Raw genomic sequence first — 72,089 nt, forward strand, 5'->3', positions numbered from 1 at the left:
AGCAAACACTCCCCCTAGGACATTGGTTCCGGTCCTGCCCAGGTGCAGACCGTCCGGTTTGTACTGGTCCCACCTCCCAAAGAACCGGTCCCAATGCCCCAGGAATTTGAATCCCTCCCTGCTGCACCACTGCTCAAGCCACGTATTCATCTGCGCTATCCTGCGATTCCTACTCTGACTATCCCGTGGCACTGGTAGCAATCCCGAGATTTGATACTCTCCTTTATTTCCTTGGTTATCCACGGCTGGTTATCCCTTCTCTTACCGACCTTCTTTTTCACTGGAATATATTTTGTTGAGCACTATGAAAGAGCTCCTTAAAAGTCCTCCACTGTTCCTCAATTGTGCCACCGTTTAGTCTGTGTTCCCAGTCTACTTTAGCCAACTCTGCCCTCATCCCACTGTAGTCCCCTTTGTTTAAGCATAGTATGCTCGTTTGAGACACTACTTCCTCACCCTCAATCTATATTACAAATTCAACCATACTGTGATCACTCATTCTGAGAGGATCTTTTACTAGGAGATTGTTTATATTTCCTGTCTCATTACACAGGACCAGATCTAAGATAGCTTGCTCCCTTGTAGGTTCTGTTTCATACTGTTCTAAGAAACAATCCCGTATGCATTCAATGAATTGCTCCTCCAGGCTACCCCGTGCGATTTGAGTTGACCAATCGATATGTAGGTTAAAACCCCCCATGATTACTGCCATTCCTTTTTCACATGCTTTTATTAATCCCTTGATTATTGGCCGCCCCACCGAGAAGTTATTATTTGGGGCCGATAAACTACGCCCACCAGTGACTTTTTCCCCTTACTATCTCTAATCTACACCCACAATGATTCAATATTTTGTTAATTAGAGCCAATATCATCTCTCACAACTGCCCTGATATCATCCTTTATTAACAGAGCTACCCCACCTCCTTTCCCTTCTTGTTTATCCTTCCCAATTTTCAGATACCCATGTATGTTTATTTCCCAGTCTTGGCCACCCTGCAACCACGTTTCTGTAATGGCCACCAAATCATACCCATTTGTAATGATTTGTGCCGTCAACTCATTTACTTTATTTCGAATGCTGCGTGCATTGAGGTAAAGTGTTTTAATACTAGTTTTTAAACCATGATTCTTTGTTTTGACCCCTCCTGCAGCCCCTTTATATTCATACATATTGTCCCTTCCTATCACCTTGTGGTTTACACTTACCCCAGTGCTACTCTGCTCTGTTGCCTCCTGCCTTTTGCATTCTTTCTTGGGGTCCTGTTCATCTGCGCTCTCACCCACTCTAACTAGCTCAGAGCCCTCTCCTGGGTTCCGAATACTCTTCGCATTGAGGCACCGAGCTTTCAGGCTTGCCTTTTTATTACACTTTGACCCTTTAGAATTTTGCTGTAAATTGGCCCTTTTTGTTTTTTGCCTTGGGTTTCTCTGCCCTCCACTTTTACTCATCTCCTTTCTGTCTTTTGCTTCTGTCTCCATTTTGTTTCCCTCTGTCTCCCTGCATTAGTTCCCATCCCCCTGCCAAATTAGTTTAACTCCTCCCAAACAGCACTAGCAAACACTGCCCCTTGGACATTGGTTCCAGTCCTGCCCAGGTGCAGACCGTCCGGTTTGTACTGGTCCCACCTCCCCCAGAACCGGTTCCAATGCACCAGGAATTTGAATCCCTCCATGCTGCACCACTGCTCAAGCCACGTATTCATCTGAGCTATCCTGCGATTCCTATTCTGACTAGCACGTGGCACTGGTAGCAATCCAGAGATTACTACTTTTGAGGTCCTACGTTTTAATTTAGCTCCTAGCTGCTTAAATTCGTCTCGTAGGACCTCATCCCTTTTTTTTAACCTGTGTCGTTGGTGCCAATGTGCACCACGACAACTGGCTGTTCTCCCTCCCTTTTCAGAATGTCCTGCACCCGCTCTGATACATCCTTGACACTTGCACCAGGGAGGCAACATAACATCCTGGAGTCTCGGTTGCGGCCGCAGAAACGCCTATCTATTCCCCTTACTATTGAATCCCCTATCACTATCGCTCTCCCACTCTTTTTCCTGCCCTCCTGTGCAGCAGAGCCAGCCACGGTGCGATGAACTTGGCTGATGCTGCCCTCCCCTGATGAGTCATCCCCCTCAACAGTACTCAAAGCAGTGTATCTGTTTTGGAGGGGATGACCGCAGGGGACCTCTGCACTACCTTCCTTGCACTGCTCTTCCTGCTGGTCTTCCCTTCCCTAGCTGGCTGTGAACCCTTCACCTGCGGGAAGACCAACTCATTACACGTGCTACTCACATCATTCACAGCATCGTGGATGCTCCAGTGTGAATCCACCCTCAGCTCCAAATCCGCAGCACAGTCCGTCAGGAGCTGGAGGCAGATACACTTCCCACACATGTAGTCGTCAGGGACACCGGAAGTGTCCCTGAGTTTCCACATGGTACAGGAGGAGCATATCACGTGACCAAGCCCTCCTGCCATGACTTAACCCTTAGATACACTTAATTTGGCGACAACAATGTTAACGGCTTACTTACTGATATAAAAAAGAAAAAGAAAAGCTACTCACCAATCACCAGCCAATCACTTACCCCTTTGGCTGTGACGTCACCTTTTGATTTCTTTCTACTTATTTTTTGCTTTTTCTCCCGGCTGGAGTTGGGCCCTTATAGGCCTCACCACGCACCCCGGACTCGCGCTGCTCGAACTGCCGCTCCTCCTCCGACGTTGGGCCTTTATAGGCCTCACCACGCACCCCGGACGCGCTGCTCGAACTGCCGCTCCTCCTCCGACGTTGGGCCTTTATAGGCCTCACCACGCACCCCGGACTCACGCTGCTCGAACATCCCGGGAATCAGTCTGGTGAACCTTCGCTGCACTCCCTCAATAGCAAGAACATCCTTCCTCAGATTAGGAGAACAAAACTGAACACAATATTCCAGGTGAGGCCTCACTAATGTCCTGTACAACTGTAGTAAGACCTCCCTGCTCCTATATTCAAATCCCCTAGCTATGAAGGCCAACATACCATTTTCCTTCTTCACTGCCTGCTGTACCTGCGTGCCCACTTTCAGTGCCTGATAAACCATGACACCCAGGTCTCGTTGCACCTCCCCTTTTCCAAATCTGCCGCCATTTAGATAATATTCTGCCTTCGTGTTTTTGCCCCCAAAATGGATAACCTCACATTTATCCACATTATACTGCATCTGCCATGCATTTGCCCACTCACCTAACCTGTCCAAGTCACCCTGCAGCTCCTCCTCACAGCTCACACTGCCACCCAGTTTAGTGTCATCTGCAAACTTGGAGATATTACACTCTATTCCTTCATCCAAATCGTTAATGTATATTGTAAAGAGCTGAGGTCCCAGCACTGAGCCCTGCGGCACTCCACTAGTCACTGCCTGCCATTCTGAAAAGGACCCGTTAATCCTGTCTGCCTGCTTCCTGTCTGCCAACCAGTTCTCTAACCACGTCAGTACATTACCCCCAATACCATGTGCTTTGATTTTGCACATTAATCTCTTGTGCGGGACCTTGTCAAAAGCCTTTTGAAAGTCCAAATACACCACATCCACTGGTTCTCTGTTGTCCACTCTGCTAGTTACATCCTGAAAAAATTCCAGAAGATTCGTCAAGCATGATTTCCCTTTCATAAATCCATGCTGACTTGGACCGATCCTGTCGTCATGTCGCCTTTCAGCTCTCCTCTCTCGGATACTCTGCCCTCCCAAATCCCTATCCCAACCCTTCATTACTCTCCGACCTCCCTACTCTCCTGCCGCCATCCCAGGCTCGACCCCCTTTGAGACAAGCCTCCAGCTTCCCTCTGTGCCTCTCTTGGCATCCGCCGAAGGGCCCACCATGGCAGTCGTCACTGTCTGCTAACGACCAGCAACCCCAACTGTCCCATCCTCCTCTCACCGACATTGCCACTCAGTTTGCCCGGGGGGGGGGGTGGGGGCGGGGGGCTAACCTTGCCAATCTCCTTCCCATCCAACTCACCCCTCCAATCCCGGACCCTGTGGATGCTGCAGTGGGTCAGCCATCATCGATGCTCTATGCATCTCCTTGCAGAATGTCCGTTCACTTGCAAAAAAGACCCTTGTCATCCATGAGCTTATCGTGGATGATTGCATCGACATCATGGCCCTGACAGAAACTTGGCTGAGGGATGATGACACATTACCTTGAAATGAAGCCTCTCCTCCCGGCTATACCTTCCACCACTTGCCCCGCCCAAACCACTGTGGTGGCGGTGTGGCTCTCATCATCAAATCATACCTTGGTCAGTCCCCTACTCCTCCGGCACTTTCTCCTCCTTTGAACATCTCACCTTATTCCACCCTTCTCACCTCATTTAAAATTCTCGTTCTCTATCGCCCTCCCAAGTAAGATTAAAATGTTATCGTGGATATATCCTCACTCCTCTTCTCCCTCAGCCTCTGCACCGAGTGACTTCTCATCCTCGGTGATTTCAACCGCCATCTCAATTCAAGTGAACTCCTCAACCCATACTCACACCCTCCCCCTTGACCTTGCCATCTCTCGTGACCTCGATATTCCTACCGTGTCAATTACAGATAAGGCCATCTCTGACCATTTCCTTGTATCGCTCTCCACCCACATCCCCCTTCCCCCACCAAAATCTACTTCCTTCTGCATCCCCCCCCTGGAAAACACTTTCTTCAAACTCTCTTACAACTGCACTTACCAACTCCAAACTGTCCAGCCTTTGGCCCTCCTTTCACCGACATTTCCGCAGCCACCGATCTGCTCACCCACACCCTCACTACCACCTTTGATGCCCCAGTCCCTATTATTACTCTCTCTCACCCTGGCCGTTCCCCCTGGTACAGCCCTTAACTTCACTCCCTCAAGTCCAAGGGGCGCAGACTTGAACGGATGTGACGGATAAGTGGTTTAGTCATTCACCTCCAGATCTGGCTCGACCACATAAAGCATTCTCGGGCCCTACTCTTGTCTGCAAAAACTGCTCACTGTTCCAGAATCATTCTGGAATGCAAAGATAAACCCCGGCTACTATTCTCTACTGCTAACCGTCTCCTTAAACCCCTCTCCCCTGTCTCCATCACACTCACCAACAACGTGTGAGGAGCTCATGGACTTCCTTGTTTCAAAGATTGAGACCATTCAATCATCTGCTTCTTCCAGTTCCCTTCCTTCCCCGAGCCCAAAGTTCCTCTGAAGTGCCCCCTTGCCCTAATTCTAAACTCGCATCTTTCTCTAATTTCGCTCTGATCTCCCCTCTTGACCTCTCCACGCTCATCTTGTCTGTGAGACCCACTTCCTGCTCCCTTGACCCTATTCCCACTAAACTGCTGACCACACAACTTCCCTTTCTGGTTTCCATGTTAGCTGACATTGTTATCGGTTCTCTCTCCTCAAGTATTGTCTTCTTTATGGTCCACAGAGCAGTAGATAAAGCCGCCTCCTATATGCTTCAGAGACATGGACCACGTACAGCAGGCACCTCAAAGCACCGGAGAAGTACCAACGCTGCCTCCGCAAGATCCTGCAAATCCATTGGCAGGAAAGGCGTACCAACATCAGTGTTCTCGCTCAGGACATCATCCCCAGCATCGAGGCATTGACCACGCTCAATCAACTCCGATGGACGGGCACATTAGTATCGAGCATGCAGACAGACTCCAAAACAAGCACTCTACTCGGAGCTCCGCAAGCCCCAGGTGGGCAGAGGAAACACTGCAGGGAAACCCTCAAAACCTCCTTGAAAAGGTGCAACATCCCCACTAACACCTGGGAATCCCTGGCCCAAGACTACTCAAAGTGGAGGAGAAACATCCGGGAAGGCACTGAATACCTTGAGTCTCCACGCTGGGAGCACGCGGAAGCCAACGCAAACAGCGGAATGAGTGACGACAACCCAAGCACTCCACCCACCCACCCGTCCCTTCAACCAATATCTGCTCCACCTATGATAGAGACTGTAGGTCCTGCATTGGACTTCAGTCACCTGCGAACTCATTAAGTGGAAGCAAGTCATCCTCGACTCCGAGGGACTGCCGAAGAAGAACTGTCCCTCTCTCTTTCAAATCTGCGGTCATCACCCCTCTCTCAAAAAAACAACCCTTGTCCCCACCGTGTTTGCCAGCTACCGCCCCATCTCTAACTCCCTTTCCTCTCCAAAGTCCTTGAATGTGTTGCCTCCTCCTAAATTCCCAGAATTCTATGTTTGAATCCCTTCAATCTGATTTCTGCCCTAGCCACAGTACTGAAACTGCTCTCATCAATGTCACAAATGACATTCTTTGTGACTGTGACAAAGGTAAACTATCCCTCCTCGTCCTCCTGCAGCCTTTGACACAGTTGACTACTCCATCCTTCTCCAACGTCTCTTCACCATCGTCCAGCTGGGTGTGACTGCACTAACCTGGTTCCATTCCGATCTATCTAATCTTAACCAGAAAATCTCCTGCAATGGCTGCTCCTCCCACCTCCGCATTGTTACCCCTGGTGTTCCCCTAAGGATCTATCCTTGGCCCCTTCCTATTTCTCATCAATATGCTGCCCCTTGGTGATGTCATCCAAAAACACAGCGTCAGGTTCCACATGTACGCTGATGACACCCAGCTCTACCTCGCCACCATTTCTCTCAACCCCTCCCATGGTCTCTAAATTGTCAGACTGCTTGTCCAACATCCAGTACTGGATGAACAGAAATGTTCTTCAATTAAATATTGGGAAAACCGAATCCATTGTCTTTGGTCCACACCACAAACTGTGTTCTCCAGCCACTGACTCCATCCCTTTTCCTAGCATTTATTTGAGGCTAAACCAGGCATGTAAGCAACCTAGGCATCATATTTGACCTTGAAATTAGCTTCTGGCCACATATCCACGGCATAACAGTACAATGTGGATAAATATGACGTTATCCATTTTGGGGGCAAAAACACGAAGGCAGAATATTATCTGAATGGCGGCAGACTAGAAAAAGGGGAGATGCAACGAGAGCTGGGTGTCATGGTTCATCAGTCACTGAAAGTGGGCACGCAGGTACAGCAGGCGGTGAAGAAGGCAAATGGTATGTTGGCCTTCACAGCTAAGGGATTTGAATATAGGAGCAGGGAGGTCTTATCGCAGTTGTACAGGGCATTAGTGAGGCCTCACCTGGAATACTGTGTTCAGTTTTGGTCTCCTAGTCTGAGGAAGGATGTTCTTGCTATTGAGGGAGTGCAGCGAAGGTACACCAGACTGATTCCAGGGATGACTGGGCTGTCATATGAGGAGAGACTGGATCAACTGGGCCTTTATTCACTGGCATTTTGAAGAATGAGAGGGGATCGCATAGAAACATATAAGATTCTGACGGGACTGCACAGGTTAGATGCGGAAGAATGTTCTCGATGTTGGGGAAGTCCAGAACCTGGGGACATAGTCTTAGGATAAGGGGTAGGCCATTTAGGACTGAGATGAGGAGAAACTTCTTCACTCAGAGTTGTTGACCTGTGGAAATTCCCTACCGCAGAGAGTTGATGCCAGTTCATTGGATATATTCAAGAGGGAGTTAGATATGGCCCTTACGGTTAAAACGATCAAGGATTATAGAGAGAAAGCAGAAAAGGGGTCTGAAGGAATGATCAGCCATGATCTTATTGAATGGCGGTGCAGGCTCGAAGGGCCGAATGGCCTACTCCTGCACCTATTTTCTATGTTTCTATAACTAAATCCGTCTGTTTCCACCTCTGTAATATTGCCCGCATCTGCCCCTGCCTCAGCTCATCTGCTGCTGAAACCCTCATCCATGCCTTTGTTACCTCTCGTCTTGACTACTCCAATGCACTTCTGAATGGCCTCTCACATTCTAACCTACGTAAACTTGAGATCATCCAAAACTCAGCAGCCCATGTCCTAGCTCGCACCGAGTCTCGATCACTGATCACCCCTTTGCTCACTGACCTACATTGGCTCCCGGTTAAGCAACGCCTCAATTTCAAAATTCTCATCCTTGTTTACAAATCCCTCCATGGCCTCGTCCCTCCCGATCTCTAATCTCTTTCAGCCTCACAATGCCACGTGATGTCTGCGTTCCTCAAAATCTGCCCTCTTGAACATTCCTGATTAGAACTGTTCAATCATCGGTGGACGTGCCTTCAGCTGCTGGGCCCCAAGCTGTGGAACTCCCTCCCTGAACCTCTCTGCATCTGGACACTTCTTTCCTCCTTTAAGACTCGCCTTAAAACCTACCTCTTGGACCAAGCTTTTGGTCATCTGCTGTAATTTGTTCTTATGTGGCTCGGTGTCAAATGTATGTGTTGTGTCCTGTAACACTGCTGTGAAGCGCCTTGAGACGTTTTACTACGTTAAAGGCGCTCTAAACAGAAAAGTTATTATTAATACTGCAGGAGTTTGGGATTGAGTGAGCTGGGAGTCCGACGCAGGCGCACTGCGAGCGGTCCCGCCTCTCAGCACCGACCGCCACATGTGATGTCACGTGGGTTGTGGGCGGGGCTATGACGTTTCCAGGCAACGGTTGAACGGCAGCAATTTTTGAAATCAGGAGCCACGTGACCCCCGAGCTGCCCAGCGCGCCTTCATCACAGGGGCACTGTGGAAACTCAAAAGAGTTTCATGCACAAGGAACCAATCGTGGAGCAGTGGAGGCGTGTCCTGCTCAGTTGGAGCTGTGAGCAGTGAGGAGAGCAGCTAGCAACCTGTGCTCCTGCCTGGAGAGCCCTGAGACCAGCCAGGAAGAGAAGGAAGGAAGGGGCTTCAACATCAACTTTTATCCAGAGGGAGAGGAGGAAAAAGCAGGGGCACTGTGGCGCTGCCGGCTCCTATTGGTGGGAGTGGCTGGCAATCTGCTGCGTGCAGCTAATAGACGGTCCGGATGCTCTGAGAGTCATTAATTTTTGCAGGAACGCGCTCTGTGGCCGCAGTGCGCATGCTCGGTGCCTCCACACCCCCAGTCACCGGATGCGGCGCAGTTTGCTGTAACCAGCGGTTGGAAAATGTGGGGAACGGGGAGCCGCAGGGAACCGGACTGATGGTGGGCGGCTGGGGCCGGGGCAGAGCGTTCGGCCGGCGGGCGGGGAGGGTGCGGTGAGTCTGTGAGGGAAAATACCGAACTGAACACAGCCCCCGGAGCTCAGGGTTTGGGGACATGCGGGAGATAGACTGAAACTTCCAGTGAGATCAGACAGTGTGTAACCCGGGGGCCCAGTGAGATCAGACAGTGTGTAAACCGGGGGCCCAGTGAGATCAGACAGTGTGTAACCCGGGGGCCCAGTGAGATCAGACAGTGTGTAACCCCGGGGGCCAAGTGGGATCAGACAGTGTGTAACCCCGGGGGCCCAGTGGGATCAGACAGTGTGTAAACCGGGGGCCCAGTGAGATCAGACAGTGTGTAACCCGGGGGCCCAGTGAGATCAGACAGTGTGTAACCCGGGCTCCCAGTGAGCTCAGACAGTGTGTAACCCGGGGGCCCAGTGAGATCAGATAGTGTGTAACCTGGGGGCCCAGTGGGATCAGACAGCGTGTAACCCGGAGGCCCAGTGAGATCAGACAGTGTGTAACCCGGAGGCCCGGTGAGATCAGACAGCGTGTAACCCGGAAAGGATGGGCCCAGTGAGATCAGACAGTGTGTAACCCGGGGAGAATTCTGGTGATTTTCTGAGAGTCCAGATGAGCGGGACAGAGATCTGAGGAAAAGGACAAAATCAAACAGAAATACTGGACATATACTTTTCTGAAACATTGTAAAAACACTTTATACTGCATTCCACTTCACAACATTAATATTTTTCTAATTTTCTGCCCTGCCATAATTAGATCTCCCGGTAAATGGCGGAGTAATTGAGAAAGTTCCACAGCTGGAAGGAAACAGGGATTGTGGACTGAGAAACAACAGCAGGTGAACCAGCACAGGATTTTGAGAGCACCAACCAGTGAGCCCCTTCCGATTGAAAGCGCTTCAATAGATCGACTGGGGAGAAAGATAAGAGAAAGTGCCATTTACTCAGATACTCACCGGTCCTGTAGACAGTACACACAGGTTACAAGGTAAGGCAGGAAATGAGACTGGGAGAGTGACCACCGAGCACAATTATCGAGCATGAGGCCGTGCAATGGGATGTGAAGTGAGATCAGTTTCTGTCTCTCAACACACAGTCACAGTGAATCTTGTGTGTGTTTTAGAGTAAAGGGCTTTGATCTAAGAGGTGACTCCAGTTTGAGGCAGAGCCCAGCAGATGGACCTGTCTCTGTACATTAGGTGGGACTGAACTCACACCGACACCATCAGATCTCAATGTTCGAATATTTCCCATCTGGTGAGAAAGCCATTGGAAAGATTGAACCGGAAGCACGTTGTCAATTCACTGATCACGATGCACAGACCAATCTGAAATACCAGCACGACCTATCACCGATAGAATCAATTATTCATTCATGAACATTTAGAATTATAAGTAAATATATTGATAACTACGAATATTGAAGTATTGATCACTCGAGGTATGTAGTATTCTAATATACTGAAACACAGATATGGAGAGTTGCAATTTATTGATTGGCATTGTACTTGACCCCGGGATGAGCTTCTGAACCCATATTCCCTCAATCACCAAGTACGTTTACTTCCACCTCTAACACCAGTGGTCTCTACCCCTTCCTCAGCTCATCTGCTCAAACCCTCATCCATGCCTCTTTTACCACTACATTGGACTACTCCAGTGCTTTTCTGATCGGCCTCACACCATGCACTCTCCGTAAATTTAAGTTAATCAAAAACACACCTGCCCGTATCCTTATTCAAGAACACAAGAAATAGCAGCAAGCGTAGGCCGTATAGCCCCTCCCATCTGCTCCACCATTCAGTAAGATCTCTATTCGATAGAGATTTTCAAAGACTCACAAAAGTGAAGAATATCTCATCTCAGTTTTAAATGGCAGATCTCTTATCCTAATAAAGTTCGAGACTATCCAGCCCTTGTCAATCCTTCTAAGAATTTTATATGTTTCAATTATATCACCTTCCATTCTTCTAAACTCCAGAGAATATAGGCCTATTCTACGCAATCTGTCCTCAGCCCTCTCATCCCAACTTGTACCAATTTCCTTTCACCCATCACTCCTGAGCTCGCTGAACTACATTGGCCCCTGCTCCATCAATGCCTCGATTTCAAAATGCTCATCCTTGTTTTGAAATCCGTCCAGGACCTTGCCCCTCCCTATTGCTGTAACCTCCTCCAGCCCTACAACCCTCAGAGATCTTTCCATTCCTCCAATTCTGGCCTCTTGAGCAGCCCCAATTTTCATCCCTCCAATATTGGTGGCCGTACCTTCAGCAGCTGAGGCCATAAGCTCTGGAATTCCCTCCCTAAACGTCTCTACAATACTCCTTAATACCTATCCTTTTGAACAAGCATTTAGTCACTTGTGCTAATATTTCTTTACATGATTGGGTGTCAAATTTTTGTTTGATAAGGTGCTGTGAAGTGCCTTGGGACATTTTACGACATTTAAGGCGCCATATTAAAGCAATTTGTTGCTGATAACTGAAGATATTTCGAATTGTAATGACTCTCACTGGGGTACAGTTTCCTCTGGCACTGACTCTCACTGGGGTACAGTTTCCTCTGGCACTGACTCTCACTGGGGTTCAGTTTCCTCTGGCACTGACTCTCACTGGGGTACAGTTTCCTCTGGCACTGACTCTCACTGGGGTACAGTTTCCTCTGGCACTGACTGTCACTGGGGTACAGTTTCCTCTGACACAGATTTACTGTGTATCTAATTCGTGCTGTCCCTGCCCTGGGAGTGCTTGATGGGACAGTTTAGAGGGAGCTTTAACCTGAAACTGATCAGGAGCTGCGGGTGGAAAGTTTTCAGTGCAGTGGCAGATCGTACTGCTGCTGAATTTTAATTGATAAGCTGCTCAGCACGGTCGAGGCGGACACTGAACTTTGCCCTGCAGCAGTGTAGAGGGAACTTTACTCTGTATCTAACCCATACTCCACCTAGTCTCTGGGAATTTAGTGGGATTTTGAAAGCAATTGCTTGGGTAGATAGAGAGAAAGTTATTCTGCTTGGGGTGTCTAGGACGAGGGGACATAATCATAAAATCAGAGCCAGGCCATTCAGGAGAGATGTTAGGAAACCCTTCTTCACTCAATGGATGGTTGAAGTGTGGAACTTCCCACAATAAGCAATCGATGCTTGCCCATTGAATAATTTTGGGCTGGTTGTGATTTCTGCCCAGTGACCCGTTGCTTGTTCCCTTGGATTGGATCTTTATTTATTCCTATGGTTTCGTTTCAGTTTCATTGCTGGACCCACCACTCAAAAGCACTTTGTCTGATCTGCCCCTGGGAATGAGCAGACTCCTCCCTCATCTCCCACACTGTACCGTGTCTCCTCCTCTTTCCCCCTTGGTTGTGTTCCACACTCTGGGCCTTGGGCCTTCCCTGGGGATTCTCAGTATGAACAGCGGGATGTGTGTTGAGACAGGATATCCCAGCTCTCCTCCTCTTTTCCCCCTTGGTTGTGTTCCACACTCAGGGCCTTGGGCCTTCCCCGGGGATTCTCAGTATGAACAGGGGGATTTGTATTGAGACAGGATGTCCCAGCTCTCCACCTTTAAAGGGACACGGAGAGGACCACCTGGGCTGAATGGCCTGCTTTATGACATCACTGCAGTGCCTAGCAACCAACCTCCCTGAGCCTTGCTCATTATGGGCTGGCAGTGTCTGATGGGACAATGTCGAGAGAGAAAGACTTGGATTTATTTAGTGCTTTTCAAGACCATCGGACCTCTCAAAGCGTTTTACAGCCAATGAAGTACTTTTGGATTGTAGTCACTGTTGTAATAAAGGAGATTTACTCTGTATCTAAACCCGTGCTGTGCCTGCACTGGGAGTGTTTGATCGGATAAGGTAGACTGAGATTTACATGTTTATCTAACTTGTGCTGTACGTGCCCTGGGAGCTTTTGATGGGATAGTGTAGAGGGAGCTTCACTCTCTGCCTAACCCATGCTGTACCTGCCCTGGGAATTTTGGACGGAGCAATATAGAGGGAATTTTATTCTGTATCTAACTCACCCTGTACCTGCCCTCGCAGTCTTTGATGGGACAGTGTAGAGTGAGGTTTACTCTGTATCTAACCGGTGCTATACCTGCCCTGAGAGTGTTTGATGGGGCACTGTACAGGGAGCTTTCCTCTATCTAACCCGTGCTGTACCTGCCCTGGGAGTGTTTGATGGGACAGTGTAAAGAGAGCTTTACTCTCTGCATAACCTGTGCTGTACCTGCCTTGTGAGTGATTGATGGGACACTGCAGATGGAGCTTTGCTCTGTATGTAATCCATGCTCTCCCTGCCCTGTGAGCGTTTGATGGGTTGTTGTAGGGGAAGCTTTTCTCTGTATCTAACCCGTACACGACCTGCCCTGGCATTGTTTGAAGGGACAGTGCAGAGGTAGCTTTACTCTGTATCTAACCAGTGTCGTAACTGCCCTGGGTGTATCTTGTGGGATAGTGTAGATGGAGCTTTACTCTGTGTCTAATCATTGCTGTACCTGCCCTGCAAGTGTTTGATGGGGTAGTGTAGAGGAAACTTTACACTCTTTCTTACAGAAACATAAAAAATAGGTGCAGGAGCAGGCCATTCGACCCTTCGAACCTGCACCGCCATTCAATATGATCATGGCTGGTCATGCAACCTGAGTACCCCACCCTGCCTTCTCTCCATACTCCCTGATCCCTTTAGCCATAAGGGCCACATCTAACTCCCTTTTGAATATGTCCAACGAACTGGACTCAACAACTTTCTGTGGCAGAGATTTCCACAGGTTCACAACTCTCTGGGTGAAAAAGTTACTTCTCATCTCGGTCCTATATGGCTAGCTCCTTATCTTTAGACTGTGATCCCTGGTTCTGGACGTCCCCAACATTGGGAACATTCTACCTGTATCTAACCTGTCCAGTCCCATCAGAATTTTATAAGTTTCTATGAGATCCCCTCTCATTCTTCTAAATTCCAGTGAGTATAAGCCTAGCCGATCCAGTCTTTCCTCCTATGTCAGTCCTGCCATCCTGGGAATCAGTCTGGTGAACCTTCGCTGCACTCCCTCAATAACAAGCACGTCCTTCCTCAGAACAGGAGACCAAAACTGCACAAAATACTCAAGGTGTGGTCTCACCAAGGCTCTGTACAACTGCAGTAAAACGTCCCTGCACCTATATTCGAATCCTCTCGCTATGAAGGCCAGCATGCTATTTGCTTTCTTTACTGCCTGCTGTACCTGCATGCCTACCTTCAATGACTGATGCACCATGACACCCAGGTCTCTTTGCACCTCCCCTTTTTTCAAAACTGTCACCAGATAATAATCTGCCTTCCTGTTTTTGCCCCCAAAGTAGATAACCTCACATTTATCCACATTATACTGCATCTGCCATGCATTTGCCCACTCACCTAACTTATCCAAGTCACCCTGCAGCCTCTTAGCGTCCTCCTCACAGCTCACACAGGCACCCAGCTTAGTGTCATCTGCAAACTTGGAGATATAACACTCAATTCCTTCATCTAAATCATTAATGTATATTGTAAATAGCTGGGGTCCCAGCACTGAGCCCTGCGGCACCCCACTAGTCACTGCCTGCCATTCTGAAAAGGACCCATTTATCCCGACTCTCTGCTTCCTGTCTGCCAACGAGTTCTCCATCCACTTCAGTACATTACCCCCAATACCATGAGCTTTAATTTTGCACACTAATCTCTTGTGTGGGACCTTGTCAAAAGCCTTTTGAAAGTCCAAATACACCACATCCACTGGTTCTCCATTGTCCACTCTACTAGTTACATCTTCAAAAAATTCCAGAAGATTTGTCAAGCATGATTTCTCTTTCATAAATCCATGCTGACTTGGACCGATCCTGTCACTGCTTTCCAAATGCGCTGCTATTTCATCTTTAATGATTGATTCCAACGTTTTCCCCACTACTGATGTCAGGCTAACCGGTCTATAATTACCCGTTTTTTTCTCTTCCTCCTTTTTTAAACAGTGGTGTTACATTAGTTATCCTCCAGTCCATAGGAACTGATCCACAGTCGATAGACTGTTAGAAAATGATCACCAATGCATCCACTATTTCTATGGCCACTTCTTTAAATACTCTGGGATGCAGACTATCAGGCCCCGGGGATTTATGGACCTTCAATCCCATCAATTTCCCTAACACAATTTCCCGCCTAATAAGGATTTCCTTCGGTTCCTCTTCCCACGAGACTCTCGGTCCCCTTGCATTTCCGGAAGGTTATTTGTGTCTTCATTTGTGAAGACAGAACCAAAGTATTTGTTCAACTGGTCTGCCATTTCTTTGTTCCCCATTATAAATTCACCTGAATATGACTGCGAGGGAGCTACGTTTGTCTTCACTAATCTTTTTCTCTTCATATATCTACAGAAGCTTTTGCAGTCAGTTTTTATGTTCCTGGCAAGCTTCCTCTGATACTCTATTTTCCCCCTCCTAATTAAACCTTTTGTCATCCTCTGCTGAATTCTAAATTTCTCCCAGTCCTCAGGTTTGCTGCTTTTTCTGGCCAATTTATATGCCTCTTGCTTGGTTTTAACACTATCCTTAATTTCCCTTGTTCGCCATGGTTGAGCCACCTTCCCTGTTTTATTTTTACTCCAGATAGAGATGTACAATTGTTGAAGTTCATCCATGTGATCTTTAAATGTTTGCCATTGCTTATCCACCGTCAACCCATTAAGCATCATTTGTCAGTCTATCTAGCCAATTTACGTCTCATACCATCGAAGTTAACTTTCCTTAAGTTCAAGACTCTAGTCTCTGAATTAACTGTGTCACGCTCCATCTTAATAAAGAATTCTACCATATTATGGTCACTCTTCCCCAAGGGGCCTCGCACAACAGGATTGCTAATTAGTCCTTTCTCATTACACATCATCCAGTCTAGGATGGCCAGCCCTCTAGATGGTTCCTCAACATATTGGTCTAGAAAAGCATCCCTAATACACTCCAGGAAATCCTTCTCCACCGCATTGCTACCAGTTTGGTAAGTCCAATCTCCATGTAGATTAAACTTGCCCATGGTAACTGCTGTACCTTTATTGCATGCTTCCATAATTTCTTGTTTGATGCTGTCCCCAACCTCACTTCTACTGTTTGGTGGTCTATACACAACTCCCACTAGCGTTTTCTGCCCTTTGGTATTCCGCAGCTCCACCCATACAGATTCCACATCATCCAAGCTAATGTCCTTCCTTATTATTGCGTTAATTTCCTCTTTAACCAGCAACGCTATCCCACCTCCTTTTCCTTTCTGTCTATCCTTCCTGAATGTTGAATACCTCTGGTTGTTGAGTTCCCAGCCTTGGTCACCCTGGAGCCATGTCTCCGTGATGCCAATTATATCATATTCATTAATTGCTGCCTGTGCAGTTAATTCGTCCATCTTATTACGAATACTCCTCGCATTGAGGCACAGAGCCTTCAGGCTTGTCTTTTTAACACACTTTGCCCCTTTAGAATTTTGCTGCAATGTGGCCCTCCACTTTTACTTTTCTTCTTTCTATCTTTTGCTTCTGCCCCCATTCTGCTTCCCTCTGTCTCCCTGCATAGGTTCCCATCCCCCTGCCATATTAAGTGTCATTCTCTAGTCTATCCTAGCCAATTCACGTCTCATACCGTTGAAGTTTCCTTTCTTTAGGTTCAGGACCCTAGTCTTTGAATTAATTGTGTCACTCTCCATCTTAATGAAGAATTCTACCATATTATGGTCACTTTTCCCCAACGGGCCTCACACGTCAAGATTGCTAATTAATCCTCTCTCGTTACACAAGACCCAGTCTAGGATGGCCTGCTCTCTAGTTGGTTCCTCGACATATTGGTCTCGAAAACCATCCCTAATACACTCCAGGAAAGCCTCCTCCATCGTATTGCTACCAGTTTGGTTAGCCCAATCAATATGTAGATTAAAGTCACCCATGATAACTGCTGTACCCTTATTGCACGCGTCCCTAATTTCCTGTTTGATGCCATCCCCAATCTCCCTACTACTGTTTGGTGGTCTGTACACAACTCCCACTAACGTTTTCTGCCCTTTGGTATTTCGCAGCTCTACCCATATAGATTCCACATCATTCACGCTAATGTCCTTCCTTGCTGTTGCGTTAATCTCCTCTTTAACCAGTAACGCTATCCCACCTCCTTTTCCTTCCTGTCCGTCCTTCCTGAATATTGAATACCTCTGGATGTTCAGTTCCCAACCTTGGTTACTTTGGAGCCATGTCTCCGTAATCCCAATTGCATCATACCCGTTAACAGCTATCTGCGCAGTCAGTTCATCCACCTTATTACGAATGCTCCTCGCTTTGAGACTCAAAGCCTTCACGCTTGTTTTTTTAACACTCTTTGTCCTTTTTAAATTATGTTGTAATGTGGCCCTTTTTGAGTTTTGCCCTCGATTTCTCTGCCCTCCACTCTTGCTTTTCTCCTTCCTACTTTTTGCTTCTGCCCCCTTTTTCCTTCCCTCTGTCTCCCTGCATAGATTCCCATCCCCCTGCCATTTTAGTTTAAACCCTCCCCAACGGTATTAGCAAACACTCCGCAGAGGACATCGGTTTTGTTCCTGGCCAGTTGCAAAACGCCCAGTTTGTACTGGTCCCACCTCCCCCAGAACCGGTTCCAATGTCCCAGGAATTTGAATCCCTCCCCCTTGCACCATTCCTCAAGCCACGTATTCATCTGAGCTATCCTGAAATTCCTACTCTTGACTAGCACGTGGCACTGGTAGCAATCCTGAGATTACTACCTTTGAGATCCTACTTTTTAATTTAACTCCTAGCTCCCTAAATTCAGCTTGTAGGACCTCATCCCGTTTTTTAGCTATATCGTTGATGCCTATATGTACCACGGCAGCTGGCTGTTCACCCTCCCCCTCCAGAATGCGCTGCAGCCGCTCCAAGACATCCTTGACCCTTGCACTAGGGAGGCAACATACCATCCTGGAATCTCGTTTGTGGCCGCAAAAACGCCTATCTATACCCCTTACAATCGAATACACTATCACTATAGCTCCCCCACTCTTTTTCTGCCCTCCTGTGCAGCAGAGCCAGCCCTGGTGCCATGGACTTGGCTGCTGCTGCCTTCCCCTGATGAGTCATCTCCCCCAACAGTACCCAAAGTGTTAGATCTCTTAATTTCCAATGAAATACGAACTCCGATGGTAGTTTTAACTTTTTAATCTTAGCAGAGAGCAACAAACTGCTGGCTGATTGCCAGTTTCTTTGTCTTACTGAGACACATGGTCAAAATGGCTGTATTTTATACCTGGATCAATTTACAGAAAAGAACTCGCCTTCTTTGACCTTATTGGCTCAATCGAAAGTCTTTTAACGTTTTAATTAGCTCGCTACCCAAGGTCCGAAAATGTCAAGTTGATTGATGAGTTAATGCAACATGCCGAACTGCGTAGCAGCCATGACTTGGAGGTCTGTGAATTTTCACAGTCTGTCTTAATGAGCCTGTTTGAATACTCTATCAATCCCCCCTTTGATTCTTTCACAAACTGAATCATAAAACATCAGGTATCACTGGTTAAACATTCTACAAAATAATTTCATACATGTTAATAGAGTTTCCTTCTAAAATTTGTTGATGTGTTTCGCCACATGTCCGGACTAGTAGCTTCCACACAAATTTACACCAACCCGAGTTCCATCGTGGCCACAGTGGAAGTCTGGTTTTAATAGGTTAATTAACCTTATTCCAATTTAATCCAAATCAATATTTTAATTCAACCAGTAAACAACCTTTCCTTAAGCATAACATACTCCTGTGCCACATACAGATGGTCTGCTGGGACCAGCAAGGTGTCTCACCTGCGGGACAGCAGCTACAGCCGCCTGGCGCAACAACATTTAATCAACATAAACAAACAATATAAAAGTAAAACAATTACAACAAATAGAATTAAACCTTCCACCAATGAAGTTCCTATTGAACCTAGCCATTCAGTGGCTCCACTCCACAAAGTGAATGATGGGGGTTGCTTAAGTTTTTCTACCTCCTATTGGATATGCTCCGCTAAGTGGGTAATTTCTTCGGAGCTATCTGGGATATATGTGCAACACTCAGTTCCGAGTAGGGTGCAAGTACCTCCCTTTTCAGCCAGGATGTAATCAAGGGCCAGTCTATTCTGTAGGGCTACTGTGCGGATTGCTACCATTTTTGCATTGATTTTAACTAGGGCCTCCGAGGTATCGTTGGCTACTCGTTCCACAACGGATGCCATGTTAATGGATTCCCTTGCCAGTTTGGCGGTCCCATACCCAGGGATCAGGATGGCAAAGAACCTCTCTGTTTCTGTGATAGCTCTCTTAGGACGGTGTAAATGTTCCGACAGTAACTTTATATGATACATATAAGGCACAATGTAGGCTAAATAGCAGGATCCCATCCAATTCTGGGGCAGCCAAGGGTAGGCCTATGGCCACACACCCAATAGGTGCCATTATATGCAATGAATGTTAGCTGTTTCTTTGTCAGCAACACTCCGGGGCCTGTCCAGGCTTTTCCATTTGTTTTATTCAGAATCCCCGTTACGTTAAAAATTCCCACATCGGCCCAGTTTGGACGGTTCCGTGACTTGATTATATTATAATTCCGGGAGCAGTTACTATACCCCATATTTTGGCCTCCTTTGATGTTTCTAATCAGACAGACCGATTTCCCTGGTCTTCCTAGTCCCGTTGTATTAGTGATAACAAAAAATGGGGGCCGTTTGGAATTATTGTAGCACGGTTGGTACCCCCCTTCAAAGGTAGTCAGATTGTAACCTGCTGACTTCCATTTACGTGCCCAGTTTTCCGTATCCTGAAACGCATTGCCTGTTTTATTTTAATTAATTATCCACTCAGCCATTTCCGAGATATTCAAGGGAACTGGCCTCAAGGGAATCCCTCCCTTTGAGTGAATAGGAATATGCGTACACACCCAATAACTAGAAATGTTACCTTGTTTGGCATAAATGTATGACGTATATAAAAAGGTATTTACATGTAATTCCCTTGCTACCCTACTATTTCCCTTTGGTGCAGAGGGTCGGCTAGTAAGAAGTAGGCCTATGCCTATAATACCTACAATCAATAATTAGATTTCAGCTTCAGTTACGGGTGCTCATTTAACGGATCCAGGCTTTCTTTCCTTGGACTTTAACAGCTGCCTGGGTGGTCAATAACACTTGATACGGTCCCTCCCACTTGGCACCCAAAGGTTTTTTATGCAACTTTTTCACATACACCAAGACTCCCGGGATGATGTCGTGTCCTCCTTCGGGTGGATTACCCCAAGCTGCCGATACCTGTCGGGAAACAGAACTAATAGCATTGGTTAAGTTCTGACAGTATGATAACAAAGTGTCACTCATTAAGTGAATATCAGCTTTCCATAAATCGTTGGTTCCTGGCAGCGGCATGGGTCTTCCTGTTATAATTTCAAATGGGCTTAGACCTGTAGTTCTTTTCGGGGTTGCCCTAATGCTACATAGCACTATTGGTAGTGCCTGGGGCCATGGTTATCCTTCTTTGTGATTTGTGCTTTGTCGATGCTGGCTTTATGTCCTTTCAGCCGAAGGTGATCCAGCAAAGCTCGTAAATCTTGTTCATGCTGTACTTCCGTGTTTGAAGCTAGCAGGATATCGTCCACATATTGTTGGGGTAAGCATGTTAATTCCGCCCCTCTGTCTAAAAGACAGTCCACATCCTTATCGCCCACCCTCACAGTTATATATATCCCATCTCCTCTCTGTTGTATTTGTGTGAGGAGGGGGGCCAGGGTGGGCTCTAATCGTTTTTTGCTATCCCAAGTAACTCCTTCTGTTGTTGTATTGTCAGTCGCTTAAATGCTTCTATGAGGTCGTTATCTTGTGACAAGCCTGGCTTGTTGGCTGAATTGTATCCCTGGCTGCGACCTCTTCCCCAGCCACGACCTTTCTGTTTTGCCCTGCACGTCTTGGCCCAATGACCTTCTTTCCCACAATAATGACATTTTCAGGGTAATTTTCCTAATAACTGTTTATCGGAATCCTGGGATTTCCATCCCATAGCCTGTACAGCTCGGACTTTAGCTCCCATATCCCGATCTAATTGGTTACATCGATCCACCAATGCTGCAAAGGTAGTTCCTCTACCTTCCCAGTCCGGTAACACTACCTTAAGCATTTTGGACAGTTCTGGCTTTAGACCTGCCACGAAAGCTGCTTTCAGAGGTCCAAACGCTTGTTCATCCATTTCCTCATCCGTATTATTCATACCCGAATGTTCTAGCCACGTGCATCTAAACCGCTCGTCATACTCCAGGACCTCCTCTGTTCCTTTCTGTTGGCAGGCTGCAATTTTTCCCCAGTCTGTCTTATCTGGACTGAAGGCTTGCAGCCAGTGTTTAATCGTCTCCCATCCTGCATCTAATTTTTGCTCATTCTGCCCCAAAGCTTCATCTACCTTGTCGTGCAATTTTCTTCCCTGTGTTTTTGGCACCATTATGGTCAAAATTTGCACTCCGTCCCAGGGATGAAGTTGATATATATTTCTTAAGCGGTCCAATTGGTCCCACGTTTTTACTCCCCCTTTCTTTGGATTGGGCAATTCCTTGGACCATTTATCAATTTTCTCTGGGTCTGCCGGATCATGAACTAAGTATTCTTCGTACACCCTTCTCTTTGTTTTTTTGGTTCCGCCCTCATCCGCAGTCTCTTCTGATTTGACTACAACTCGTCTTTTTTTAAACGGGGCAAAGCGCACCCCAATTCTTCATCATCCTCCGACACTGTATTGTCGGAGGATTCAGAAACCGTATCTATTCCTCGGTCGTGTCTTCGGGTTTGCGCTTTTAATTTATCCAAACATGGGTACCCTGGGAATTGATCAATACATTTTCCTTTTCCTATTACTGTCTCTTGACCTAATGATTTTTTTCATTCTTTAATTTCACCTTTAAGATCTTTAACTTCCGCTTCCAGCTTTTCAAGTTCAAGCTTTTTCTGTCGCAGCTGTGCACAAACTGCTTGCAATTGATCCTTTGTACTGGTCAGTTCTCGATCATGTTGGGAACGCATTATAATTTAATTCCAGTTTCGAATCTGTCCCATAACCGCTAGGGACCATCTAGTTCGTTCTTTATTTTTCATATGGGTCGTTTTTCCCCAGACCCTTTTAATCTCGTCCAAGGACCATTGTCCTTTGGAGGTTCCGTACTTTAGTTCGATCTTAATACAGGTTTTAGATAAGTTGAATTGTTGCTCTATGTATTCTTTCAACTGTTCGAGAATTAAATCTAAAGAAACTTCAGGTGGTGCCTGCCCACCTTTAACAGTTGTAGGCAATTCTTTGCCCTTATCTCCTGCTGCCATTTCTTTACTGAGTTCTTTACTGGGGTCTCGAGTTGTAGGCCTGCTAGCCGATCAATAGGTCGGTGATTAATTAACTAACACACCGCCGAAGTTTAGACGTCTATGGTACCTCGAGCCGACTACCAACCGGAGGGTTCGCAAACCGGAGGTTTTCGGAATCGCATAGAAGGAGAGGCAAATTTAGACTTTTGACCGAGGACTTTTTTTTAAAAAAGAGGAGTCCTTACCTCAATATATAGGTCCGATGTCCAAAATTCAGTTTCTTTCCTCAGCGATCCTGCTCGCAGCGCCAAAATTGTTAGATCTCTTAATTTCCAATGAAATACGAACTCCGATGGTAGTTTTAACTTTTTAATCTTAGCAGAGAGCAACAAACTGCTGGCTAATTGCCAGTTTCTTTGTCTTACTGAGACACAAGGTCAAAATGGCTGTATTTTATACCTGGATCAATTTACAGAAAAGAACTCGCTTTCTTTGACCTTATTGGCTCAATTGAAAGTCTTTTAATTGGCTCGCTACCCAAGGTCCGAAAATGTCAAGTTGATTGATGAGTTAATGCAACATGCCGAACTGCATGTAGCAGTCTTGACTTGGGGGGTCTGTGAATTTTCACAGTCTGTCTAAATGAGCCTGTTTGAATACTCTATCACAAAGTGGTGTATCTGTTTTGGAGGGAGATGACCGCAGAGGACCCCTGCACTACCTTCCTTCCACTGCTCTGCCTGATGGTCACCCATTCCCTACCTGGCTGTGTAACCTTTACCTGTGGTCCAACTCACTAAACTTGCCATTCACGACATCCTCAGCATCGCGGATGCTCCAGAGTGAATCCATGCGCAGCTCCAGTGCCGGAGCTGTCAGGAGCTGCAGCTGGATACACTTCCTGCACATGTAGTTGTCGTGTCCCTGATTTCCCAAATAGCCCAGGAGGAGCATGACACTGGTCTGGGCTTAACCCTTAGATTAACTTAATTGGTAACAATGCCAAAGGTTTCTGACTGATCAGAAAAAGAAAAAAGATGAAGAAAAAGAAAAACTACTCACCAATCAACCAGCCAATCCCTTACCCTCTTGGCTGTGACATCACACTACGATTCCTTTTTACTTCTTTCTTACTTTTGACCCTGCGGCAGCTGCAGCTCGCTGCTCCTCCCCGAACTGCCGCTGACCTGGGACCCCGCTAGGCCTTTATAGGTCGCTGCTCACTCCTCCCCGAACTGCTGCCAACCTGGGACCGCTGCTGGGCCTTTATAGGCCGCTGCTCGGTCCTCGCTCGCTCCTCCCTGAACTGCCGCCGACCTGGGACCTCCGCTGGGCCTTTATAGGCCACTGCTCCTCCCCAAACTACTGCCGACCTGGGACCGCTGCTGGGCCTTTATAGGCTGCTGCTCGGTCCTCCCCGAACTACCGCTGACCTGGGACCACTGCTGGGCCTTTATAGACCACTGCTCCTGCCCGTCCTGTACCTGCCCTGTGAATAATTGCTAGGATATTGTAGAGGGAGCTTTACTTTGTGTCTAACTCGTACTGTACCTGCCCTGGCAGTCTTTGATGGGACAATGTAGAGGGAGTTTTACGCTGTATCTAACCCGTGTTGTACTTGCTCTGCAAGTGTTTGATGGGATAATGTAGACGGAGATTTACCGTGTACCGAACCTGTGCTAACCGGGCAAGTAGTGAGGAGGACTCAAAGAATCTACAAAGGGATATCGACAGGTGGGCAAAAAATTGGCAGATGGAGTATAATGTTAAAAAAATATGAAGTTATCCAATTTGGTAGGAAAAATAAAACAGGAAATTATTATTTAAATGGGGAGTGATTACAAAATGCAGTAGTACAGAGGGATTTGTGGGTCCTTGTAACATGAAACACAAAAAGTTAGCATTCAGGTACAGCAATTAATTTGGAAGGCAAATGGAATGTTAGCCTTTGTTGCAAGGGGGATGGAGTATAAAAGTAGAGAAGTCCTGCTACAACTGTACATGGCGTTGGCTGCGAAGTCAGGTCGCTCATTGCAGTGCGGGCAGGCACAGCAAGAGGGGTGAAGGAGCAAGAGTTTGTCGAAGGAAGTGACCGGGGCCCAGGAGAGGCGTGAGTTTGGGACCTAAAGGGTCGAGGGTCCAGGAGCAGCACGGGCCAGCCCACACTGCTATATGTGTGCGCTCTCGGTCCGTGCAGCAGAGCTGGTCTCCAGTCGTCTTGGATAACCCTTGCCACTGGACCAAGACCAAGCTCTGTCAAGCCCGTGTGGTGGCTGGTGTGCAACGGCCACCACATGTTTAAAAAAAAATCCACGCACAGACATCTTCCACCCTTCAATATATAGTTTGGGACCTGCAATATTAGGGCCTTGATTGAAACACCTGTGAAATCATTGAACTCATCCCTTTTTGGCGTTGAAGCAAGTCATCCTCGATTCGAGGGACCGCCGAAGAAGAGGGGATTCGGCGAGGGTAATGCCTTTGAATGTTATGGGGCGGTGGTTAGACTCTCGCTTGTTGGAGATAGTCATTTCCTGGCACTTGTGTGGCGCGAATGTTACTTGCCACTTATCAGCCCAAGCCTGAATGTTGTCCAGGTCTTGCTGAAAGCAGGGATGGACTGCTCCATTATCTGAGGAGTTGCAAATGGAACTGAACACTGTGCAATCATCAGTGAACATTCCTAGTTCTGTTTTCATACCTTTGTAGTCGCCTTTATTTAGAATCAGAACACTGGGTTGAGATCTGACTTTCTCACCCTCCAACTGAATTTGAAATTCAACCATGTTATGTTCACTTTTTCCAAGAGGATCCTTAACTACGAGATCATTTATTAATCCTGTCTCATTACACTACCAGATCTAAGATAGCCTGCTCCATGGCTGGTTCCGCAACGTACTGTTCAAGGAAACCATCTCAGAAACACTCTATGAACTGTTGGTCAATTTGATTTGTCTAATGAATATGAAGATTAAAATCGCCCATGATTATTGCCGTACCTTTCTTACAAGCATCGATTATTGCTTGATTTATACTCCATCCAACAGTGTAGCTACTGTTAGGGGGCCTATAGACTACACCCACCAGTGACTTCTTCCCCTTATTATTTCTTATCTCCACCCAAACTGATTCTACATCTTGATCTTCTGAGCCAATATCATTTCTCACCACTGCACTGATCTCATCGTTTATTAACAGAGTTACCCCACCTCCTTTTCCTTTGTCTATCATTCCAAATTGTCAAATACCCCTGAATATTCAGTTCCCAGCCTTGGTCACCTTGCAACCACGTCTTTGTAATAGCTTTCCGATCATACTCATTGTGCCGTTAACTCATCTATCTTGTTACGAATGCTGCGTGCATTCAGATAAAGAGCTTTTCATTTTGTCTTTTTACCATTTTTCGCTGCTTTGACCCCACGGTCTGTTCCACTCTTATTTTTATACATTCTGTCCCTTCCTGTTACACTCTGGTTATCATTTCCCCCACCGCTACCCTGCTCTATTGCCTTCTCCTTGCTCTTTGACTTTTTAAATTTACGCTCACCTTAACCCTCCGACCCCCCAACCCTCCCCCCCACCCCCCCCCCCCCCACTATTTAGTTTAAAGGCCTCTTTACAGCCCTAGTTATTCGCTTCGCCAGGACACAAGCACAAGCCTGGTTCAAGTGAAGCCTGTCCCAACGGAGCAGCTCCCTCTTGTCCCAGTACTGGTGCCAGTGCCAGTGCCCCATGAATCGAAACCCATTTCTCCTACACCGGTCTTTGAGCCACGTATTCATCTCTCTGATCATATTTACCCTATGCACATTTGCACGTGGCTCGGGTAGTAACCCAGAGATTGCTGTCTGGGTTCTGCTTTTTAATTTAGCCCCTAACTGCTCAAAATCCCTCAGCAGAACCTCTTTCTTTGTTCTACCTATGTCATTGGTACATACGTGGTCCACGACAACTGGATCTTCCCCCTCCCACTCCAAGTTCCTCTCCAGCCCAGAGGAGATGTCCTGAACCTTGGAACTGCGCAGGCATCACAGCCTTCAGGACTCCCGCTCATGGCTGCAGAAAACGATACTGTTTCCTACCACTACAGCATTTCTTTTTACTCCCCCCCCCCCACCCCCCTTGAATGGCCTCCTGTACCACGGCACTGTGGTCAGTTTGCTCATCCTCCCTGCAGTCCCTGCCTGTGTCCAAGCAGGGAGCACGAATCTCGTACCTGTTGGACAATTGCAAGGGCTGAGGATCCTCCATCACTACCCCCTGCATCCCCACAGCTGCCTCGCTCGTAGTCACACCCTCCTGTCCCTGACCATGGGCCAAAGTTGAATTAATTAATCTAAGGGGTGTGACTGCCTCCTGGAACACAGGGTCCAGGTAACTCTCCCCCTCCCTGATGTGTCGCAGTGTCTGCAGCTCGGACTCCAGCTCATCAACGTGGAGCCGAAGTTCCTCGAGCAGCCAACACTTACTGCAGATGTGGTCACCGTGGACCTCAATGGGGTCAACCAGCTCCCACATGCAGCAGCAGTAACACATCGCCTGCCCTGCCATCTCGAATGTATTTAGTTAAGTTTTCACGTTTTGAAAGTTTAGATTTTTAATCCCAGCTCTTAATTTAAACCAATGCCAAGAAAAGAGAGAAAAACTGACCAACCAATCACTTCCCTGCTTTCCTGTGATGCCACACTTTGAATCTTTTTATTTCTTATCCTCCCAGATCACTTGGTGCTCATTCGGCTGTCTGCTCGGCTGACTCACGCCCTTTGTAGGCTTACCGCTGCTCCCACTCTCGCGCCCTTTCCGAAGGGATGGGCATAAGTAGGTTTTTTCCCTCGTGTTGTTTCTCTCACCACCTGGTCAGTAGTGGTGCTACCGAGCCAGTCTTGATGGACATTGAAGTCCCCCACCCAGAGTACATTCGGTGCAGCTTGCTACTCTCAGTGCTTCTTCCACGTGGTGTTCAACATGGAGGAGTACTGATTCATCAGCTGAAGGAGGGCAGTAGGTGGTAATCAGCAGGAGGTTTCCTTATCTATGCTTAACCTGAAGCCACGAGACTTCATGGGGTCCGGAGTCAATGTTGAGGACTCCGGGCCACACCCTCCCGACTGTATACTACTGTACCGCTACCGGTGGGACAGGACATACCCAGGGATGGTGATGGAGGAATCTGGGACATTGGCTGAAAGGTATGATTCTGTGAGTATAACGATGTCAGGCTGTTGCTTGACTAGTCTGGGCCATCTCTCCCAATTTTGGCACAAGTCCCCAGATGTTGGTGAGAAAGACTGGGCTGGGTGTGCCGTTGTCGGGTCCATAGCTGGTGCGGAGGTCGATGCCGAGTGGTCCGTCCAGTTTTATTCTTATTATTGTTTTTCGTAGCGGTGGATCAATTGATGAATCAATATGATCTTATTGAATGGTGGAGCAGGCTCGAGGGGACAAAGGGCCTACTCCTGCTTCTAATTCTTATGTGCTTATACCCTAGCCCAGACCCTGTTTCTATATTAAGAGCAATGGTCCCAACACTGACCCTGGGGACACCACTGTTTACATCCCTCCAGTCTGAAGAACATCCATTAACCACTACTCTCTGTTTTCTAACCTTTACCCAACTTCCTCTCCACACTGCCCCACTCTCTTTAATACCATGAGCCTTAATTTGATCAACAAGTCTCCTATCCGGCACCTTATCAAACATCTTTTGACAATCCATCGACACAACATCCATTGCATTTCCTTTCTCGCTGCACTTTGTTATTTCCTGCAATAATCCCTGCTGTCTATCCTGAATGAATCCATTTCACTACCAAATGTTGCAACGTTTACTTCTGTAGCTAGAATCCCCCTGCGCACGGGACCGGGCTGTGCTCTGAGCAGGCGCAGTGCCAATGTTGGAGGTGGTCTGAGGCGGAAGAGACATTCTGCGAGTTGGTAGGAGCTTGTGGGCTCAGCGGAGGAATTAGACCCCTGGGTGGGCTGGGCAGCTTCATAAACACTGGTGTAGGCCTCAGGCCCCAAATATGAGCCCGCAGGCTCCATGTTTGACCTGCGATGATAGACCCGGCCGCTCGGGGTAACTAGCTGAATTCTTGGACAGGATCAGGGTGCCTGTGTGGCCATCTTGGTACAGGAGCAGAGGGCAGGCGGGGCTTTAGGGTCCCAGTGACCTTGAGAGAAAATCATTTCCTCATTTATTCTCAGTCTGCACACATGGGATGTAGAACTGAACCCAACCAGAGAAGAGGGAGTGAGAAAACTGCAGATGGAAGAAAGAAATGATGGAGGTGGTGCGATGAGTTTGGATTTCACCACAGGGTGGAGGGAGAGTGTGTGGGATGGGAATTTACAGCTTTGGGGAACAAGAGACGAAAGAATGTTCCATAAAAAGTAGGATTGTCTGTCCTCAATTTCTATCCTGCACTTCCAGTGCTGACTTTCGTAAACACCTTTTACAGGATATTAGAAGAGGAGGATTTACAGATGGGAAACTCGAACCAATCATATCAAGATCTGACAGAGTCACTCGATTCACTTGAATATCATCAGCCTTTGAATGTGAAAGGAGAAACGTTTGTCTGCTCTGTCTGTGGGAAAAGATTTCAAACATCAATGTGACTGGAAAAGCACCGAGACACACACACCCGAGTGAGAGTGTTCCAGTGCCCTGATTGTGGAAAGAGCTTCAACCAGTTACACAGCCTGAAAAAACATCGCATCATTCACAGCGGGGAGAAACCGTACACGTGTTCTGTGTGTGGACGAGGCTTCAACTGATCGTCAAACCTGGAGAGACACAAGGACACCTGCACCATGGAGAATCCATGGAAATGTGGGGACTGTGGGAAGGGATTCAATTGTCCCTCTGCGCTGGAAACTCATCGACGCAGTCACACCAGGGAGAGGCCGTTCACCTGCCCTGCGTGTGGGAAGGGATTCACTCGTTCATCCCACCTCACTGAACACCAGCGAGTTCACACTGGGGAGAGGCCGTTCACCTGCACTGTGTGTGGGAAGGGATTCACTTATTCATCCAGCCTGCTGGCACACAAGCGAATTCACACTGGGGAGAGACCGTTCACCTGCTCCGTGTGTGAGAAAGGATTCACTTGTTCATCCAGCCTGGTGAGACACCAGCGTGTTCACACTGGGGAGAGGCCGTTTACCTGTCCCGTGTGTGGGAAGAAATTCACTGCATCTTCACACCTCATTGAACACAAGCGAGTTCACACTGGGGAGAGACCGTTCGTCTGTCCCGTATGTGGGAAACGGTTTGCTAAATCATCTCATCATCTGAGTCACCAGCGAGCTCACACAGGAGAGAGGCCGTTCATCTGCTCTGTGTGTGGAAAGGGATTCACTAATTCATTCGAGCTTCATGCTCACCAGCGTATTCATACCGGGGAGAGACCTTTTACCTGTTCTGTGTGTGGGAAGGCATTCATTCGTTCATCCCACCTCACTGAACACCAACTTGTTCACACCAGTAAGAGACCGTTTAAATGTTCTGACTGTGAAAAGAGCTATAAAAGCAGAAATGATCTGATGAAACACCAACGCACTCACACTGGGGAGAGGCCGTTCATCTGCTCCGAGTGTGGGAAGGGCTTCACTCTTTCTTCCAACCTGCTGACACACCAACGCATTCACACTGGGGAGAGGCCATTCATCTGCTCCGAGTGTGGGAAGGGCTTCACTCGTTTATCCAACCTTCAGTCACACCAGCGAGTTCACAAGTGACTGCAGGGGTTGGATTCTGCTTTTATTGTTGCCGTTAATCACATCCAGGACTGAACCATGTTCACTCGGACAGTTGGAGTTTGTTGCTGCTGGTGTAATTAATCCCTCTAACTGGGCTGGAGTTTAATTTTCTGGATATCATAGAATCATAGAATCATAGAAATGTTACAGCACAGAAGGAGGTCTTTCGGACCATCGAGCCCGTGCCGGCTCTCTGCAAGTCCCACTCCCCACCCTTTCCCCGTGGCCCTGCAAATGTTTTATTTCCGGTACTTATCCAATTCCCTTTTTGAAAGCCACAATTGAATCTGCCTCCACCACCCTTTCAGGCAGTGCATTCCAGATTCTAACCACTCGCTGCTTAAAGAAAAGTTTTTTCTCATGTTGCCTTTGGTTCTTTTGCCAATCACCTTGAATCTGTGTCCTCTGGTTCTCAATCCTTCCGCCAATGGGAATATTTTCTCTCTACTCTGTCCAGACCCCTCATGATTTTAGAGCACCTCCATCAAATCTCCTCTCAACCTTCTCTGTTCTAAGAAGAACAACCCCAGCTTCACCAGTCTATCCATGTAACTGAAGTCCCTCATCCCTGGAATCATTCTTTTAAATCTTTTCTGCACCCTCTGTCAAACAACGATGAAATAAATCAGCTTTGTTTCCTACATACAGTGAGTCGATTCCTTGATTTCTCCACGAGGAGACTAATTGATGTCCTGTTACCGACTGTTCCTTTTCTCCTTTGTATTTATAAAGTGCCTTTCACGGCCTCTGTTTTAGTGATGTTGGTTGAGGGATAAATGTTTGCCAGGACACCAGAGAGATTTCTTCAAAATAACGTCATGGAATCTTTTATGCCCACTTGAGAGGTCAGATGGTTCTGATTCTCAGAAGATCAAGATGTAGAATCAGTTTGGGTGGAGATAAGAAATAATAAGGGAAAGAAGTCACTGGTGGGAGTAGTCTATGGGCTCCCTATCAATAGCTACACTGCAGGACAGCATCTAAATCAAGAAATAATGGAGGCTTATAAGAAAGATACTGCAATAAGCATAGACGATTTAAATCTTTATATTGATTGGATATATCAAAATAAAGATTAGGTAGCCTTGAGGAAAAGTTCATAGAGTGTATTCGGGATGTTTTCTTAGAACAATGCGCTGTGGAACCAACCAGGGAGCAGACTATTTTAGAATTGGTAATGTGTAATGAGACTGAGATTAATTCATGATCTCATAGTAAAGGATCCTCTTGGGAAGAGTGATTATAGTATGGTAGAATTCCAAATTCGGTTTGAGGGTGAGAAACTTGGGTCTCAAAATAGTGTCCTGAAAAATAAAGGCAATTACAAAGGAAGGGTAAGACAGTAGATAAGGAGTGGCAGATATTTAAGGAGATATTTCATAACTCAGCAAAGATATATTCCAATGAGAAAGAAAGACTCTAAGAAGGATGAACCATCCATGGCTAACTAAGAAGTAAAGGGTGGTATCAAATTGAAAACAAAGGCATACAATGTTGTGAAGATTAATGAAGGCCAGAAGATTGGGAACTTTTTAGAAAATAGCAAAGGACGACGAAAAAAAAGGGAATAAATTGAGAATAAACTAGCAAGAAATATAAAAACAGACAGTACGAGCTTCTACAGGTATATAAAAAGGAAGCGAGTAGCTAAGTTGGTTCCTTAGAAGAGGAGACTGGGGAATTAATAATGGGAAACAAGGAAATGGCAGAGAATTTGAATAAATATTTTGTATCGGTCTTCACTGCAGAAGACACTGAAAGCATCCCAATAATTGATAATCAAGGGGCTATTGGGAGGGGAGAACTTAAAACAATCACTATTGCTAGGGAGAAAAGGTACTAGGCAAACTAATGGGACTAAAGGTGGACAAGTCCCCTGGTCCTAATAGCCTGCATCCTCGGGTCTTAAAAGAAATGGCTGCAGAGATGGTGGCCACATTGGTTGTAATCTACCAAAAATCCCTGGATTCTGGAGAGATCCCAGCAGATGTAATTCCCCTATTTAAGAATGGAGGGAGACAGAAAGCGGGAAACTGCAGACCAGTTAGACTAACATGTCATTGGGAAAATGCTGGAGTCCATTATTTAGAAAATCATAATGCAATCAAGCAGAGTCAGCATGGTTTTATGAAAGGGAAATCATGTTTGACAAATTTGATGGCGTTCTTTGAGGATGTAATGAACAGGGTGGATAAAGGGGAACCAGTAGATGTCATGTATTTGGATTTCCAGAAGGCATTCGATAAGATGCCACATAAAAGGTTACTGCGCAAGAGAAGAGCTCACGGGATTGGGGGTAATATATTAGCATGGATAGAGGATTGGCTAACTAACAGAAAACAGAGAGTAGGGATAAATGGGTCATTTTCAGGCTGGCAAACTGTAACTAGTGGGGTGCCTCCACAGGGATCAGTGCTGGGGCCTCAACTATTTACAATCTATATTAATGACTTGGATGAAGGGATCGAGTGAATGTAGCTAAACTTGCTGATGATACAAAGATAAGTGGGAAAGCAAGTTGTGAGGAAAACTCAAATAATCTACAAAGGGATATAGATCAGCTTAGTGAGTGGGCAAAAGTTTGGCAGATGGAGTATAATGTGGGAAAATGTGAGGTAATCCACTTTGGTAGGAAAAATAAAAAAGCAAATTATTATTTAAATGGGGAGAGATTAGAAAATGCTGCAACACCGAGGAATCTGTGGTCCTTGTACATGATGCACAAAAAGTTAGCATGCAGGTACAGCGTAATTAAGAAGGCAAATGGAATGTTGGCCTTTATTGCAAGGGGGATGCGTATAAAAGTAGGGAAGTCCTGCTACAACTACACTGTTGGTGAGACCACACCTGGAGTACTGCGTACAGTTTTGGTCTCCTTATTTAAGGAGGGATATACTTGCATTGGGGGCAGTTCAGAGAAGGTTCACGAGGTTGATTCCTGAGATGAAAGGGTTGTCTTATGAAGAAAGGTTGAGCAGGTTGGGCCTATATTCATTGGAGTTTAGAATGAGAGGTGATCTTATTGAAACATATAAGATTCTGAGGGGGCTTGACAGGGTAGACGCAGAGAGGATGCTCTCCCCTGTGGAGGAATTTAAAACTAGGGGGCATAGTTTCAGAATAAGGGGTCGCCTATTTAAAATGGAGATGAGGAGGAATTTCTTCTCTGAGGACCATGAACCTTTGGAATTCTCTGCCCCAGAGAGCTGTGGAAGCTGGGTCATTAAATATATTTAAGGTGGAGATAGACAGATTTTTGAACGATAAGGGAGTCGAGGGTTATGAGGAGCGAGTAGGGAAGTGGAGTTGAAGGCAAGATCAGATCAGATCAGCCATCTTATTGAATGACGGAGCAGACTCGAGGGGCCAAATAGCCTACTCCTGCTCCTATTTCTTCTGCTTTTATGGGGTCTCATGTGAAAGAAGGCACCCCCGACAGTGCAGCGCTCCCTCTGCACTGCATTGGAATGATTTTATGCTCCATGCTCTGGGGGTGGACTTGAACCCACAACCTACTGACTCAGAGACTACCACTGAGCCACAACTAACACCGCATTGCTCGGGATTATTTGAGTTCTCTTGCCGTCTGTTACTCCCACGGGCAAGTCCGAGCTCCCCATACCTTCAAGAGTGCCTCTCCTAGCCTTGCGATCAGAGAATCATAGAAATTTACAGCACAGAAGAGGGCCATTCGGCCCATCATGTCCGTGCTTGCTGACAAAGAGCTTTCCAGCCTGATCCCACTTTCCAGCTCTTGGATCGTAGCCTTGTAGGTTACGACACTTCAAGTGCTTATCCAAGTAATTTTATAAATGCTATGAGGGTTTCTGCCTCGACCACCCTTTCAGGCAGTGAGTTTCAGACCCCCACCAACCTTGGTGAAAATATTTCTCCTCAAATCCCCTCTAAACCTCCTACCACTTACTTGAAATCTATGCCCCATGGTTATTCAACCCTCTGCTGAGGGAAATAGGTCCTTCCTATCTGCTCTATCTAGGACCCTCATAATTTTATACACCTCAATTAGGTCTCCTAAGCCTCCTCTGTTCCAAAGAAAACAACCCCAGCCTATCCAATCTTTCCTCATAGCTAAAATTCTCCAGTCCAGGCATCATCCTCGTAAATTTCCTCTAACCTCTCTGGGGCAGTCACATCTTTCCTGTACTGTGGTGACCAGAACTGCACGCAGTACTCTAACTGTGGCCTAAGTAGTTTTTTATACAGTTCAAGCATAATCTCCCTACTCTTCTATTCTATGCCTCGGCTAATAAAGGCAAGTATCCCGTATGCCTTCTTAACCACCCCCCTTTGTCCCTCTACACTTCTCAGTGTCCTACCATTTATTGTGTATTCCATTTCCTTATTAGCCCTCCCCAAATGCATTACCTCACACTTCTCCGGATTGAGTTCCATTTGGCATTGTTCTGCCCACCTGACCAGTCCATTGATACCTTCCTGCAGTCTACTGCTTCTTCATTATCAAGCACAGGGCCAATTTTTGTATCATCTGCAAACTTCTTAATCATACCTCTTATATTCAAGTCCAAATCATTGATTATATATATATCACAAAAAGCAAGGGACCAAGTACTGAGCCCTGCGGAAGCCGACTGGAAACTACCCTGGGAGGGTGGAGAAGGAGATTTACTCTGTATCTAAACCAGGCTGTATTTGGCCTGGGAGTGTTTGATGGGGAGTATAGAGGGAGCTTTACTCTGTACCTTGCCCGTGCTAAATATGACCTGGGAATGTTTGATGGGACAGTACAGAGGGAGCATTACTCTGTCACTAACCCGTGTTGTCTATGCCCTGGGAGTGTTTGAAGGGTCAATGTGGAGGGAGCTTTACTCTGTATCTAATCCCTGCTGTACTACATGTCTTATTACATTAATATATTTGCAGAATTGGCATATAATGAATTTCAACACTGATAAATGTGAGATATTGCATTTTGGTAACAGAAATAAGGAGGTCACATATTAGTTGGAAAACCAGAATCTAAATGGGGCAGAAGAGCAAAGTGATCTCGGAATACAAATGCAAAAATCACCAAAGTAGCAACGTAGGTTAATAAGGCCGTTAAAAAGAGCAAACCAAGCACTCGGGTTTATTTCCAGGGGGATTGAATTAAAAAGTAGCTAAGTTATGTTGAACTTGTATCGAACCTCGGTTAGACCACATTTGGAGTACTGTGTACAATTGTGATCTCCATATTATAAAAAGGATATAGAGGCATTGGCGAGGGTGGAAATTAGGTTTACAATTATGATACCAGAAATGCGAGGTTATGCCTATTAGGAAAGGATGAACAGGCTGGGTCTCTTCCTCTTGAAAAGAGAAGATGACTTTTGTTTTAATTCGTTCATGGGATGTGGGCTTCGCTGGCAAGGCCAGCATTTATTACCCATCTCTAATTGCCCTTGAGAAGATGGTCGTGAGCCACTTTCTTGAACCGCTGCAGTCCGTGTGGTGGAGCGGTGCGGTCAGGGCGAAGGAGCGGCGAGAGATTGTAGAGGGACATGATCGGGACCTAGGAGAGGCGTGAGTTTGGGGACCAGAAGAGGCGAGGGCGCAGGGGCAGCACGGGCCGTCCACACTGTGTCATATGTGCGCATTAGGTCCGTGCAGCAGAGCTGGTCTCCAGTCGTTTTGGTTAATCCTTGCCACTGGACCAAGACCTAGCTCTGTCAAGCCCGTGTGGTGGCTGGTGTGCAACGGTCTCCATACGTTAAAAGGAATCCACGCACAGGCATCTTCCACCCTTCAACATGTAGTACGGGACCTGGAATTTTAGGTCCTTCATTGAAACACCTGTGAACTTTTTGACGTGGAAGCAAGTCATCCTCGATTCAAGGGACTGCCTATGATGATGGTGAGGGAGGGAGTGCCAGGATTTTGACCCAGCGACGAAGGAACGGTGATATTCTTACATATCAGGATGGTGTGTGACTTGGAGGGGAACGTGCTGGTGGTGGTGTTCCCATGTGCTTGCTGCCCTTGTCCTTCTAGATGGTAGAGGTCACTGGTTTGTGAGGGGCTGCCGAAGAGCACTCTCATATCTCCACCTGTTTCTTTCTCAATTTCTCTCTCTTCCCCCACCTTCTCTCTCTCTCTCTCTCTCTCTCTAATTCACATTTGCTCTATTAAGAACATAAGAAATAGGAGCAGGAGCAGGTCATTTGGCCCCTCGAGTGTACTCCGCCATTCAATAAGATCTCTACCTCTCTCATTTCTCTCTGCCTCACTGTCTCTCACTCTTTCCACCTTTCTCTTCTCTGCTTCTCTGTCCCTCTTTCTGCTATGTTCTCAGTCTACCTCTCTCCACCTCTTTCACCCCTCTCTCTTCTCTCTGCCTTATTCTCTTCTCTCTTGCCATCCCGGCCAATATCTTATCTTCCTTTCCTCTCTTTCTCTGCCTCATTCTGTCTCTCCCACTCCCCCTTTTGGATTTAAATCTCTCTGTCTCACTTACTTTGCTGTCTGTTTGATCTCACTCTGTCCAGCTCTCTCTCCCTTCCGTGTCAATCTTCCTCTCACTCATTTGCTCTCTCTCCCTTCGTGCGGATTGGAAGTTACCAAATATAACCCCACTATTTAAGAAAGGAGGGAGAGAGAAAACAAGGAACCACAGACCAGTTAGTCTGACATCAGTAGTAAGGAAAATGCTAGAATCTATTATAAGGATGTGGTAACAGGGCACTATTAAAAATAATAATAGGATTGGGCAGAGTCAATACGGATTTATAAAACTGAAATCATGTTTGACAAACCTGTTAGCGTTTTTTGAGGTGGTAACTAGCAGAATAGATAAGGGGGGAACCAGTGGATATGGTGTATTTGGATTTTCAGAAGGCATTCGACAAGAGATAATTAAACAAAATTAGAGCTCATAGGATTGGGGGTAATATACTCACATGGATTGAGGATTGGTTATAAAATCATAAAATAGTACAGGACAATATAAGCTTAAACCAAAGTAAGTAATAGAATAGGTTAGATTATAATGTGTGATGTTTATACCTATAATTATGAAACTAATAAGATACAACAACTAACAGCAGGCAGGGGAGTTTAGGGATAATTGGAAAATTACTGAAGAAAAGTAACTGCTGGGAACCAGGGAAAGTGTACTTGTAAATCACAGATTAGAGAAGTTCCAGCTGTCTTTTCCCAGCTTCCTGCCAAAACCCAGAGATGGATCACTGCAGGGTATAAAAGTGAGGGGAGACTGATGTAAGGGGGCAGTCGGGACTGGAGACACCTAAGATCAAGCTCAGGGCGCCCGAGGTTCCATCCAGTGGGCTGACCTTGTGTCATTTACTGTGGACACGAGCATGGATTGAGGATTGATTAACGGACAGAAAACAGAGTAGAAATAAACGGGTAATTTTCGGGTTGGCAGGCTTTAACTAGTGGAGTGGTACGGTAAGGATCAGGGCTTGGGCCCCAGCTATTCACAATATATATATCAATGATTTGGATGATATCCAAGTTTGCTGATGATACAAAGCTAGGTGGGAATGTAAGTTGTGAGGATGATGCAAAATGCAAAGAAACTTCAAAGGGATATAGATGGGCTAAGTGAGTGGGCAAGAAGATGGAAAATGGAATATAATGTGAAGTTATCCACTTTGGTAGGAAAAATAGAAAAGCAGAGTAGTTTATAAATGTTGAAAGATTGGAAAATGCTGTTGTTCAGAGGGTCCTGGGTGTCCATGTATATGAATCACTGAAAGTTAACATGCAGGTACAGGAAGCAATTAAGACAGCAAATGGTATGTTGACCTTTCTTATAAGAGGATTTGAGTATAAGAGTAAAGATGTCTTACAGCAATTACATACTGCCCTGGTGAGACCACATTTGAAGTATTGTGTACAGTTTTGGTCTCCTTGCCTAAGAAAGGATATACTTGCCATTGAGGAATGAAGGTTCACCAGACTGATTCCTGGGATGAGGGGATTGTCCTATAAGGAGAGATTGAGTGGATTAGGCCGACATTCTCTGTAGTTTAGAAGAATGAGAGGTGATCTAATTGAAACATACACAATTCTTAAAGGGCTTGACAGGGTAGATGCAGGAAGGATATTTCCTCTGGCTGGGAGTCTGGAACCAGGAGTCACAATCTCAGATTAAATGGTCGGCCATTTAGGACTGAGATGAAGATAAATTTCTTCTCTCAGAAGATGGTGACTCTTTGGAAGTCTCTACCCCAAAGGGCTATGGATGCTCAGTCTTTGAGTATATTCAAGACAGGTTGATACATTTTTGAATATTAAGGGGTGAAGGGATATGAGGGAAGTGGAGTTGAGGTAGAAGATCAGCTATGATATTCTTGAATGGTGGATCAGGCTCGAGGGGCCGAATGGCCTGCTCCTATTTTTTTATGTTCTTATAACGTAACATAAGTGGATTGGAGTCACTGTTAATCTAGTGGAAAACTTGCTTTAGGTTCTAACTTCTGCTGCACCTCTGACACAGTTGACTACTCCATCCTCCTCCAGTGCCTCTCCACCAATGTCCAGCTAGGTGGGACTGCACTCGCCTGGTTCCATTCTTACCTATCTAATTGTAGCCAGAAAATATCGTGCAATGGCTTCTCTTCCCACTCCTTGTTTCCCTCTTATTTCTCATCTATATACTGCCCCTTGGCGATATCATCCAAAAACACGAAATCAGTTTCTGTATGTATGCTGAGGACACCCAGCTCGACCTCTCCACCACTTGTCTTGACCCATGCTTGGTATCTAAATTGTCAGATTGCTTGTCCGACATCCAGTACTGGATGAGCAGAAATTTTCTACAATTAAATATTGGGAAGACCGAAGCCATTATCTTTGGTCCCCGCCACAAACTGCATTCCCTAACCACTGACTCCATCCCTCTCCCTAGCATCAACCTGAGGGAGAACAAGATTGCTTGCAACCTAGGTGTCATATTTGACCCAGAAATGAGTTTCCAGCTACATATCCGTGGCATAACTAAAACCGCCTTGTTCCACCTCCGTAGCATTACCCACCTCCGCCCCTGCCTCAGCTCTTGTGCTGCTGAAACCCTCACTCATGTCTTTGTTACCTCTAGACTTGACTACTCCAACTCACTCCTGGCCGGTCTCCCACATTCCTCACTATGTAAACTTGAAGTCATCCAAATCTCAGCAGCCCCCCATGTACTAACCCACCGCATCAAGTCAAGATCACCCGTCATTCCTGTGCTTTCTGACCTACATTGGCTCCCAGTTAAACAAAGCCTCGATTCAAAATTCTCATCCTTGTTTACAAATCACTCCATGGTCTTGCTCCTCCCTATCTCTCTAATCTTTTTCAGCCTCACAACCCCACAAGATATCTTGCTTCTCAAATTCTGACCTCTTGAACATCCCTCATTATAACTGCTCAACCACCATTTTCCAATCCTCTCTGGCTTTAGATATGGTGCTGGAGGACTACTAATGTGGTACTTTTGTTTCAGAAGGGAGAAAGGGATAGACTGAGTAATTACAAACCAGTCAGCCCAACCTCCGTGGTAGGAAAATTATTGGAAAAAATCCTGAACGACAGGATAAACCTTCACTTAGAAAGATACGGATTAATCAAGGACAGTCAGCACGGATTTGTTAAGGGAAGGTCGTGTCTAACTAACTTGATTGAATTTTTCGAGGAGGTAACCAGGAGGGTGGATGAGGGCCAAGCATATGATGTAGTGTATATAGATTTTACAAAGCTTTTGATAAGGTCCCACATGGCAGATTGGTCACGAAAGTAAAAGCCCATGCGATCCAGGGCAAAGTGGCAAGTTGGATCCAAAATTGGCTCAGAGGCAGGACGCAAAGGGTAATGGTTGATGGATGTTTTTGTGACTGAAAGGATGTTTCCAGTGGGGTTCCGCAGGGCTCAGTACTAGGCCCCTTGCTTTTTGTAATATACTTGAATATAGACTTGAATATAGGGGGTATGATTAGGAAGTTTGCAGATGATACTAAGCTGTGTAGTTGATAATGAAGAAAGCTGCAGACTGCAGGAAGATATCAATCAACTGGTCAAAACAGTGGCAAATGGAATTTAATCCAGAGAAGTGTGAGGTAATGCATATGAGGAGGGCTAACAAGGAAAGGGAATACACATTAAATGGTAGGACACTGAGAAGTGTAGAGGAATAAAGGGACCTTGGAGTGCATGTCCACAGATCCCTGATAGTAGCAGTACAGATAGATAAGGTGGTTAAGAATGCATACGGAATGCTTTCCTTTATTAGCCGAGGCACAGAATACAAGAGCAGGGGGTTATGCTTGAACTGTTTCAAAAAAAATAGCTGGAGTACTGCGTGCAGTTCTGGTCACCACATTACAGGAAGGACATGATTGCACTGGAGAGGGTACAGAGGAGATTTATAAGGATGTTGCCAGGAGTGGAGAATCTTAGCTATGAGGACAGATTGGATAGGCTGGATTTGTTTTCCCTGGAACAGAGGAGGCTGAGAGGAGACCTCATTGAGGTGTATAAAATTATAAGGGCCTAGATATAAAGGGGATAGAAAGGGCTTATTTCCCTTAGCAGAGGATTCAACAACCAGGGGGCATAAATTAAAATAATTGGTAGAAGATTTAGAGGGGATTTGAGGGGAAATTTCTTCACGCAGAGGGTTGTGGGGGTCTGGAACTCACTGTCTGAAAGGGTGGTAGAGATAGAAACCCTCACCCACATTAAAAAAATACTTGAATGTGCACTTGAAGTGTTGTAACCTGCAGGGTTACAGCTGGATAGCCTCTTGTTGGCCGGCACGGGCACGATGGGCCAAAATGACCTCCTTCTGTGCTGTAAACTTCTATGATTCTACTTCCAATATAAATAGCTGTGACGTGGTGCATTTTGGTAGGTGGAATAGGAGGCCACGTACTCCGTGTCAGGTGTGGCTCAGTGAGTAGCACTCTAACCTCTGAGTTATAAGATTGTGGGTACAATTCCCACACCAGGGATTTGAGCACAAAAATCTAGGCTGACAATCCAGTGCAGTGCTGAGGGAGTGCTGCACTATCAGGTGCCGTCTTTCAGAAGCGACGTTAAACCACAGCCCCGTCTGCTCCCTCAGGTGCATGTAAAAGGTCCCATGACATTATTTCGAGGAAGAGCAGAGGAGTTATTCCCGGTCTCCTGGCCCGTATTTATCCTTCAACATTACAAAAACAGATTGTCTGGTCGTTATCCTCTGGAGGATGAGATGGGGAATTAATAATGGAGAACAAGGAAATCACAGAGATGTTGAACAAATATTTTGCATCGGTCTTCACGGTAGAAGGCACTAAAAACATCCCAATAGTGGATAATCAAGGGGCTATATGGAGGGAGGAACTTAACACTATCACTAATGAAGTCGTACTCGGTAAAATAATGGGACTAAAGGTGGACAAGTCCCCAGGACCTGATGGCTTACATCTTAGGGTCTTAAAAGAGGTGGCTACAGAGATAGTGAATGCATTGATTGTAATATACCAAAATTCCCTGGATTCTGGGACAATCCCAGTGGATTGGAAAACCGCAAATGTAACGCCTCTATTTAAAAAAGGAGGCAGACAAAAAGCAGGAAACTATAGACCAGTTAGCCTAACATCTGTCGTTGGGGAAAATGCTGGAGTCCATTATTAAGGAAGCAGTAGCGGGACATTTGGAAAAGCACAATTCAATCAAGCAGAGTCAGCATAGTTTTATGAAAGGGAAATCATGTTTGACAAATTTGCTGGAGCTCTTTGAGGATGTAACGAGTAGGGTGGATAAGGGGGAACCAGTGGATGTGGTTTAATTGGATTTCCAGAGGCATTCGATAAGGTGCCACATAAAAGGTTATTGCACAAGATAAAAGTTCACGGGGTAGGGGGTAATATATTAGCATGGGTAAAGGATTGGCTAACTAACAGAAAACAGAGAGTCGGGATAAATGGGTCATTTTCCGGTTGGCCAACAGTGAATGGTGGGGTGTCGCAGGGTGCTAGGTCCTCAACTATTTACAATGTATATTAATGACTTGATGAAGGGACCGAGTGTAATGTAGCCAAGTTTTCTGATGATACAAAGATGGGTGGGAAAGCAAGTTGTGAGGAGGACACAACAAAATCTGCAGAGGAATATAGACAGGCTAAGTGAGTGGACAAAAATCTGGCAGATGGAGTATAATGTGGCAAAATGTGAGGTTATCCTCACATTGACCCACTTTGGCAGTAAAAATAGAAAAGCAAATTACAATTTAAATGGAGAAAAATTGCTAAGTGTTGCAGTACAGGGGGATCTGGGGATCCTTGTGCACGAAACACAAAAAGTTAGTATGCAGGTACAGCACGTAATCAGGAAGGCAAATGGAATGTTGGCTTTTATCGCAAGGGGATAGAGTATAAAAGCAGAGAAGTCATGCTACAACTGTACAGGGTATTGGTGAGGCCACACCTGGAGTACTGCATACAGTTTTGGTCTCTATTTAAGGAAGGATATACTTTCATTAGAGGCTGTTCAGAGAAGGTTCACTAGGTTGATTCCGGAGTTGACTTATGAAGATGGGTTGAGTAGGTTGGGCCTATACACGTTGGAGTTCAGAAGAATGAGAGGTGATCATATTGAAACATACAAGATAATGAGGGGGCTTGATAAGGTGGATGCACAAAGGATATATCCACTCATAGGGGAACTAAAACTAGGGGACATAGTCTCAGAATAAGGGGACCGCCCATTTAAAACTGAGATGAGGAGGAACTTTTTCTGAGGGTTGTAAATCTGTGGCATTCTCTGCCCCAGAGAGCTGTGGAGACTGGGTCTTTGAATATCCTTAAGGCGGAGATAGACAGATTTTTGAGTGATAAAGGAATACAGGGTTATAGGGAGCGGGCAGGGAAGTGGAGCTGAGTCCATGATCAGAACAGCCATGATCTTATTGAATGGCGGAGCAGGCTCAATGGGCCGAATGGCCTACTCCTGCTCCGATTTCTTATCTTCTCATCACATTGCTGTTTATGGGAGCTTGCTGTGCGCAAATTGGTGCTGCGTTTCCCACACTACAACAATGACTACACTCCAAAAGTACTTCATTTGCTTTAAAGCTTTGTTTTGAGATGTGTGGTGGTGGTGAAAGGTGCAATATAAATGCAAGTCTTCCATTTTTGGGAAAAAAGTGTCTAAATGGTGTTGAGGAGCAAAGAGATCGAGGGCAGGGGGGGCAATTATTTGGGCTGGAGGGCCATTTAACAAAGTTTTGGTGAGCTGTTGAGTGCCGCCCACCAATATTCCACCAATCGCTGGGTCCCGCGCAGACCGATCCCCAGCTCCTGCCACTGGAAGAGACACTGCGCATGTGCAGCTGCATCATGCCCGGCTGTGCAGCAAATTTAAAGGGACCGTGCGCAAAAAAAATTAGAACATTGCATAAACATAAATTTATGTAGTAGTCAGATGCTATCTTACATACACAACTTGTATCTGGTACTGCTTAGAAATGAAACATAGAAAATAGGTGCAGGAGTAGGCTATTCGACCCTTCGAGCCTGCACCACCATAGAATATGATCATGGCTGATCATGCACTTCAGTACCCCATTCCTGCTTTCTCTCCATATCCCTTGATCCCTTTAGCCGAAAGGGCCACATCTCACTCCCTTTTGAATATATCTAACGAACTGGCCTCAACAACTTTCTGTGGTAGAGAATTCCACATGCTCACAACTCTGAGTGAAGAAGTTTCTTCTCATCTCGGTCCTAAATGGCTTACCCGTTATCCTTAGACTGTGACCCCTGGTTCTGGATTTCCCCAACATCGGGAAGATTCTTCCTGCATCTAACCTGTCCAATCCCGTCAGAATTTTATTTATTTCTATGCGATCCCCTCTCATTCTTCTAAATTCTGTTGAATATAAGCCTAGTCAATCCAGTCTTTCTTCATATGTCAGTCCTGTCATCCCAGGAATCAGTCTGGTGAACCTTCGCTGCACTCCCTTAATAGCAAGAATGTCCTTCCTCAGATTAGGAGACCAAAACTGTACACAATATTCAAGGTGTGGCCTCACCAAGGCCCTGAACAACTGTAGTAAGACCTCCCTGCTCCTATACACAAATCCTCTGTCTATGAAGGCCAACATGTCATTTGTCGCCTTCACCGCCTGCTGTACCTGCATGTCAACTTTCACTGACTGATGTACCATGACACCCAGGTCTCGTTGCACTCCCCTTTTACTAACCTTTCACCATTCAGATAATCTGCCTTCCTGTTTTTACCTCCAAAGTGAATAAGCTCACATTTATCTACATTATACCGCATCTGCCATGTATTTTCCCACTCACCTAACCTGTCCAAGTCACCCTGCAGCCTCTTAGCATCCTCCTCACAGCTCACACTGCCACCCAGTTTAGTGTCATCTGCAAACTTGGAGATATTACATTCAATTCCTTCGTCTAAATCATTAATGTATATTGTAAATAGCTGGGGTCCCAGCACTGAACTTTGCGTTACCCCACTAGTCACTGTCTGCCATTCTGAAAAGGACCTGTTTATTCCTACTCTTTGCTTCCTGTCTGCCAACCAGTTCTCTATCCACGTCAGTACATTAACCCCAATACCATGTGCTTTAATTTTGCACACCAATCTCTTGAGTGGGACCTTGTCAAAAGACTTTTGAAAGTCTAAATACACCACATCCACTGGCTCCCTCTTGTCCACTCTACTAGTTACATCCTCAAACAATTCTAGAAGATTTGTCAAGCATGATTTCCCTTTCATAAATCCATGCTGACTTGGACCGAATCAAAGATAAAAGTTGAAAATGTTGTGGTATCTTCTGGTCTCTCTAAATCAGTGCTGTGAAATAGAACTGTAGCCCCTTTAGAGCCTGTGTCAGCATCATTTTCCCACCTCAGTCATCATTATGTCCCTCTGCAAAGATTACTAATGCCGTCCCAATTGGTGCGAGATGAGAACTCCCCTGCCATTGTACCGGGAGAAGAAAGATGCAGAGCCAGTCACTGTGTTCGGTAAAAGATTTGTGGAGATCAGCAGTCATGACTCCACTCTAAATTGGATACGGCATATTCTAATACGCAGTGCATTCTGGGTACTGATGTCTGCCATTGGCGTCTAGAATTACGGAACGGATCCTTTTAAGATCGGGCCAGAGAGAATCGCTTTGGCGAATTATTAATTTGAATGAAGTATTACTATGTTTTTTCTTTGGCTGCAGTTCGGGTCTGTCTCTGACTCATGAGAAGTGAAAGTGGATAGACGAATGTGCAGCTCGAGATCCGGCTCGCTTTCTATTTCTGTCCCATCCAGCGGGCCGGATGGAATGTCTTGGCAGGCCGGAAATGGTCCATGGGCCGTATTTTGCCCACCACTGATCGAGGGGGACAGATGCACAAATCATTAAAAGCAGGTTAACAAGGCAATGGAAATGTAAATAAAGCACTGGATCTCATTTCTAGAGTAAGAGAATTGCAAAGTAGCGAAGTTTTGTTAAACGTATATAGAACTTGGTTGGACCACACTTGGAATACTGTGTTCAGTTTTGGTCTCATATTATGAAAAAGATATACAGGCACTGTGGCTGTTGCAAAAAAGATTTCCAAGGATGACACCAGAAGTAAGAGGTTATAAGTATCCAGAATGGCTGAACATGCTGGGGCTCTTTCTCTAGAAAAGAGAAGGCTCATAGAGATCTTTATAATTATGTTGCTGTTTGTTAGGGTCAATGTAGAGAAGATGTTACCACTTGTGGGGAGTCCAAAACTAGGAACTAAATATAAGATAGTCACTAATAAATCCAATCAGGAATTCAGGAGAAACCTCTTTACCCAGAGAGTGGTTAGAATGTAGAGCTTGCTAGCACATGGAGTTAAGGTGAATAGCAGAGTGCCTTTAAGGGGAAGCTAGATACGTACATGAGGGAGAAAGGAATGGAAGGATATGATAGGGTGAGGTGAACTAAGGTGAGAGAATGCTCGTGTGGAGCATAAACACCGTCATGGACATGTTGGGAGGAATGGCTTGTTTCTGTGCAGTAAATACTATGTAATTCTCTAGTGAATTCTGAAAAGACGTGTTACAGCATTCGAAACAATCTTCAGCAGTCGGCTGGGTGTCACAGAGGGTCAAAACACTGACCTTTCACCCCTACCAATCTGAAGGATGTGTAAAATGAATGTGGGGAGTTCAAACACAGTCCTTGGTGAGATTTGTACCAAACCAAGCCCGAAATCAGCAGACAGACTGACGAACAAGTGCCTTTAAAAGTCTGCTTAAACCCTTAACCCATGTGTGTGTTTCAGCATGTCTGTGCATGTGTGTGTTTGTCTTTGTGTGTCAATATACAGACACAGAACCCAACCTAACAAAAATCAGTCAGTCTGAGTCTTGAACGCTTCAGTTGAGCTCCAGCTTTTTGGGGGAGAGATTTCCAGATTGCGACTGACGTTTGTGTGAAGAAGTGCATCCTGGCCACACCCCTGAATGGTCTCGCTTTCATTTTAAGTTTATTCCTTGTTCTGGACTCTTCCACCAGATGAAATAGTATCTCTCTCTCTCTCTCTATCATCATAAACATGTCAATAATATCATCCTTCATTTTCTATCTTCAAGGAAGTAAAAGACTTGTCTATGCCACCTGCCCTCATAATTTAACCCTCAAAGCCCCGGTATCAATCTGCTGAATCTGTGCTGCACCCCCGCCAAAGGTAATACATCATTCGTGAGGTCCAGAACTGAACACAATTCTCTCGATGACCTCTTCCTTTGCATGGTTTAGTTTGCGCGGATGCAATTCATCCAGTCCCGAAGATTTATCGTTTCTAAGTTTTCCTAGTTTATAAATTCAGGAACAGAAATGGTTTAGAGTAGGGCTGGGGACAGAGTGACAGTAGTAATGCCAAGGTAATGAGAATGTGCTCAGTATTGTATGTGCCCTGGGAGTGCTTGATGGTGACACTGGAGATAAAGTGGAGGAAGGAACATCGGAACAGGAACAGGCCATTCAGCTCCTCGAGCCTGTTCCCCCATTCAGTGAGATCAGGGCTGATCTGTCTCTTAACTCCTTCTACCTGCTTTATCTCCGTATCCTTTTATACCCCTGCCCCGAAAAATCTGTTCATCCACAGCTCCGAGCTTCTCGCCAGTTAGAGAAGTGTATATGTGTCTATCTTTGTGGCTGTGTATGTGTTTATGTATATATTTTGATATATGAATGTGTATGTGCTTCTGTGGGTATGTCTCTACATGTGTGTATGTGTCTGTGTGAGATTGTCTCTTCCTCCTTGTTCTATTGGTCACTAAATACAGTTTAGTATCAATGTGTCTCGGCCATTCACCTCCCCAGAAAGTGCTGAATTTTCTGTTTCAATTGGTGCATTCTAATCAATTTGATTCTGGTATTTAACAGCAGAAAACAACTGTTCCAGAGTCTCAGCAAATGAATCTCTATTTGGATTAGTTCACCCTATGGAGCAGTTGCCAGGACTGAACAGGAGTAGGCCATTGAGCCCCTCGAGCCTGTTCCCCCATTCAATGAGATGATGGCTGATCTATGACCTTACTCCATATACCCACCTTTGGCCAGATCCTTTAATACTTTTAGTCAACAAACAGCTATCAATCTCCGATTTAAAATTAACAACTGACCTAGCATCAATTGGTGTTTGAAGAAGCGAGTTCCAAACTTCTACCACCTATTATGTATAAATGTGTTTCCTCATTTCACTGCTAAAAGTTCTGGCTCTAATTTTTAGACTATGCCCCGAGTCCGAGAATCCCCAAGGGAAATAGTTTCTCTCTATCTACCCCATCTGTTCCGCTTAATATCTTAAACTTCGATCAGATCAGCCCTTAACCTAAATTCTAGGGGATACAGCTCTAATTTGTGTAATTTTTCCTCATATCTTAAACTTTCGAGTCCGAGTATCATTCTGGTAAATCTACGCTGCACTCCCTCCAAGGCCAATATAACCTTCCTAAGGCATGGTGCCCAGAACTGCTCTCAATGCTCCAGGTGTTGGCTAACCAGGGCTTTGTATAGCTGCAGCATAACCTCTACCCCCTAGTATTCTAGTGCTCTCGATGTAAAAACCAGCATTCCATCAGCCTTTCTGATTATTTTCTGTACTTGTTCATGACATTTTAATGATCTATGTACCTGGACTCCCAAGTCTCTGTGGACCTCCACTGTTTTTAGCTTTTCATCATTTACTAAGTACCCTCTTGTATCCTTTTTAGGTCCAAAGTGTCTACATTGAAATCGATTTGATGCAGTTTTGCCCATTAACTTAATCTATCGCTATCGCTATCCCTTTGTAATTTGATGCTTTCAACTACACTGCCTGCAATGCCGCCTATCTTTTGTCAGGGGCAAATTTTGATATATGACTTTCTATGCCATCAACTAAGTCATTGATAAATACTGAAGATAGTTGAAGCCCCAACACAGATCCCTGTGGGACACCACATCCTGCCAACTTGAGAACCAACCTTTGTCCCTACCCTCTGTCTCCTACAGCTCAGTCAATTTCCTAACCAGGTCAATAATTTGCAATGAATTCCTACTATCACCACATTCCTCCACCCTGCTTGTGATCCACTTATCTGTGATGTTACAAGACAAAAGCTAAATTCCAATCTAGTGACTATTTACCTTATTCAACGAATACCTACCAGTGAATTCGTACTATCACCAAATTAATCCACTCGGCTTGTGTGAACGATCCAGTGATGGATTCCCACCAGCCCGAGCTCTCTCTCTCTCAATCTACTGGGCCTTGTTTTTCATTATTTTTGACAGCCTGTGTCTGTTTTTGAAGCAGTTTGGTCATTTTGTGCATTTATCTGAAACTTTTGAATAATTGGCAAGATGATCTGCTGAGTGTATTTCCAGAGAACACCTATGCCGCGAGGGAGCAGGGTTCATAGCCAGGTTAAAATAGAATAAACCCAAACTCACATTCCAGAGATTGACAGGTACTGAAACAAAACCTACACTCACATATTAGAAACTGACAGGTACAGAGTAAAACCCACACTCTCCCACCATAAACTAAGGATAAAAAAACCACACTCGCATACTAGAAACTGACAGGTAGAGTAAAACCCACACTCGCATCACAGAGACTGACAGGTACAGAATAAAACCCACATTCCCATAGCAGAGACTGACAGGTACAGAATAAAACCCACACCCAGTTATCAGAACAATAATATGCAGCAAGTAAAACCCATAGTCCCCTATCAGAAATGACAGGAGCACACTCACACACCAGAGACTAACGGAAAGAGTAAAACTCTTTAGGAAATCCCACTCCAGTGTCTGGCTCACCGAATCATTTTGTTGGTAATTCGGATTATAATTAAAATCCTCTCAATGTGGCCTATTTAATTAGAGATAAAATCAACTTATGAAACAATCCCATTTTTGCTGATTTAGATGTGACAAAAAGATGTCTGAGCATGCGCTAAATACATGCTGCTCCGCTCCTCCCATCCCCGCCCAGTGTTTAAACCGATGGGAAGGGCCCAGGCGAGCTCCCCTCATCCAGCTCTGTCAGTGGCTGCAGTTTCCTCTGTGCTGGGCTGATGATCGTTGAACACATCAGGGAGCAGAAATATCCCGGGCCAGAGTAAGAGAGCAAACAGCAGCCTCCTTACAGCAGCTCATCACATTGGGACTGTGTCCGCAGATGGGCTTTGAGTCGGGGTAAGTTCAGCGGCAGTCGGGGGCTGTTTGTAAGGGGCAGAGTGGAGCAGGAACTAGTTCCGGAACATGGAGTGAGTGGGAGAAGGGAGAGGCCATTCTCGGGCTGTGTGTGTACGGTGTAAGGTAACAGAGAAAGTAAATCACCTCGCTCTTTCAAATCAGTGCTGCTTTCTTTCCCCAAATCAGTAGTGGATGTTCCTGTTGTTCTTGGATAGTGAACAGTGGAAACACAGCCTGACAGTGAGGATGTGAGGAGTGTCACAAAGTGCATCTATTGCAGGCACCAGGATAGGAGTGTGACAGGAGACATTTCAAAAATGGGTTATTTTGTTTTGGTGTGTTGAATTCTCTAGAACCATGTTGCAGCTGATCGAGAGATACATTGTCGCTCCCTCAGATATATCTGTGACATTCTGTTAACTGTACAGGCTCTCAGCTCTGTTTCATTAGACTGAAAACAATTGTTGTACAGCCCAGGTACCTGTGCTTATAATCCAGGAAGCGATTCAGAATTTTACAGATTGTCCCATGTGAGTGGGAGATATAAACCTGGACTGTGCCAATCGGGTGTTCCCATTCATGGACCAGTGCTGGGTTTGGGTTGTGTCTGGATGCTGATAACTTACTATCGAACCGTCTGACACAGCTGGTGTGGGGAATCTGATCACTCGCTGCACCTCCGCCACAACCGTCCCGCTCCTCTGCTCATGGTCGTGGCGGAGGTGTGGTGAGTGATCGAGGCGGAGGGACATTGAGGGATCATGGCTGAGATTCGGTGGGTGATCGTGGCGGAGGTTCGACGAATGTTTGGTGTGGATGTGCGGTGGGAGATCATGGCGAAGGTGCGGCGAGTGTTTTGTGGCGGAGGAGCGCTGAGAGATCATGGCGGAGGTGCAGAGAATGAGGGTACAGGGCCCAGAAGAGCCGAGGGCCCAGGGGCAGCACAGGCCAGTCCTGGTCAACCCTTGCCACTGGATAAAGTCCTAGCTCTGTCAAGCCCGTGTGGTGGCTGATGTGTAATGGTCACCACACGTTAAAAAAAATCCACGCACAGGCATCTTCCACCCTTTCAAATGGAGTTCAGGACTGGAATATCGGGTCCTTCATTGAAACATCTGTGAACTCACGTGGAAGCAAGTCATCCTAGTTCGAGGGACTGCCTATGATGATGATGATGAGAGAATCTGAGTGCCGCTGCACTGCAGTGAGGTCAGACAATGTCACTGTTTGTATCGCGCATTCCTCTCTCCAGATACTTTACTTTATTATAAAAATATACATTAATTATAACTTTATTGTTATAGTCTAAGGGCACCTGTCCATGACTTGTACCTAATATTTTTCTCATTATTCTTGGAGCAAAATACTTCACCCCCAGAATAAATGTGATCTTTCCTCCACCCGGAACACAAGGAACAGTGCAGGCAGCTCCTTCTCACACACAGTAAGTACATTATCACTCACAGCGCGCAGAGACACAGAACTGACCTCAATCATATTGTCACAGGCAGCAGAAGCTGTCAGTCCCACAGTGATCCAAATCCCAAAGTTACATTATGAATCTTACAGTCACTTGGAACAGTACAATAAGTCCAAACATATCGCTCTGAGAGGCAGATCCATTTTCACCCCCTTACTCACACACAAGGACTGACTGACACGGTGTCAATCCACACTGGTGTCGGTACACTGACTCTCAAACCCAGCAACTAACATACAAGAGCAGAGAAACGGAGGTAATGGACTGAACCAAACCTCCTCCTGAGACAATCACAGATAATCGCAAACTAGCATAGGCCTAAAGAAGGAACAGAATCCAACAGTCACACAGAGCAAGAATAGCACGTACAAGAGACTGTCAATTACATAATGAATCTCGCACTCTCACACATCACCATTTTAACAGAGGCAGAGTGAATCTCACACTCTCAAACAGTAGCAGAAACTGACAGCTACAGAATGAACCCCACACCCACAAACAGTGCCATGGACTGAGAGACACAGAATGAACCCCACACCCACACAGTGCCAGAGACTGAGACACACAGAATGGACCCCACACCCACACACAGTGCCATGGACTGAGAGACACAGAATGAACCCCACACCCACACAGTGCCAGAGACTGAGCCACACAGAATGAACCCCACACCCACACACAGTGCCAGAGACTGAGACACACAGAATGAACCCCACACCCACACACAGTGCCATGGACTGAGATACACCCACACAGTGCCAGAGACTGAGACACACAGAATGGACCCCACACCCACACGCAGTGCCAGGGACTGAGAGAGACAGAATGATACATACTCTCGGGCACACTGAATGACAGATTGAGATTGAATCACAATCACATATGGTAACAGACTGACTGACTGGCAGATATAGGTTAAAATCCATACTCACATATCAGAAAGTGACTGGTACAGAGTAAAATGGATATTCACATAACTTTTATTCTGTACCTCTCAGTTTTTGTTAACACATTCTGTAAACCAATAGATACAGAATAAAATACACACTTGCATTCCAGAGTCAGACAGCTATAAAGTAAAACACACATTCACATACCAGAGACTGGAAGATATGACTAATATCCACACTCCTGTACAAGAAACTGGCAGGTACTGATTAAAATATACAATCACATACTGGAAACTAACAATTGGAGAGTAACAACAACAGACAAATACCAGAAACTGACAGGTAAAGATTAAAACCAAACTCACATTCCAAAGACTGACAGATACAGAATAAAGCCCACACTGACACCACAGAGAGTGACACATACAGTCTATAACACACTCACACATGAGAAAATGACAGATACAGAGTCAAACCCACGTTCACATCCCAGAGAGCGACAGCTACAGAGTAAAATCAACAGCCACATAAAAGACACTGACCGATGCAGAGTCAAACACACGCTCACATCCCACAGCCGAACAGGTACTGATTAAAACAGACTCACACATCAGAAACTAATAGATACAGCACAAATGCAGCACTATCACAGCAGAAACTGACAGGTACAGATTAAAACCCCCTATTCATATACTAGAAACTGACAGGTACAAAATAAAACCCAACTCAGATTTGAGAAAATGAAAGTTACAGCGTACAACCCAGACTCACGTCGCAGATATTAACATACAGAGTAAAACTCACACTTTCATCCCAGAGCCTGAATGATAGAGGAAAACCACACTTGCATACCAGAAACTGACAGATACAGAGTAAAACTCACACTCTCACATCAGAGACGAACAGATACAGAGTAAAATCCACACTTGCATCACACAGACAGACAGCTATAGAGCAAAATCCACACTCCCATACCAGAGACTAAGCTATACAGAGTAAAACTTACACTTACATAAAAGACAAATAGAGATACTCACTCTCTCATATCATAAACTGACATATATAGGCTAAAATCCACTCTCGCATATCAGAAACTGGCAGGTACTGATTAAAGCCCACATTAACATACCAGAAAATGACAGATACAGAATAAAACCCCACTCACATACCAGAGTCTGACAGATACAGAGTAAAACGCACACTCACATCCCAGAGACTGAGAACTACAGAGTTTTACCTACATTCCCATACTGGAAACAGACAGGTACATGCAAAAAAATCACACTCACATCCCAGAAACTGGCAGGTACAGAGGAAAACCCATGTTACAAATTTAGAAAATGACAAGTACAGAATAAAACTCACATAACAGAAACTGACACGTTCTGAATAAATCCCCAACCACATACGAGAAACTGACAGGTACAGGGTAATACCCACATTGACATACCAGAGACAGACAGATACAGAGTAAAATCCACACTCACATCCCGGAGACAGGCAAAAACAGAGTGGAACTCGCAGTCACATTCTAGAAGCTGACATAGTGTATAATAAAACCCACTTTCGCACACCAAAAATTGAAGAAAGAACAACACTCACGTATCAGATACTGACAGCTGGAAGAGAATAAGAAATAGAAGCAGGCCATAAGACCCCTTGAGCCTGCTCCACAATTAATTACATTCATGGCTGAACTTCACCCTGAACTCCTGCCTGATACCCATTTTCCTTGATTCCCTTTGTTCTCTGTCTTAAATATACTCATTGACTGAGTGTCTCAGACCTATGTGTATAGAATTCCAAAGATTCACATCCCTCTGAGTGAATACATTTCTCCTCATCTCAGTCCGAAGTGTCTGATCCCTTATCCTGAGACTATGACCCCTAGATCTAGACTATCCAGCAAAGGGAAACAACCTCACAGCATCTACCCTGCCAAGCCTTCTAAGATTTTTTTTTAGGTTTCAATGAGCTCAGCTCTCCTAAACTCCAGAGTGTATAGGTGCATTTCACTCAATCTCCCTATCCCAGGATTCAATGTTGCACCCCCTCTAATATCCTTCCTTGGGCAATGAGACCAAAACTGTGCCCAGTAATCCAGGTGTGGTCTCACCAAAGCCCGACATAATTGCAGCCACACTTCTTTACTCTTATACTCCAAACCCCTTGTAATAAAGGCCAACATATACTTTACCTTCCTAATTGCTTGCAGTAGCTGCAAGTTAACTATATGTGATCCGTGTACAATGTCACTCAAATCCCGCTGAATAACTACATTTACTAGTCTCTCTTTTAAACATTCTGCTTTTCCATTCATATAAAAATTAACACACACTCACATCCCATAGTCTGAACAATACAGTGTAAAACCCACACTCACATCCCATAGTCTGAACTATACAGTGTAAAACCCACACTCATATCCCATAGTCTGAACAATACAGTGTAAAACACACACTCATATCCCATAGTCTGAACAATACAGTGTAAAACACACACTCACATCCCATAGTCTGAACTATACAATGTAAAACACAAACTCACATCCCATAGTCTGAACAATACAGTGTAAAACACACACTCATATCCCATAGTCTGAACTCTACAGTGTAAAACACACACTCACATCCCATAGTCTGATCAATACAGTGTAAAACCCACACTCACATCCCATAGTCTGAACAATACAGTGTAAAACACACACTCACATCCCATAGTCAACAATACAGTGTAAAACCCACACTCACATCCCATAGTCTGAACTATACAGTGTAAAACACACACTCACATCCCATAGTCTGAACTATACAATGTAAAACCCACACTCATATCCCATAGTCTGAACAATACAGTGTAAAACACACACTCATATTCCATAGTCTGAACTCTACAGTGTAAAACACACACTCACATCCCATAGTCTGATCAATACAGTGTAAAACCCACACTCACATCCCATAGTCTGAACAATACAGTGTAAAACACACACTCACATCCCATAGTCTGAACTATACAGTGTAAAACACACACTCACATCCCATAGTCAACAATACAGTGTAAAACCCACACTCACATCCCATAGTCTGAACTGCACAGTGTAAAACCCACACTCACATCCCATAGTCTGAACAATACAGTGTAAAACACACACTCACATCCCATAGTCTGAACTATACAGTGTAAAACACACGCTCACATCCCATAGTCTGAACTATACAGGGTGACAGATTGAGCAGAGACCGTGGCCTCTGAGCTTCCAGAACAGCCTCGAGGCTTCACTCTCCAGCATTGAAATACTTGCCTGCTCCCCCCACCCCGCCCCCCTCTCCCCGCCCAGTGTTTAAACCGACAGGAAGGGCCCATGCGACCTCCCCTCCACCAGCTCTGCCAGCGGCAGCCATTTCCTCTGTGCTGGGCTGATGATCGTTGAACACATCAGGGAGCGGAGATATCCCGGGCCCGAGTAAGGGAGCAAACAGCAGCCTCCTTACAGCAGTATATCACATTGGGAATGTGTCTATAAATGGGCTTTGTGTCGGGGAATCGGGGGCTGTTTGTAAGAGGCAGAGTGGAGCAGGAAGTAGTTTGGGAACATGGAGTGAGTGGGGTAAGGGAGAGGAGATATCCCGGGCTGTGTGTGTACAGTGTAAGGTAACAGAGAAAGTTAATCACCGCACTCTTTCAAATCATTGCTGCTTTCTTTCACCAAATCAGTAGTGAATGTTCCTGATTCAGTCCCAATCTCACCGTGACTGCTGTTCTTGGACATGAACAGTGGAAACACAGCCTGACAGTGAGGATGTGAGGAGTGTCACAAAGTGCATCTATTGCAGGCAGCAGGACAGAAAGTAGACATTTCAAATTTGGTAATTTTGTTTCAGTGCGTTGAGTTCTCCAGAACCACGTTGAAGGTGATCGAGAGATACATTGTCACTCCCTCAGATACATCAGGATCCGGGCTCTGTGACATTCTGTTGTCTGCACAGGCACTTAACTCGGTTCAAATAGACTGAGAACAATTGTTGTACAGCCCAGGTACCTGTGGTTATAATCCAGAAAGCGATTCAGAATTTTACAGGTAGTCCTATGGGAGTGGAAAGATATACACCGCGACTGTAACAATCGGGTGATCCCATTCATGGACCAGTGCCGGATTTGTATTGTGTCTGGATGCTGATAACTTTCTGTAGAACCGTCATACACACCTGGTGTGGAAAATCTGAGTGCCGCTGTACTGCAGTGAGCTCAGACAAGGACCCTGTTTGTATCACGGTTTCCTCTCTTCACATACTTTACTTTATTATAAACATAAACATTCATTACTACTGAAGGATATCCTTATTAGGGGGAAATTGTATTAGGGAAATTGATGGGATTGAAGGCCGATAAATCCCCGGGGCCTGATAGTCTGCATCCCAGACTACTTAAGGAAGTGGCCCTAGAAATAGTAGCTGCATTGGTGATCATTTTCCAACAGTCAATTGACTCTGGATCAGTTTCTATGGACTGGAGGGTAGCTAATGTAACACCACTTTTGAAAAAAAGGAGAGAGAGAGAAAGCGGATAATTATAGACCAGTTAGCCTGACATCAGTAGTGGGGAAAATGTTGGAATCAATTATTAAGGATGAAATAGCAGCGCATTTGGAAAGCAGGCACAGGATCGGTCCAAGTCAGCATGGATTTATGAAAGGGAAATCACGCTTGACGAATCTTCTGGAATTTTTTGAGGATGTAACTAGCAGAGTGGACAAGGGAGAACCAGTGGATGTGGTGTATTTGGACTTTCAAAAGGCTTTTCACAAGGTCCCGCACAAGAGATTGGTGTTCAAAATCAAAGCACATGGTATTGGGGGTAATGTACTGACGTGGATAGAGAACTGGTTGGTAGACAGGAAGCAGAGAGTCGGGATAAACAGGTCCTTTTCAGAATGGCAGGCAGTGACTAGTGGAGTGCCGCAGGGCTCAGTGCTGGGTCCTCTGCTCTTTACAATATACATTATCGATTCAGATGAAGGAATTGAGTGTAATTTCTCCAAGTTTGCAGATTACACTAAACTGGGTGGCGGTGTGAGCTGTGAGGAGGATGCTAAGAGGCTGCAGGGTGACTTGGACAGGTTAGGTGAGTGGGCAAATGCATGGCAGATGCAGTATAATGTGGATAAATGTGAGGTTATCCATTTTGGGGGCAAAAACACGAAGGCAGAATATTATCTGAATGGCGGGAGATTAGGAAAAGGTTCATCAGTCATTGAAAGTTGGCATGCAGGTACAGTAGACGGTGAAGAAGGCAAATAGTATGTTGGCTTTCACAGTTAGTGGATTTGAGTATAGGAACAGGGAGGTCTTACTGCAGTTATACAGGGCTTAGGTGAGGCCTCACCTGGAATATTGTGTTCAGTTTTGGTCTCCTAATCTGAGGAAGGATGTTCTTGCTATTGAGGGAGTGCAGCAAAGGTTCACCAGACTGATTCCAGGGATGGCTGTACTGACAAATGAGAAGAGACTGGATCAACTGGGCCTTTATTCACTGGAGTTTAGAAGGATGAGAGGGGATCTCATAGAAACTTAAGATTCTGACGGGACTGGACAGGTTAGATGCGGGAAGAATGTTTCCGATGTTGGGGAGGTCCAGAACCAGGGGACATTGTCTTAGGATAAGGGGTAGGCCATTTAGGACTGAGATGAGGAGAAACTTCTTCACTCAGAAAATTGTTAACCTGTGGAATTCCCTGCCGCAGAGAGTTGTTGATGCCAGTTCATTGGATATATTCAAGAGGGAGTTAGATATGGCCCTTACGGCTAAAGAGATTAAGGGGTATGGAGAGAAAGCAGGAAAAGGGTACTGAGGGAATGATCAGCCATGATCTTATTGAATGGTGGTGCAGATTCGAAGGGCCGAATGGCCTACTTTGCACCTATTTTCTATGTTTCTACTTTATTTTCTATTCTCCCCATCAGTTGTCCATATCATAACTAATATTTTTCTGGTATTATTATTCTCAAAGCAAAATACTTCATTGATGCAGTATAAAGGTGATATTTTTTCCACCCGGAACACAATGAAAAGTGCAGGCAGCTCCTTCTCGCATACAGTAAGTACATTATCTCTCACAGAGCGCAGAGACACAGAACTGGCCTCAATCCTATTCTCACAGGCAGCAGAAGCTGTCAGTCCAACAGTGATCCGGAGTGGCTGAGTTACATTGTGAATCTTACAGCCACACAGAGCGGGAGGATCAAATGCTGTTTCACTATTGAAACAGACCACATTCATATACCAGATACTGAAATATACAGAATAAAACCCACACTTGCACACCAGAAACTGATAGGTATAGATTAAAACCCACACTTTTTACCAGAAACTGACAGATGCAGATTAAACCCCACACATATACCAGAAACTAACAGCTATGGGATAAAACCAAGACTCAAATACCAGAAACTGACAGGTACAGATTACTCCCCACGCTCACATATCAGAGACTGAAAGGTACATCTTAAAACCACTCTCAAATATCAGAGATTGACAGGTACAGAATATCACCCACACTCACATACCAGACACTAATAGGTACAGATTAAAGCCCACAATAATAGACCAGAAATTGATAGGTACAGAGGAAACCCTACCCTCACATACCAGAAACTGACAGGTTCAGATTAAAGCCACATGTTTTTTTAACCAGAAACTGACAGGTGCAGATTAAAACCCACACTTCCATACCAGAAACGGACAGGTACAGGATAATTCCCACACTCATACCACAAACTGATACATGAGATTACCCCCACACTCATACCAGAAACTGACAGGTACAAGTTACCCACAATCATATACCAGAAACTGACGGGTACAGATTAAAACCCACACTCACATACCAGAAACTAATAGGTACAGATTAAAGCCCACAATCATATATCAGAAACTGACAAGTACAGATTAATCGCCACACTCATATACCAGAAACTGACAGATACTGAATAAAATACACATACATATTCCAGAAACTGACCGGTCCAAATTAAAACACACACTCACATACCAGAAACTGACAGGTAGAGATTAAACCCACACTCACATACCAGAGATGGGCAGGTGATAAAATACACACTCATATACCAGAAACTGAAAGATACAGAATAAAATACACAGTTGTATACCAGAAACTGGTAGGTACAAAATAAACCCCACATTCGCATACCAGAGATTGAAACGTATAGAATAAAATACACACTCACACGTCATAAACTGACAGTTACAGAAAAAATACACAGTCACATACCAGAGACTGACAGGTATTGATTAAACCTCACATTCACAAAGAAACAGAGCAACATAGAAAATAGGTGCAGGAGTAGGCCATTTGGCCCTTCGAGCCTGCACCATCATTCAATAAGATCATGGCTGATCATTCCCTCAGTACCCCTTTCCTGCTTTCTCTCCATACCCCTTGATCCCTTTTAGCCGTAAAGGCCATATTTAACTCCCTCTTGAATATATCCAATGAACTGGTATCAACAACTCTCTGCGGTAGGGAATTCCACAGGTTAACAACTCTCTGAGTGAAGAAGTTTCTCCTCATCTCAGTCCTAAATGGCTTACCCCTTATCCTTAGACTATGTCCCCTAGTTCTGGACTTCCCCAACAATCAGGAACATTCTTCCAGCATCTAACCTGTCCAATCCCGTCAGAATTTTATATGTTTCTATGAGATCCCCTCTCATCCTTCTAAACTCCAGTGAATACAGACCCAATCGATCCACTCTTTCCTCATATGTCAGTCCTGCCATCCCGGGAATCAGTCTGGTGAACCTTCGTTGCACTCCCTCAGTAGCAAGAACGTCCTTCCTCAGATTAGGAGACCAAAACTGTACACAATATTCCAGGTGAGGCCTCAGTAAGGCCAGGTACAACTGCAGTAAGACCTCCATGCTCCTGTACTCAAATCCCTTAGCTATGAAGGCCAACATACCATTTGCCTTCTTCACCGCTTGCTGTACCTGCATGCCAACTTTCAATGACTGATGTACTATGACACCCACGTCTCATTGCACCTCCCCTTTTCCTAATCTGCTGCCATTCAGATAATATTCTGCCTTCCTGTTTTTGCCACCAAAGTGGAGAACATCACATTTATCCACATTATACTACATCTACCATGCGTTTGCCCACTCACCTAACCTGTCCAAGACACCCTGCAGCCTCTTAGCGTCCTCCTCACAGCTCACACCGCCACCCAGCTTACTGTCATCTGCAAACTTGGAGATATTACACTCAATTCATTCATCTAAATCATTAATGTATATTGTAAAGAGCTGGGGTCCCAGCACTGAACCTTGCGGCACCCCACTATTCACTGCCTCCCATTCTGAAAAGGACCAGTTTATCCTGACATTCTGCTTCCTGTCTGTCAACCATTTCTCTATCCACATCAGTACGTTACCCCCAATACCATGTGCTTTAATTTTGCACACCAATGTTTTGTGTGGGACCTTGTCAAAAGCCTTTTGAAACTCCAAATACACCACATCCACTGGTTCTCCCTTGTCAACTCTACCAGTTACATCCTCAAAAAATTCTAGAAGATTTGTCAAGCATGATTTCCCTTTCATAAATCCATGCTGACTTGGACCGATCCTGTCACTGCTTTCCAAATGCGCTGCTACTTCATCTTTAATAATTGATTCCAACTTTTTCCCCACTACTGATGTCAGGCTAACCGGCCTATAATTACCCATTTTCTCTCACCCTCCTTTCTTAAAAAGTGGTGTTACATTAGCTACCCTCCAGTCCATAGGAACTGATCCAGAGTCGATAGACTGTTGGAAAATGATCATCAATGTATCCACTATTTCTAAGGGCTACTTCCTTATGTACCCTGGGATGCAGACTATGAGGCCCCGGGGATTTATTGGCCTTCAATCCCATCAATTTCCCTGGCACAATTTCCCACCTAATAAGGATTTTCTTCAGTTCCTCCTTCTCACTAGACCCTCGGTCCGCTAGTATTTCCGGAAGGTTATTTGTGTCTTCCTTCATGAAAACAGAATCAAAGTATTTGTTTAACTGGTCCACCATTTCTTTGTTCCCCATTATAAATTCACCTGAATCTGTCTGCAAGGGACCTACGTTTGTCTTCATACCAAAAACTGACAGGTGCAGATTAACCCCACACTCACATACCAGAGACAAACAGGTACAGAATAAACTCCACACTCAAATACTAGGGAGTGACTGGTACAGATTAAAACCCACAATCACATAACCGAAACTGAGAGTTAGAGAGTGACCCCCACAATCATAGACCATTAGCTGACAGGTACAGATTAAACGCCATACTCATATACCAGAGATAGATAGGTACAGAATAAAATACACACTCAAATACCAGAATCTGACACCATCAGTTCCCAGGAGATCCAGACCGCCATGCGCCTGCTGCTCCCCGGGGAGCTGGCCAAGCACGCCGTGTCGGAAGGGACAAAGGCGGTGACCAAATTCACCAGCTCCAAGTAAAATTCCATGCTGTTCTGAGAGAACAAACCCCAACGGCTCTTTTAAGAGCCACCCACAACCTCTCTGAAAGAGCTGCACAAGTGCATCACCCTTTAAACTCAATTTACTGTAATTATTTCCTGAACATATGTGTTTGAGAACCTTTGCAGTTCCTACTCTGGATTTAGTTTCGAATTCTCATAATTCTCACTGTCTGGTTTGACGTTAGGGCCGCTGCTGAATTTCCCGCCATTCAAGCTACAAACACGGTTCCTGGTCGCTCTTTCCCATTTACTGCGCCTGGCAAGGAATTGGGAGCTTGTTCAGGGGATGAGACTCAGATTTCAGTCACCTCATTCTTTTGCAAGCCCCTTTCAAGTTTATTTTTTTATTCCTGTTGCGTGTCAATCTGTTTATTAACCCGAGACTCCCCGCAGTGTAACAAACCAGAATGGGAGTTCGTACACAGACCAGAACATGAGCAGTTTGAACACTCTGTCCCTCTTCTCTTTTCCCAGTTCTGGTCTCACTCCCGCCTGTGCGGAGGATCGATCCGTGGTTTGTGATTCTCAACTTTTACAGTTTGAGCTGGAATGTGTCCCGTTACAGAATCAGTGGAGATTGATTGCCATCCATTACAGTTTGAAAGTGAACGCGAATTTAATCCTGATTATAACAGCCTGGAATTTGTAAGGGAAATATGGAATAAAATAAAAGGAAATAAAACCTATTTGTAAATCTTTGGCTAATGGTGAATTTATTAACATAATCCGCACTTTTAAAAATTATTGGTGGGGTTTTTGAAATTAAAAATTGTTCGAGGTGTGACTGTTGAGGACAGGAATTTCCGCCCTCGTTTCATTGGTGGTCTCAACAGACAATGGGTAAGGCGAGAGATTAACATTCAGCGGTGATTTCAGTAAAGAATGATCATGACTGGAAAAGGTAAAGGAGGCAAAGGACTGGGTAAAGGTGGAGCCAAGCGACACCGTAAAGTGCTCCGTGATAACATCCAGGGCATCACCAAACCAGCCATCCGCCGCCTGGCTTCCCGTGGCGGTGTCAAGCGGATCTCGGGCCTGATCTACGAGGAGACCCGCGGGGTGCTGAAGGTTTTCCTGGAGAATGTGATCAGGGATGCGGTCACCTACACTGAGCACGCCAATCGCAAGACGGTCACTGCCATGGATGTGGTGTACGCTCTGAAACGGCAGGGCCGCACACTCTATGGATTCGGCGGCTGAATAACGTGACCCTTTCCCCCAAGCACAACACAAAGGCTCTTCTCAGAGCCACCCACCGCCTCACAGAGAGAGCAGCGACCTGGGGAACGGGGGCGAGATAGTTGATTTACATTTTGTTCTGTATAGATATGTTTTTTGCCAAGATCTATGTCATGGCGTTAGGTGTTTTAAATCAGCATATACATAATGGACGGAATGTCCTTTTAGTGTTCGAATCATAGACATTTACGGGGCATTCCAGATGAAGGTAATACTGAAACACCTAATGTAGTTAGAACATAATAAATAGGAGCAGGTGTAGGCCATATGACAGTGCCGGGAAGCCACTTGGGACCTTGTCCATAATTTAATACAAATACAGGATCATTGATTTCAATCTCACGTGACACATTTGTGCCATCATGGTATGCACTTTGTTGAAGCCGCCTGCTCTCTACCTGTTCCTGTAGATCAGGATGAACTGACGAGAGCCTTGTCTTAAGTGCTCTTTTCATGAGCAGTTCAGCAGGTGGGATCCCAGTGAGTGAGTGTGGTCTCGTGCAGTAGGTAAGTAGGACTCGGGATAGGTGAGTTGGCAGTGAGCCTTCAGTTACCCTCTTCAAATCTTGCTTGATGGTTTGCACTGCTTCTTTACCTGACCATTGGACGCTGGTTTAAACGGGGCAAATGTGACATGTTTGATCCCGTTACGGGTAATGAATTCTTTGAACTCAGCGCTGGTAAAACATGGCCCGTTTTCGCGCACCAGGACATCGGGTAGGCCGTGTGTGGCAAACATGGCCCGCAGGCTTTCAGTAGTGGCAGTGAACGTGCTAGCCAACATTATCTCACATTCAATCCACTTGGAATACGCGTCTACAACCACAAGGAACATTTTACCCAAGAACGGGCCTGCATAGTCGATGTGTACCCTACACCACGGTTTGGAGGGCCAAGACCATAAACTTAGCAGCGCCTCCCTGGGTGCATTGCTTAACTGCGAGCATGTATTACATCTGTGAATACAGGACTCTAAGTCCGCATCAATACCGGGCCACCACACATCGGATCTGGCTATCATTACGATGCCGAGGTGGGTACTATGGAGGTCATTGATGAAGGTATCTCTGTCCTTCTTGGGGACCACTACTCATTTGTCCCTGCCTGTATAGACATTTCATCTTTGCACTGCTGGAATGGCTTTATCTCTTCCTGCATTTCAACTGGGGCACTGGACCAGCTCCCATGAAGCACAAAGCTTTTGACTAGAGATAATAAGGGGTCCTTGCTTGTCCAGGTTTTGATCTGCTGGGCAGTGACGGGTGATTGCTCACTCTCAAATGCTTTCATAACCATGGCTAGATCTGTGGGCTGCGCCATTTCCACCCCCGTGGTGGGCAATGGCAGCCTACTGAAACCATCGGCGCAGTTTTCTGTGTCTGGCCTGTGGCGGATGGCTTAGTTGTATGCGGACAACGTGAGCGCCCATCTCTGGATGCGGGCTGATGTGTCAGTATTTATCCCTTTACTCTCGGAGAATAAGGATATAAGTGGCTTATGGTCAGTTTCCAATTCGAATTTTAGCCCAAACAGATATTGATTCATTTTCTTTACCTCATTGACACACCCTAATGCTTCTTTCTCAATCAAGCTGTAGGCTCTCTCAGCCTTAGACAGACTCCTGGATGCATAAGCAACCAGTTGCAGTTTCCCGAAATCATTAGCTTGTTGCAATATATGCCCGACACCATATGACGACGCATCACATGCTAGTACCAAACGCTTACATGGATCATACAACACAAGCAATTTGTTTGAGCATAACAATTTTCTCGCTTTTACAAAGGCATTTTCTTAGCTTTTACCCCAAACCCATTCGTCCCCTTTTCATAGTAAGACATGCAGTGGTTCTAACAGTGCTGAGACCCGGTAAGAAGTTACAAAAGTAGTTCAGGAGTCCCAGAAACGACCACAGCTCTATCACGTTCTGTGGCCTCGGTGCATTATCGATTGCCTCCGTCTTCGCATTGGTGGGCCTGATGCCATCGGCCGCAATCCTCCTTCCCAGGAACTCGACTTCAGGTGCCAGGAAAACACACTTCGACCATTTTAACCTGAGCCCCACGCGGTTGAGTCGACTGAGAAGCTCCTCCAGGTTCTGCAGATGCTCGACTGTGTTCCACCCGGTGACCAAGATGTCGTCCTGGAAGACCACGGTGTGTGGGACCAACTTCAGTAAACTTTCCATGTTTCTCTGGAATATCGCCACCGCTGATTGGATTCCAAACGGGCATCTGTTATAAACAAAAAGACCTTTGTGTGTGTTGATGCAGGTGAGGGCGTTTGATGATTCCTTCAGTTCCTGCGTCATGTAGGCTGAAGTCAGATCCAGCTTTGTGAACGTCTTTCCTCCTGCCAGCGTTGCAAAAAGGTCATCGGCCTTTGGTAGTGGGTATTGGTCCTGCAGGGAGAAACGATTGTTAGTTACTTTGTAGTCGCCTCAGATTTTGACTGTGCCATCTCCCTTGAGGACTGAGACGATAGGACTGGCCCATTCATTAAACTCGATCGGTGAAATGATGCCCTCTCCTTGCAGCTGATCTAGCTTGATCTCTACCCTTACTCTCATCATGTACGGTACTGCTATCGCCTTGTGGTGGATGGATCATGCCCCCGGAATTAGATGGATCTGCACTTTTGCTCCTTGGAATTTCCCGATGCCTGATTCGAACAGCAAAGGAAATTTGTTTAAGACCAGAGCACACGAAGTGTCATCAGCGGGCGATAGCGCTCAGACGTCATCCCAGTTCCAGTGTATCTTTCCCAGCCAGCTCCTGCCGAGCAGCGTGGGACCATCGCTCGGTACCACCCAGAGTGGTAGTTTGTGCACCGCTCCATCGTAGGAGACCTTTATGGTAGCACTGCCGATTACAGGGATCAGTTCTTTCGTGTAAGTTCTTAGTTTCTTATGAACTGGAGTTAAGACTGGCCTTGAGGCCTTGTTGCACCACAACATTTCGAAAGTATTTTTGCCCATGATGGACTGGCTTGCACCTGTGTCCAGCTCCATTAACACCGGGTGTCCATTTAATTCAACATTCAGCATTATCGGGAGACAATTCGTGGTGAATGTCTGCACTCCATGTACCTCTGTCTCCTCGATCTGAGGCTCTGGTTCGTCGTGATCCTCTGTGGATCTGTCCTCTTCTGCAACATGGTGGTTTTAGGTTTAATATTCTTTGCAGCTCACCTGCACAGTCGTTGGAGGTGTCCCATTGTTCCACAACCCTTGCAAATGTACTCTTTGAATCGGCATGAATGGAAACAATGATCACCCCCGCAGCGTCAACAAGGTGTTAATGGCCTTGCATTCATCACCCTTGATGGCAGACTCTGAGACATCTGCAGGTATGTGTGACCTGCCCTTTGCATTATGATTCAAAAACAACATCACTTTGTTCACAGTACTTGTAGCAGCACTTGTGTGCTGAGAGATTTGCTTCATATTGTCACTGGTGGCAATGAATGCCTGGGCTATCGCTATGGCCTTACTCAAGGTTGGGGTCTCTACAGTCAAAAGTTTGCGAAGTATGGTTTCGTGGCCAATGCCAAGTACGAAAAAGTCTCTGAGCATGTGCTCCAAATGTTCTTCAAATTCGCGATATCCTGTAAGGCATCTTAGCTTGGCGACATAACTCGCCACTTACTGACCGTCAGACCTTTTGTAGGTGCAGAACCGGTACCTCGCCATCAGAATGCTTTCCTTCGGGTTCAAATGCTCTCAGACAAGTGTGCACAAATCATGGTATGATTTCTCTGTGGGTTTTGCTGGAGTGAGCAGTTTCTTCATGAGGACATACGTTGGTGCCCCACAGACAGTGAGGAGGATCGCCCTTCATTTGGCAATGTTTTCTTCCCCATCTAACTCATTGGTCACAAAGTATTGGTCGAGTCGTTCCACAAAAGTTTCCCAATCATCTCCCTCCGAGAATTTCTCCAGGATGCACACTGTTCTCTACATATTTGGGTTCGCTATCTGTATCTCATTGCCAGTTGTAGTAGATGGAGAACGAGTCAGACTGAACACTGAGCTCAAAGTAAAGTGTGACCGTAGTCTTTTGTTGCAAGTCTCCAGAGTGCCTCTCCAACCTGTGAAGCCTCCTTAAATATCTGTGCTCCCTTGGGACTCCAGGGGATGAGCCCTTTGGTGGGTGTACAGAGTAAATACAAGTATACATAAATAACAGTAAAGAGTTGGGGTCCCAGCACTGATCCCTGCGGCACCCCACTGGTTACTGATTGCCAACCTGAGAATGAACCATTTATCCCGACTCTCTGGTTTCTGTTCGTTAACCAATCCCCTATCCATGCTAATATATTACCCCCAACCCTGTGAACTTTTGTCTTGTGCAGTAACCTTTTAGGTGGCGCCTTGTCAAATGCCTTCTGGAAGTCCAAATACACTACATCCACTGGTTCCTCTTTATCCACCCTGTTCATTACATCCTCAAAGAATTCCAGCAAATTTGTCAAACATGACTTCCCCTTCATAAATCCATGCTGTTACATTCATGTTGCAGCAGTGACAGATAAGAAAGGTGTTGAATTAATCGATGGGTGGAAGCTAGCATCAGGGCGGAAGGACAGTGAGGGGCTCTTGCCTTCACAGAAGGACTCCCATGTCCTGATCAGAAGTGACCCTCAGGCAATCTCGGTTACAAACCGGTCAATGACTCGAACATGTAGAAATGTAGATCGACAAACACAGCTGTTCAGATTATTGAATATATACAGGAAAAAACGTGAGTGAACCTTCCTCATAAGTCCGGCCATCATTAACCATTTTTGCCTGAGAGCAGAATAGAAACATAAAGAACAGATTATAAATCGGGAGGGGATGTCATTGATGACCTTATTCAAGAATTTGAGAATTTGGCGAGCAATAAATCTGATTGGATGTTTAAAGATACCAATCAGAGAGATACAGAACAATGGAAATTGACAACGCGGCCAATGAACCAATCACAGTCATTGCCTTCACCCATCCCTCATTAGCTGTGGGCGGAGTGTGGGGCTGCCTATATAATGCGAGCCCGGAGCAGACTTTCCTTCATATCTGTACCTGACTGAACAAGACGATGCCTGAGGAAAAGAAACCAGCTTCGAAAAAGGGTGCCAAGAAAGTAATCAAGAAAACATCACCGAAGGGTGGTAAGAAGCGCCGAAAGTCGAGGAAGGAGAGTTACTCCATTTACATCTACAAAGTGATGAAGCAGGTTCACCCCGACACCGGCATCTCCTCCAAGGCCATGGGCATCATGAACTCGTTTGTGAACGATATTTTCGAGCGCATCGCGGGTGAGGCTTCCCGCCTGGCCCATTACAACAAGCGTCGCACCATCAGCTCCCGGGAGATCCAGACCGCCGTGCGCCTGCTGCTGCCCGGGGAGCTGGCCAAGCACGCCGTATCGGAAGGGACAAAGGCGGTGACCAAGTACACCAGCTCCAAGTAAAACTCCACGCTGTCCTGACGGAACAAAATCCCAAACACAACGGCTCTTTTAAGAGCCACCCACAACATCATTGAAAGAGCTGCACAAACACATCACCCTTTAGACTGAATTTACTGTAATTATTTCCCGAACAATTGTGTTTGAGAACCTTTACAATTCCAGCTGTAGATTTAGTTTTGAATTCTCATAAGCAGCTTCACTGATGGATTCGACCTTGGCGTCGCTGGAATTTCCCGCAGTGAGTAAACTACAAACACGGTCCCTGGTCGCTTTCCCTTTGCTCTCAGACCCGTTCATTCACAGAGCCTGCCGACGAATTTATTTTGGGAGGGCGGAGAAACTCCGATTTCAGTCACACGTTTTCACTCAAGCCCTTTTCACGTTTTGTTTTTATTTCGTTGCGGCTCAGTCCGTTTATTAACCCGAGACTCCCCGCAGTGTAACAACCCAGAATGGGAGTTCTTAGAGACGAGAACAGGGCAGTTTGAACACTCTGTCCCTCTTCTATTTTTACAGAATGACTCTCAGTTCAAGTCTCACTCCTACAGCAGCTCCTATGAAAAAAAGTTCACTTTTACAACGATGGAGCTGGAATGTGTCCCGTTACAGAATCAGTGGGGACTGAGTCCCGCCCGTTACAGACAGTTTGAACCTGAAGCCGAATTTAATACTGATTGTAAGAGGCTGAAATTTGCAAGGGAAACATTGAATCAGACAAAAGGAAACAAAAAGTGTTTTGAAGTATTTGACTAACGCTTAAGTTACTAACATAATTATTGGCGGGATTTTTGAATTTAAAAAATCGTTCGGTTCTGACTTTGAGAACCAATAATTTTCGCCCTACTTTCATTGGTGGACTAAAGAGGCTGTGATTGGTCATCGGAAACGACCAATGAAATTCACCACAGAGTGACCAATCACAAGTTCGCTCCCTGCATCGCTCCAGAATGTATAAGAAGGGCAGATGTAGGAGGAGTTTCTCATTCTTTCTCTGAGCTTGTGGATTGTGGAAATGTCTGGAAGAGGAAAAACCAGCGGTAAAGCTCGGGCCAAGGCCAAGTCTCGCTCCTCCCGGGCCGGACTGCAGTTCCCTGTGGGCCGTGTTCACAGGCTCCTGCGTAAGGGGAACTACGCTGAGCGTGTGGGTGCCGGAGCCCCGGTCTACATGGCTGCTGTGCTCGAGTATCTGACCGCTGAAATCCTGGAGCTGGCTGGCAACGCGGCCCGTGACAACAAGAAGACCCGCATCATCCCCAGACACCTGCAGCTGGCCATCCGCAACGACGAGGAGCTCAACAAGCTGCTGTGAAAGGTGACCATCGCTCAGGGCGGGGTGCTGCCTAATATCCAGGCTGTGCTGCTGCCCAAGAAAACCACCACTTCGTCCAAGACCAAGTAAAGCGGACAAGATTTAAACTAATAACCCAAAGGCTCTTTTCAGAGCCACTCACAGTATCTGAAAGGGCATCTTACTGTCTTAATGGAGACCTTGAGTTCAGGTACCAATAAATTGGCCTATTTCAGACCTGTATGCGGGAATTTTCAGTTCCTGGTATCTGCATTATGGTTTTCTGCTCACACAAACTGTTTTGTTAGTAGCTAATAATTAAACTACAGTTGTCAGAGACTCAAAAATTGTATAAATACCGCAACTGGTTCCCTAAATATTATTTAGTCTATCAATGAAAACTGTATGAAGAGAATCGGCGGTTATTAAAAGGGCCTAGTTTAATTCTGATCTGGTTTGAGAGTTTGATGCTGGTTCTGTTCCCGGGATCTCCGGGCTGTTTATTTTTCTCCTTAGCCGGTCAGTTTAGGCCTACACTGAGCAGCCAAGTGCAAGACGGTCACTGCCATGGATGTGGTGTACACTCTGAAACGGCAGGGCCGCACTTTCTATGGATTCAACGCGACCCTCTTCCCCCAAGCACAAAGCAAAGGCTCTTCGAAGTGCCACCCACCGCCTCACAGGGAGTGGAGATGGGGGGAGGAGGGAGGTATAGTTGATTTACATTTTGTTCTGTTTCGATAGATATTTTTCGCCAAGGTCTCTATGTTTTAAATCAGCAAATGCACGATGGACGGAATGTCCTTTGTTTCAGAATTATAGACATCTATCATCGAAGCTTACAGCACGGAAGGAGGCCACTTCGGCCCATCGTGTCCGTGCCGGCCAACAAAAGGCTATCCAGCCGAATCCCACTTTCCAGCTCTAGGTCCGTAACCCTGCAGGTTACGGCACTTCAAGTGCACGTCCAAGTAGTTGTAAATATGGTAAGGTTTTCTGCCTCTACCACCCTTTCAGGCAGTGAGTTCCAGACCCCCACCACCCTCTGAGTGAAGAAATTTCCCCTCTAAACCTTTTGCCAATTACTTTAAATTTATGTCCCCTGTGCTAAGGGAAATAGGCGGTTTACGGCACAGAAGGTACGACATATTCCAGGTGAAGGTAACACTGAAACAACTAATATAGTTACAGCAGTGACAGATAAGAAAGGCGTTGAATTAAATGGTAGGAGGAAGGCAGCATCAGGGCGGATGGACAGTGAGGGTCTTTTGCCCTCACAGAAGGACTTCCAAGTCCTGACCAGAAGTGACCCTCAGGCAATCTCGGTTACAAACCGGTCAATGTCTGTCGAACATGTAGACATCTAGATCGATAAAGAACAGAATATGGCTCGGGAGGGGATGTAACTGATGACCTAATTTAAGAATTTGAGATTGTGGCGAGCAGTAAATCTGATTGGTCTCTTTAAACATCCAATCAGAGAATTACAGAACAATGGAAATTGACAACGCAGCGAATGAACCAATCACAATCGTTGCCTTCACCCATCCCTCATTAGCATAGGGCTGTGGGCGGAGTGTGGGGCTGCCGATATAATGCGAGCTCCGAGCTGAGTTTACGTCATGTCTGGGTTGGATTGAACAAGACGATGCCTGAAGAGAAGAAATCCGTTACTGCCAAGAAAGGCGCCAAGAAAGTGATCAAGAAAACGGCACCGAAGGGCGGCAAGAAGCGCAGAAAGTCGAGGAAGGAGAGTTACTCCATCTACATCTACAAAGTGATGAAACAGGTTCACCCCGACACCGGCATCTCCTCCAAGGCCATGGGCATCATGAACTCGTTTGTGAACGATATTTTCGAGCGCATCGCGGGTGAGGCTTCCCGCCTGGCCCATTACAACAAGCGCTGCACCATCAGCTCCCGGGAGATTCAGACCGCCGTGCGCCTGCTGTTGCCTGGGGAGTTGGCCAAGCACGCTGTGTCGGAAGGGACAAAGGCGGTCACCAAGTACACCAGCTCCAAGTAAAGCTCCACGCTGTTCTGACGGAACAAACCCCAAACACAACGGCTCTTTTAAGAGCCACCCACAACTTCTCTGAAAGAGCTGCACAAACGCGTCATCCTTTAACCTCAATTTACTGCAGTTATTTCCTGAGTAAGTGTTTTTGACAACATTTAAAGATCCAGGGTAGATTTAGATACGAATTTTCAGATAATCGGTTTTACTGTCCGGTTCAGCCTTAGCTTCGTTGATGAATTTCCCTCCCATTAAACTATAAACACTCCCTGGTCGCCTGCCGACGAATTATGGTCTTGTTTTAAGGGGGGAG

The 72,089-nt window shown here is 45.7% G+C and overlaps 1 pseudogene; it reads left to right on the top strand.

The window, feature by feature from the left end:
• The first annotated feature begins 8,964 nt into the window (after positions 1-8,964).
• LOC139253802 (zinc finger protein 135-like) lies at positions 8,965-30,275 on the top strand (annotated as a pseudogene).
• Positions 30,276-72,089: the final 41,814 nt, after the last annotated feature.

Source organism: Pristiophorus japonicus, unplaced genomic scaffold (assembly GCF_044704955.1).
Source record: "Pristiophorus japonicus isolate sPriJap1 unplaced genomic scaffold, sPriJap1.hap1 HAP1_SCAFFOLD_512, whole genome shotgun sequence".
Lineage (NCBI taxonomy): Eukaryota > Metazoa > Chordata > Chondrichthyes > Pristiophoridae > Pristiophorus > Pristiophorus japonicus.